The 72,089-nt window shown below is 41.4% G+C and overlaps 2 protein-coding genes across 5 annotated transcripts; both read left to right on the forward strand.

Annotated features, from left to right (window-relative positions):
• Nucleotides 1-12,135: 12,135 nt before the first annotated feature.
• Nucleotides 12,136-16,963, forward strand: LOC147635204 (protein WHAT'S THIS FACTOR 1, chloroplastic-like). 4 transcript variants are annotated; one of them, XR_015266617.1, is made up of 3 exons: nucleotides 12,136-13,834; nucleotides 16,029-16,112; nucleotides 16,219-16,963. XR_015266617.1 is itself a non-coding variant. In XM_086802415.1 (2 exons), the coding sequence occupies exon 1, from the start codon at nucleotides 12,209-12,211 to the stop codon at nucleotides 13,823-13,825; it is 1,617 nt and encodes a 538-aa protein (XP_086658541.1). In that variant the 5' UTR covers nucleotides 12,136-12,208; the 3' UTR covers nucleotides 13,826-13,834; nucleotides 16,219-16,963. The 4 variants fall into 4 exon arrangements, 1 of the variants encoding a protein (XP_086658541.1); XR_015266615.1 differs by lacking the exon at nucleotides 16,029-16,112 and having other exon boundaries at nucleotides 12,137-13,834; nucleotides 16,145-16,353; nucleotides 16,474-16,963; XR_015266616.1 differs by lacking the exon at nucleotides 16,029-16,112 and having other exon boundaries at nucleotides 12,137-13,834; nucleotides 16,231-16,353; nucleotides 16,474-16,963.
• Nucleotides 16,964-39,805: 22,842 nt separating this feature from the next.
• Nucleotides 39,806-40,492, forward strand: LOC147635205 (F-box/kelch-repeat protein At1g67480-like). Its single transcript, XM_086803255.1, has one exon. The coding sequence runs from the start codon at nucleotides 39,806-39,808 to the stop codon at nucleotides 40,490-40,492; it is 687 nt and encodes a 228-aa protein (XP_086659381.1).
• The last annotated feature ends 31,597 nt before the right edge of the window (nucleotides 40,493-72,089 follow it).

Below are 72,089 nucleotides of genomic sequence, written 5' to 3' on the forward strand. Positions count from 1 at the left end.
TGTTTTCCACATTATCATTCATGGAGAAATCGATGTTAGCCATGGCAAAGAATTGTTAGTACTCTAAAAAAAACAACCTTCTCTAGGTCACCAAACAGCTTTTGGTTTAACTTTCGCAATTAGTGAATTGATTCAATAATCAAAATAACTGCACTTAAAGAAAAAAATGCTATATCAACATTTATTGGTGGCCAACTAAATTTAAAAAATCATGAATGAATTGTTTAGAGGCAAAACTAGATTTTCTAAACAATTCATCCCAATTAGAGTTGTCCTCCAATTGGCCTGTTGTTGTTGCGAAAACAATGCAAACGTCAAGTGAAAAAGTGCATTAAACACACCATAAGTGCACGCTTAAGATGGGTACCAAGGCCTAAATTTGACGCCTGTTTTTCCTGTTAAGGGCTATTTTGCCTGTCAAAAAAGGTAGTTGAAAAAAATTCCTGTCAAACGACAAGCCCGAGAAAAAAATTTGGCTGTCATAAAAAATTTGGGATAAAGTAAAAAAGAGGAGAGCTATGCCATTAGAGTGATTTTTGGATTGCACAACTTTGATGATTGTTCACATTTTCTGTCTTTTGTTTGAGGTTTATTGTGATCTAGTGGTTTTTTATTTGATATCTTTTGATGATTAGGGATTTTGCACTGGCAAGATATGCATGAATGTGATTTTAAAGAGAGCCGGTCCGTAGGTTATTCTCTATTTTATGTGTCTTCTTTTTATGGTATCTGTGTTGATATAAATTTACCTGTCATTTGACGAGAACTTTTTTGTTGAAACCTGTCAAGCGAAAGGGGAAAAAAAATTTTGCCGGTCATAAAAAATTTCATAACCACCCGTCAAATTTAGGCCCTGATGGGTACCATGATTTTTGTTATTTTCATAAATTTTTAGGATCCCAAAAAATAATTTTTCGAAAGCCCCACCAATGAAATTTCCTTATGAATTTCAAAATCTATTTTTTCTAAAATTAGGATCAATTGATCACGCGAAATGCGTCATTGTTGGTATCTTAAAATACCAATTATTAGGACTTTTCCTAATTTCTAATAAAATTTTCCCAATTATAGTGATTTAAAATTACCCCAAGGAATCCATCGGTCACGTATTTTGCAATTTTCCCGATTAAAAAATATTCCAATCAATTTTTCTAGGTTAAAAAATTAGATTTTGACTAAAAATGGCGAAAAATGAACGGTCACGAGTGCCCAAAAGAAAAATGCCGCATGCTTCATGAACACAAAACCCGAATAATTCCCACACGAAAATATCCATCATCTTAATTTTCTAAAATTTTCCCGGATTTTTCAAAGTGTCCTTTCACCTTCTCGCAAAAAAACGTGATTTTCTCAAATTTTAGAAAATTTACGAGACGCGAAAAGTCACGTCCAATCAAATTCCTGGAAAACTATGGGTCAGTCAGTGGGACAGCCAACCGGCACACGGAACATGGATAGCCACGAGAGAAGAATTGAATTTTGACTAAGGCATATGAAACCAGAAACTCAAAAGTGTGAAGTTGTAAAGTCGGAAACCAAAAAGTCACAAAGACCAAAAGTCACAAATTGAATTTTGACTAAGGCATATGAAAAGCCTTTAAGGCTTTTAGGCCTTAATTTAAATTATTTTTTTTCGAATTTACGGGGCCTGGTCCCGGCGGGAGAGGCACCGGGCAGCAACGGCATTGCACACCCCCTGGAAATTCTATTTTTTTAACAGAATTCTAGCAAAGCATGCTGCAAAAATACAAAAAAAAACTCATTTTTAATTCTAAAAATAAAAATTTACCATTTTCAATGCCTGAAAAATTTCGTAAAAATTGTTATAATGCATTTTTGGTCTTGGGACTGATTTCCCGAGAGTTAATCCGCAATTCTACATGTGGCGGGTATCCCGTAAATGCCCATTTTCACATAAAAATGCAAAAAAAGGTAGTTTTGGCACTCATGATTTGTCCCACGCATCGATGATGACCAAATGTGAGCAACACCACGATTTCCACAATGCCACGTTCACCAAAATTCCAAAAAATAACAAATTTTGGTTAAAAATTTTCACATAATGCTAAAAATTTGGCATTATGACTACTTAAAAGAGAGAATTTAGAGAGAAAGAACTAAAAACTAGTTAGAAATTTTCTCTCATAAAATCCAAGAATCTCTCTAACTAGAAAACAAAGCTTGAACAATGCATCAACCATTAATGCTAAATAGGCATATGCTCAATCCACCCGATCACCCTCGAGCCCAAGGGATGCACATAGCACTAGAGAAGCAATGCCTTAACCTTGGTGTCCTATACCACCAAGAGGTATCTCTCTACCAGCACTCCAGCAATAGAATAGAGATGAGGCTAGAGTGTAGACCAAGGTTCATCCAAGAATGGATACCTAGAGTGTGTGCCACATCCTACTTATATAGGATTTGGCAAGAGGGGTGCCTACCCACTCTCACACTCTATGGGATTGCCATCCCAAATCCTTGCTTCCTAGTGCATGTGACCTTTGGTATGCCATGACCTAAACCCTAGGTGGGTTTAGCCTAACCCTAGACTGGGTTGGCCTCCTGGTATATCACAAATGGCTGGTTATTTCAATGGTATAGCAAACTAAAGCGCTACTATGGCCCTCTCATCGAGGCGGCCCACCCCCTTATTTCCTCACTTTCAGCTCTCCTTGTAGCCAAACTCTTACAAAATTTCTCTTGAGCTTTCACATCCTCTCACCCTTTTTGCACCATGATTGACACCACAGACTCCTCCAAGGAGGTCCTCCACCATACCTCTATCAGGAGAAAGCGCCCAGCAGGGGGAAAATTTGACGAGTATGCCTGCCACCCCACACAGTTGTCCCATCTGGGGGAGGCCCTGATTAAGCATGTGAATGGCCACACCGTGCACTCCTTAATGAAGAATAACCTCAAGGTGGAGCACAAGCTCCTCTGTTTCACTGGACCATGCTACAGGGCAACAACCAACCCCGCGGTTGTACTGAAGCTGGAGTAGCTGGGCCTAAGAAGATTACCCACTGTGGAGCCATGGGGATCCGATCTCTATAACAATTTGTACTTCCTAGAAACCTATGATGCTAACCTGCACACACGGGAGGTTTTGGACCATGAAGGCTAGAGACACAGGGTACAGCTCACTCAGCATTAGAGCTCATCAGAGATGCCTTGCTGCTCCCTAACCTAGACCAACCCTATGTTAGGTTCACCAATGCCCCCAAGCTGACCACCGGCGGGGGCATATACAAAGGCAACCTGAGTAAAGATGGGGTGGAGTGGGCACGTGCCCTACAGTTTTTACTCACCACATGCTTGATGGATAGGTTTAGCAGGTGTAGCATGACCACATTGGCCCATGTGCACCAAGGCTAGATGGTGAATTGGGCTATCTTTTCAAAGAGCTTCATGCAGTTTGTTTGAACCCGCATGGGGGAAGCTGGCAATGGCTACTTTACTTACCAAAGTCATTTATCATGCGGTCGGGTGGGAGGAGTTACCCCGTGCCATTTAGCTAAGTGGCCCAGATGCAGTCATCACATCTCTGCCCTCGCCACACAGACCTCTCCCCACTCCCCATCTTTGCGAAGAGGCACCACCAGGAACCTACCGAGTACAATAGCCCCACCACCCAGTCCATACCCTACACAGGAGAAGTTGGCAATTGCAAAAGCAAGCAGAAAGGCTACAGAGGAAGAGGAGAAGTAGAAGCAAGATTTCTTCCAGCAAAACCTCTATGAGACACCACCCTCGGACCACTTTATAGAGTTTCCATCTTATACAGAGGATGGACCATCCTCCCCCAATGCTTCCCAGTAGAATACGCTACACACTCTCCGCATTGGGCACAATCAGGCAGCTTCTGATCCAACCAGCCTACGCCAAGAGCGTCCATGCAGCCCATGGTGACATGCCAAATTTTGCCTTAGGATTTTCACACATGGCCAAGGAGTTGATCCCGCAAATGACGGAGTGTATCTACCGTCAACAAGAAGTGGTTGCCATTTCACAGAGGGAGATGCTGCTGGCCAAGGCACATGAGAGACAGGTGTCTAAAGATCTCTACCAAGTCAACCTGCATTACATGCAGCTCGAGGGCAAGTTTGATGCATATACACAGCAGCGCTCGAGCATGCCCTCACCAGAATCACTAACCTTCAACAGCAACTCCAACAGGCCCATGAAGTTGCTCGGGGAGCACACCATGAACTTACAATCATGGAGAACCTTGCCCATAAAGCCCAAGATCGAGCAAAAGCTGTGGAGGAGGCCCTTGAGCAGACCAGGTTGGATTTTCAAAGATATCGAGAGGTTTCACAAGACACCATCCAGATGGAGGAGAAACTAGGCAACACGGAAACCCGAGCATCACAGCCACCTTCCACACCCTTTGCTCCCTCCTCTAGTGCCATGGATTGGAAGGTGGATGCATTAATGGATACAGCCACGGAGCTCCCTGTCCTTGCCCTCCCCCTGCAAAGCCCATTTCAGCACCTTGACCTCCATTACAGGAGCATCCGACTGAACCTCCTCCAACACAACGTATATTTAGATGAGCCCCTCTCCTGCCATATTTACTCATACCTCTTCACCAAGCTCCCCATCGCCAACATCACCCTTATCCTCCACTTCTATTTTCAGGGCCTCATCTCCTTCACCCACACACACGACGACTTATACGAACTCCCTCAACACACGACGGCTTATACGAACTCCCTCAACACCCTCTCCAAGCCATTTTGATCAGTTGGAGTCACCTTCTCCATTTGGGCTTCCCTTTCGACCCAAAAGAGGTTATAGACCTAGCCGTTCCGGATGGTCTATGCCCATACCCCCACCCCTCCCAAAGGATGCCAGAGGCTTTGCTTTATCTACAAGATATGGGATGGCACGTGGTAAACAGTGCTTACCTCTCATGCTGCGCTGATGCTCTTCCACCTTATTCCGCCGAAGGCCTCCTCATCTTATACCACAGGTGCTATGAGCAAACGACAAAGGTGATGGCCGCCACTGGCGTCTGCCAGTTCTCGATGATTCACATGTCACTTTTCCCGTGGAATTCACCTCCGAGGAAGCTGAAGCTGCCGAAGCTTTTTTCATATCCCATGGTCCAGTGGACACAACAGAAGGAGCTGCTGCCCCCGAACGATGACCAAGACGGAGGTGACGAGGCCACAGAAGCCTCCCACCACCACCCCCACGATCCTCATCTCCCCCACCACCCGGTTCCTCTCCCCCAAATAGCAGGAACCAACCCCCGCCATCCCCACCCCCTCTTGGCATATCCACCCTTCCACTCTTCAATCCCCCAAACTTCTTCTCTCCCCATTCATTTTCCCATGCCACCTCCCTCACCAACCCCACCCTCACCACCTTTTTATCATTACAGTTAGGCATGCACACTGTCTTCCACGACATCACATCCACCTTAACAAAACCCCCACCCCTCTTCGACGCACACCTCACCATGGGAGCCTCCACCTCGACCACCCCTCCACCCCCGTCTCGCTAACACCACAACCCTCCCAACCACAACTCGAAGAGGGCAAGATTCTGTTGCCGCCACCACTGGAGCATGAGAATGTTGACCCTCTTAAATAATTGGCGGGACTCCCTCAACCACACAGAGTTTGAGCAGGCAATCGCCATCTTGCTCACGCAACAACTCCAGGCAGCACCCATCACTTGCCTAACGGACCTCATGGACACCCATGTCCTGCATCGTTACCTTGAAGCTAAGCATCGCCAGTGGTTGTGGGAACACCCACCAAGGGAGCGCCGGCCGCCGCCGCTGCTCACCCCATCATGTTCGAACTCATGGGCGAGCAGCCAGCCTGGAGGCGCCCATTCCTCCTCAAACCATTCATCTGGGACACCTATTACAACGCACCCCATGCACTCTGCATCAGCCTAGATTAGCCACTTATTAGCTTGGTTGAGGTACATTGTGAAGAGCAGGTGCTATCAGCGCGCCAGTGGGGTTGCCTTCGGTTTTTAGGCAAGGCTAGAGCGTGGGCTTGAGCAGCCCTTTGCTGATAGTAGTTTGTGACTTCATGATTGCCCCACCTTTGGCAATATGTGCAATAGAGGGTGGAACTAGGTTGCAAATGTGGACACTCCGTGCTGGTATGGCTAGCTCGACAGATTGGGCACCATACTAGCTTCCTCTTTGGATAGTGATGGGGTTGGCCAACCCGATCCCGGCCTTGGCTAGTTCTCCAATGTTGGGTCATTTGCTGCATTAATGCAGTGGCCAATTGCTTGACTTGTTGTCTAGAAGTGGAATCCTTGCTCATGGAGATTTCTGATGTACCCTCATGGAGTTCTTGGGAATGTGTTCCCTTGAAATTTTCCTCTAAGTCCATTGCACTTCTACAACATTTCTCAAAGGAGGTATGTGCCAAGGCAAACAATGAATTGTGTAGGGGTACGTCATCCAGACCTTCCAAAAATCTCCCTATTAACCTTTCATCAAAGAAATTATCTCTAGCACTATGGGTTCGGAGATATCCGACTCTGTTGATGTAGTCTCAGATGGTTTCACCATCCTTTTGTCTAACGTTGTGGCTACTCTCAATAGGACTCCATCTGGTCCCTTGACAAGAATACCCAACCTTGAAGGCCTCTTTCAAGGCTTTGAAGGTGGCTTTGTCCTCAGCTTTCAAGGGCCTAAACCATTGGCCAGCTTCACCATCTAGGGTCCAAAGGCACTCACCTTAACTTGATCTTTCACGTGGCCAAAGGCTTCATAGATTTGGTTGAACATCTCCAAGTGTGGGATGGGGTCTCTAGTCCCATCGAATTTAGTGATTAGCTTTGAGATGTTTGTGGGATTTGTTTACTCTATCTTGGGTCCTAGTGCTGGTTGAGCTATGGATGGGGGCGTGATGCCCGCAGCCACCCCCTCCCTATTTACATGGCTAATCTTAACATTTCTAGTGTTGGAGCGGTGGGTGCTGGTTGGGGAACGATGGGTGGAGGAGCGGGCCCAGGCGAAAAATAAATCATTGGAGGCCCTTGTCTTATGGGTGGGTTAGACTGTGCCTCATGTGGCCCCACCTTCCTATATGAAGACAGTGGCTGTGGAATGTTTTCCACGAGGAGTAGAAGAAGAACCCAAAGCTATAGTTCAACTTTCCTTGGTTCACTCCTCCGACAATGTAGTAGCCATGTACCAAAGATACAATGATCCGGCACTTCAACGAATTCACCCGCTGCCGCCTATGATCAAGTCCCAGACCCAGCCGTGATCGCAACAATCAGATTTTTCCACTTGATGAAGTCATTTCCAGCTTGGGACCACTACCATGAAGGCGCATAGGGTTTGGCCTTCGACATCAACAAAATTTGCGAAGGCTCAATTATTTGCCTTGGCCATATATGAGAATGCCAAGCTTCAATTTTTAGTGGCAAGAGTTTGGATTTCCTAAAATTTACTGTTAGGCCTGCCGCACATGCGAACAGGTCAAGTGCTTCCATTACAGACTTGAGATCATCCGGATGATTTCTAGGCAGATAGAAGGAATTATTTGCATATGCATATCCCACAAGTTAATCACCTGATGGCAAAAACCAGCCCATGCAAAGTATGCATGGCGAGAAGATGATCCATATGTAAAAGCAGTGGATGCATGGCAATGGCATATAGTAATGCACTTAAGGGACAGGCTTGGCATACCGATTTGCTTAAGTTCCATGCGTCTATGAGTTCTCCATCCACAATGACAGCAAGTAAATAATATTTCTCATTTTGCGATTGAAGCCCATACGACGCATGGTTTTTGCCACAAAGTCCCATTGGATTGTGTTAAAAGCCTTTTCAATATCTATTTGCATCAGAAGTACATCTTGTTCTATGTATTTAGCATACTCAATGCCAATATACGCATTCGCAATGTTGTCTGTAATGTGTTTGTGAGGCACAAACCCATATTCGGCTGGATGCAAACTGGTATACAAAGAGTCCTTGAGGTGATTAACCAGCATTTTTGTAACCAATTTGTATACCACTGGCATGAGTGTGATGGGTCTCCAATCTGCAAAAGACTCACACAAGCTCTTTTTAGGAAAGAGTTTTAACATTTCGTCTTTCCAAGAAGAAGGCAATTACCAATTTTCCCATGCACGATTAATCATGTATAGCAACAACACTTTCAATTGGTCCCAAAATTGCACAAAGATTTCCACAGTAAAGTCCATTCCAACCGGGCTTTCCATATCCCTATGTCATGCAAAAGTTGTTGTAATTCTGCTTCAGTAAAGGGCATTTCCTTGAGGTGATTAACCAGCATTTTTGTAACCAATTTGTATACCACTGGCATGAGTGTGATGGGTCTCCAATCTGCAAAAGACTCACACAAGCTCTTTTTAGGAAAGAGTTTTAACATTCCGTCTTTCCAGGAAGAAGGCAATTACCAATTTTCCCATGCACGATTTATCATGTATATCAACAACACTTTCAATTGGTCCCAAAATTGCACAAGGATTTCCACCGTTAGTCCATTTCCATCTCCCTATGTCATGCAAAGGTGGTTGTAATTCTGCTTCAGTAAAGGGCATTTCCATATTACTCGCATCATCCAGGGATAGTATTAGATGTACATGAACCAATAAGGCTTCCCTAGTAGTATGCATTTGCAGAAGGGGGCTGCGGGGCAGCAAAGAATGCTACAAAGTGAGCTGCATATGCATCTGCAAGTTCTTGGTTTGTGGATGTCCATTTTAACCCTCTTAATGTCCATCTTCCCATCTTCCTGTGTCCATTTAACCCTCTTAATATTATCTTTTTATCGGGCATGATGAAGTTGTCGGAAGAATTATTTATTTCTCTTGTCATTTGTAGCCAATTGTTCTTTAGCAATACAAAGAGCTTCTTCCTCCAGTAGGTTGTAAGGGACGTGCATCAGCCAATTCTAGCAAGACATGACATTTGACTTTGGCTTATGTTACCATTTGCCTTTGTTCATACAAAAAGCTTTTGTCATAATCTTGAATAATAGCTTGCATACAGATCACAAATCTATACCATCCAACATCTGGATTTTGAAACATTTGAGTGGCTAACGGAGGTATAATATCCTTCACCATTTGTTTGGAAGCAATCATGTAAGAGATAGCTATTGTTTATTTGCAATAGGCGTTTGTTATACAAGGGCATATCATCTATTGGTAGTCTAAAATAGAGACCCATCCATAGCGGAGCATGATCTAATAGTTGCAATGCATGGTCAATCCACATTTTGCAAACAAAATCATCATACTAATTTGCATTTAACAAGTACCATTTGTCCAACCTAGCACGGTAAGAAAATATGTCCAAATGCAAGAAAGTGTAACCAGGCATCCTCATGTGGCCATAAATCTAGCGCATGTATTTCACCAACCATGTTTGCCCAAGCAACCTTTTCCAAAACCAGCATATGTGAAAGCACCGAGGAATTATCTCCCAACAAGGGTGCATTATTGAAATTACCACAAATAAAGGCATTGTGCAACCATGGATAAGCTCTAATTTCAACCCATAAGGCAACTCGCTTGGCTGACGCTGTGTGTGCATAAACCCTAGCAAACTCAAAAATTTCCCCGTGTAACAAACATTATACAACCAACTAGCGTTCAGCTGGATCATTGAATGCAAGAGTTGGGTGTAATTCATTTTGGACCATGATAAGCACACCGGAGTATCCCCTGTGCTTGCATAAAATATACTATATCCGGCAAAGTAACCCAACTGACCAATAAATTCATGTTGATTGTGCTCTTGCAAAGATATCACATTTGGCTTCATGCTAGCAATATAAGACCATAAAAGTCACCATTTTTTAGGCTTGCACAACTCACGGATATTATATGTCATGCATTTAATTGGTGTAGTCATGTATATACAATGCAGTGTATGTACAAGGCCATGAAACTGTAATTATCGAACATCAGGCGGTGTTCATGGGAACATCACCCGGATCCAAAACATCATTACCAAGATCATCTTGAAAGTAAGCATCAGAATGCTCCCCAAGCTAGGACATTGTTGTCCTAAAACTGTGAGGACATCCTTATCTGTGCCTTTTACAAATTTTGCCCAAGCATCAGCAATGGTTATACCATCATCTCACTTATTCACATAGACATTTGGCTGTTTGCCACCATAAGACATAGGAACCATATAGTTTCTTTCAAATATCGGTCGCTTTGCTTTAAGAGGCTTTTTTGGTAAGGTCCAACCCTCTGAAGCCTTTGAGACCTGCATTTTGCCCTTTTGTTTCGAGCTAGACGCCAGAGTTACTAGGTAAGAAACTGAGACTTGCTTTCCTTTGCCTTTTTCATTTACATTGTCATGAGTTTGTGTAACATATGGCGATTTAGCCTTCTGTTGGATATTGTGCCTTGCTGCAACAAGATTTGGCTCTTTAGGGATAGCCGAGGGAGGCAGCTATAACTCCGGTTCGGGACATTCTGACTGCATATGTCCAAATTTCCCACATTGGAAACATGCACCTGCAAATTTTTCCCATTTTAATTTGAAATGCCTTTCTCCTATCACAAGGTCCCCTGAGTCAATGACAATCCTACAAGATGCAAATTCGATTCATGTTTCCATTCATTAGGGGGGTGGGGGGGTTAACTACTTTCCCCAATCTTGCTGTAATTCCAGGAAGCAAGTGTCTCCATGTGCGAGGACAGTCGACAACCTTGACCCACACCAGGCATTTATGTCTTATCAAAATTTGAAATCCCTCGTGAGCGACCAATGCAGCACATCCACCATCTGTGTGTTGAACATAAGAGGAGACATTTCCAATAGCTGATTTTTTGCATCATTGTCCGAAAGCAAGACCTCATAAAATCCGCGAGCACCAAAGAAAACTATCCACTGAGCCACATCTTGGGCTGAAGGCATCTTGCTAGGGAAAGAAAAAATGAATGCATTTTGCACCTGCTTCATTGGGTCCATGAGATCTTGTGTTGGAATCTAAAATTTCAAGTTTGGCAAGGGACTTCCCATGTCTTCCTTGCTTGAGCAAATTCTTTTGATAAACTCTCATGCAAACATCGATGATCTTCATCTACCCGATTCCCCATGTCTTTCCTCCGTTTGTAGGAGAAAATCCGCTCTGAAGAAGAAGTATACATAAAAGGGAAACTTGTGATTGCTGCCCGCGAAGGTCTAGTTGGGTTGCTAATGATATTGGGACGAGAACACAAGATGGCTGATCGAAGACGAAACACACACACACACACACACACACGCACGCGCACACACACACAAGCATACGCAAAATAGATAGGAGGAAGATGTAAATGAAGGAAGAGGCGCTAACGAAAAGAGGAATTAGTGGGCAAAAACGTCAACGTGCGAGTGATTACAGGCAACACACATATAGTCAAAGCTGAACAGAAGCGTTAGACAGGACACTTGGACAGGGCCGCTGCACGCGCGCGCACACACACACACTTGATGTGTGGTGACATTTCAATGTAGGGAACGATAGGCCATTCCTTAGTCCATGAGATCTTTGATTGATTAGAGCATCCATCTCTACTAGATAATGTGGTGTTCCTTGAAGCTTGTGAGGCATTACCCATGGAAGGACACTCACTTAGGAGTAAAAAATATTACTACATGAAGAAAAGATAATTGATATAGAACTATGCACAATAATATTAATTATCTTCAACTTGATGATCTAAAATTCTGTAATTTGTTACACTTAAAATTACTTTACATTAACAAATGGCTTAGGTCAATCACTTACAACAAGGCTTCTCGACAGCCCAAGCACGTTAGCTGACATGATCAAAATCCTCCAGTGTGGATTGTCAAAATCCGTTTCAAGGCTCTCCTTGGTACTTACAAGAGTGTCCTCTAAAGTCCCTAGGCATTACCCATACTATGGAAGGACACCCGATTAGGAGTAAAAAATACTACTACATGAAGAAAAGACAATTGATATAGAACTACAGAGACAACAATATTAATTAGCTTCAACTTGATGATCTAAAATGTACTCAGCCCAACACACTAGCCGACCCTCTAGTGTTCATGGTCAAAATCCTTTTAAAGGTTCTCCTTGGTACTTACAAGAGTGTCCTCTAAAGCCCCTAGGTGAACTCTTCTAAACCCCTCAGCCTGTAGCAACATGCTACGGCACCCAACATTTTCAACCAGACTTCAAAGAATGAATGAATGGGCTCCATGTGAGAAACAATGACGGGTCTTGTTGCAATGGCAATGCAGACGAAGACGCTCTTGAAGAGAAGTGAGACCCACGTACGCGCAGCAGCAGTCTCACACCTTGTGCAGCAGCAGCAGCAGCGCTTCTTCTGTTCCAACATACCCGGAATGACCAGAAAGACGAGAGAGAAGGAGTATGAGCGCCTTGTAGACCTTGAGAAACCCTACAAGAAGGTCATGGCCTTGAAGGACATCCTTCTCAAAGAGCCAGAGAATGTCTTCTCTTTTTCAGAGCTCGGAAAGCTCAGAACCCATGTTGGCCTCACAGGTAAGGCTCGCTTCATAACCCTAATCTCCAAATACCCTGCCATCTTTGAGCTTTACAAAGATGAAACGAATCACCTCTGGTGTGGGTTTTCGCCACAAGCTCAGCTGCTTGCTGACCAGGAGATAGCATTGAGAAAAAGCTATGAAGCCATAGCTGTGCAGAAGCTAAGAAAGATCCTCATGATGTCGGTGGATCGGCGCATCCGTGTGCCAAAAATAGCTCATTTGCGGCGAGATCTAGGATTTCCTGCAGATTTCCATAGCAGGATGGTGTATGCGTACCCTCAGTATTTTAGGGTTGTGGAGGAGAAGTTCAGGAATGAAGATGGGCCTGTTCTTGAGCTCACTAGCTGGGACCCTTCCCTGGCAGTCACTAGCTTGGAGACCCGAGCAAAAGCCACTGGTGAATTCAACTCAGCTGGGGAACCCTTGTTCAAGATGTGTGTGTCGAGGGCCCTCAGATTGTCGAAAAAGCAGCAGGAGGGCATTAATATGTTCCAGGAGCGGCCCTTCATTTCACCGTATGCAGATTCTAAAGACTTTGACAAGAACACACTGGAATTTGAGAAGCGGCAGGTCACTCTTCTACATGAGATCCTCAGCATGACTGTGGAGAAGAAGACTGTGTTTGACTACCTCACACACTTTCGCAAGGAGTACAGGTTTCCTCATAGTATTCTGGCCATGGCCCTCCGGCATCACTCTATATTCTATGTATCTCGGAAAGGCGGTCGCTTCGTCATCTTTCTGAAAGAGGCTTATGAAGGGGCCAATTTGGTTGAAAAGAATGAATGGAATCTGCTCAAGGATCACTACATTGCTCTGATGGATGATAGGAAACTCAAAAAGGTGGAAGATGCTGATTCTACTGTGGAAATGACTGATGCAAATATGATCATTGATAACGTTGTAAGTACAGAAGACTCGTCTTCAGCCCAGGAAGATGCTCATTTTGATGCCCTGATGGCTCTTTGTAAAAAAATTAAGGTGGAAGATGCTGATTCAGCTACAGAAGCTGCAACTGTGACTGATGGCAGCAGCAGTGTGAGTGCCGAAACATCAGAAGGAAGAAAAACTGTAGGAACACATGTTATGTCTTCCGATGAGGAGGGCAATGATTCAGCCATGGAAACCACCGGTGCAGATTCGCCCAATGACACCTACTCTAGCCTGGAAGATTTGTCTTCGGACATTGGAGAAGCTGAGGATGAGCTTTGTAGAGACGCCACGGATGAAGATGAAGAGTTAGAGAGTGAAGATGAAGAGCCTGCATTAGAATGCAGATTTGATTACAAAGAAAAGAATGCCATAGATCACAACTAGAGGACTTAGGTACGAATTTCTTTCCTTTCTTCATGTGGCCGAATTGTGTGTCCTGGAGTGTAATGCTTATGTTTAGATTCATAAAACTGCAGATTGGCTCCTTTTTTTATTATTACCAAGCTGTTTTATTGTGGGAAGTGAGATCAGTTATATATATATATATATATATATATATATATATATATAATATTATATTATATTATATTATTACCAAGCTGTTTTATTGTGAGAAGTGAGATCAGTTACATATATATATACACACGAGTATCATCAAAGGCAGATGTGGAGATCAAACATGCCTCTCTCTCTCTCTCTATCTCTCTCTCTCTCTCTCTGTTTAGACTTTTGCATGCTTACACGGGGGGGTGTGTGTGTGTGTGTGTGTGTGAGAGATATATATAGAGAGAGAGAGAGAGAGGTTATATTAACATGTATAAAAGACCCAAAAGGTCTATGAGACCAAAAAATGTTACATATGATCCATGAGTCCATGAGTAAACTGCATGCCAACAACGTGAGAACAGAGACCAATTGCCAAAAGAAAAACAAGGCCAGCGTACTACACTGACCATGCAGGGACAATGGAGTCTGCATAAAAGCTCATGTATCACCAAACATCATGTGTCATCCTCCTCGATGATATCATACTGGGAGGTAATGTTCACTGCCTAGACGTGTTGCTCTGTGGCGCTGAAGTATCTTCTCAATGTGGAGCTTGTGAGAGGATCGACTCGATCTCAAGGGGCTGTGGTGCGTGGACCTTTGAAGGCATTGCGTGCGATCCTTGGGACTCCATGTGCATGAGGAGCCAGTGGGTTTTTTCTTGGCAGGCTCGGGTGTCTTGTCTGGGGTCTCTCGGCCTATTCTGATGTCGAGTGGGTTGGTGAGTATCTGTCAAGAGTCACCAAACATCATGTGTCGTCCTCCTCGATGATATCATACAGGGGGGTAATGTTCACTGCTTACGGAGGTGTTGCTCTGTGGGGCTGAAGTATCTCCTCAATTTGGAGCTTGTGAGAGCTCAATTTGGAGCTTGTGAGAGGATGGACTTGAGCTTGAGGGGCTGTGGCATGTGGATCTTTGAAGGGATTGTGCGATCCCATCTTGCACCTATGCAAGATGTGGAGACGGAGATGGAGTTACACTGTCAGATGTCTTGTCTACACATTGCTTATTCTGGGGAGTTTGGGCTTCATTCGGTACCCTAAGTAGAGGTGCTTGGGCCTCTTCCTCCTTGAGGTAAAGGAGCTCATAAAAAAAATATTGATAACTCCTAAAGGAACCACACAGCAGCCACAAACACTCGTTTGAAATCAGAATATGAGGATAACAGGAAGCAGGATAGAGCCATTGGGCTAGTTGAGAGTATCTTCACGTTGTTGGATTGAGACGGGGAGAGCAGAGGGCATCCCACGGGACAGGCAGATATGCAAAATATGAGCACTGGGGAGATGGAATCAAGGAGCTTTACATGTTTCAGTGCCTGGTCTACTATGAGATACAAGGACGTTTCCACTGGTCTTTTCAAAGAGGGGTTTGGACCTTTGTCATGGGTGATACACTATAGAGATCAGAGATGTCTCGGCTTATACTTACTAGAGCTTAGTCATCATAGGGACAGACTACTGAGACAACAGGCCAAGAGGCCGGATACCACACAAGCATCCATCGGAGATTTCTTTAGGACCCCTAGGTACTGTGAACTTTGACAGATACGCACCAGCCCGCTTGACATCAGAGTAGGCAGAGAGACCCCGGACGAGACACCCGAGCCTGCCACGAAAAAACCCACTGGCTCCTTGTGCATGCAGAGTCACCAATAAAACCATCATTGTAAGCTGTAAGAAGTGGTCCTTGTGTCACCAGCTTGCTTCTAGATTTGTTGTGGTACAAGTTTGGAAGATGGGATGTCGTAGTATCTAGTCCATACTATGCATAATGGAGTTGATAGTTATATAGTCTTGTGGGTTGACTACCATGAGTATATAACCTGCACGTTCCTAAAAGGTGAATTTGGGCATGTTCCTGGATTCATCTAGGTATATATATATATGCTAATTCCAATACAATGATGCATTATGAATTAAGCATGTTTGTTTGACACATCACATGCACATGTGAACCTGTTTTCCGGTGTAAATATTGCTTGGAGTTCATGCTTGTGATGTTGATGGCGCCGAGGGGACGCTTGGGAACTCTGTAGGTGCACGAGTATGACCCTGTTTGAGGCCTGACAGGTGTCTTCTTATGGGTTTTGTATATACCCCTGGGATCAATTTCATAACATGTAAGGTTATATTTTCTAATGTGTGCTTGTAGGTACACACCTCATAATAAATTGAGGGGACCATTTATAAGCTAGGCACCTCGAATTCTAATTGGAATGTGGACAGCCCTTGAAACAGGTGTCCTTCACTAAATGGAATGTGAACTTAGGAGGGTGGCGCCCCACCTAGTGGGTAGGCAGCTTCCCAAGTGTCAGGTTGGCACAAGGATATGGCAAAGGTTGGTGGGCTGCATGGAAGAAGGTGACCAAACTTCTATGCTCCTCTCTCTTCATTGTTTTTGCAAAATGACCATAAGTTTTCCATCACTTTGGAAAGTCGACTAAGCACTCTTCATTGCTTTTGCTTGGGATTTCTCACAAGGGCTCTGCGGATTAGAACCGGGCTGCTACTTTGCTGTACGGCGGCTGGCGAATTTCATACCCTTCTATTGCGGCCTGGGGACTGTTCGACCATTATACAACCCGTGTCTGGAACCTCTCCATGCTTCCCGACCTGCTGAATCTTCTATACGACCACATGCAGGCTTCCCTGGGAGCTGTTTGATGCTGGCTGACTTTCTCTCTTACTGCTCAGAGATCTTCTACTGCAATCAGATGCTATTTCCAACCTGTAAGCTGTTGTGGCCAGATTTGGGGGCTGCATGGATCCTTGTCTGAGCACAAGAAGAGATGACAAAGCTTCGCATAATCTATACCAAGAGGGTCTTTTGGTTACCTTCGAAGTTACTTGTGGAAGGATTTGAGAAGTCTTGGATGTCTGGACAGTGGATCATCCTCATTGACAACCATCATTGGGTTGAATTCTGTTTTCAAATGTTTTCATTTTCTTCTTATATTTGGTAATCGTGGATCACCCACAAGCTTGTACTACAAATTCTCCTTGGTAAGATAATTTATTTTTAAAGGGGGAGGGGGTGGTTCGTGTTTGAATAAGGGTTTTGAGAGATTAGGGTGGAAAGAAGTGATGGTTAAACATGGTGATTAACTTAATGATGAAGATTAACACGAGTATGAGCACAAGTGATTAGCATTATGCAAGAGCATAGTTCTTCATTAGTTGTCACATTTGGAAGCTCTTGGTAGTCTTCTTTCAGCCCTACGCTGTGACATAGCGGAAGCCTTCATGCCTTTACTCGCAGCCCTTAAGCACTCTGTAGTAGGAACCTTAGTGCAAAACGCAAGAGAGGAGAGAGAGAGATAGACTGGCTTTCAATATATGTATTATGTACATGAAAAAGGTTACATGCCTTCCAAAAGAGGACTAATGACTGCTTATGACGAATCTCCAAAAAGGAGAGATGAATTTGCTGAATTATTGGCCTAGCTATTTACAGGTCCCTTTTATGCAAATCAGTTTGTAGACAGAAGTCGGCCTGTTCCTACATGTCCACCCACGACTGAGGAGAATACCCAAAAATGCCAAGACTGCTGGTTGGCCAGCCTTGTGAGGTGCCCACATTAACTGTAATGCTGTCGGCCTGCTGAGAAGGGTGCCCACCACCTTGCTACTGCTGTTGGCCAAGCCTGGGACTGTATATCCAGCCCTTGAATGGCCCTATACCATGTGTGGGTATCTAGGCTGAACCATGCTGAAAACTTGGGTCTGCATGTGTGAACCTTGCTAGTGCCCTATTGACTACCCTAAACTGCTACCTAATGAGGGATTAGAGATGGGGATTAGACATGGCCATGTGTGCACGTGAGTGACATAAGCACTGCATAAGAACTCTTGATGCAAGAACAATCAGCATAGAGAGAGAGAGAGAGAGAGAGAGAGAGAGAGAGAGAGATGACTGTGTATTCAGTATATACATATAGTACAAAAAGGTACAGCTTTTTGTTGCCTTTGGCCTTCCCAAAAACGGAAACGTAATACCTAATCTATGGCCTAACTCCTTGAGGAGTGAGATGCGTAACAATAAGCAACAAGGTGCCTTTTCTAGGCCTTTGTAAGAATAATCAACTGCCCGACCTGCTGTTGGCCAGTTCCATGGACACTAATAAATCTTCATGCTGTCGACTGCAAGTACAAGCCCTCCTAAGACTGTCCGACAGGGTTCTAGTCCACCTTTAGCCCTCTTCAAGCCTGCGATAGAATATACTGCTTAAATCTTGATGTTTATCTGTTGTTGCAGATCAGGGATTAGCTTGGGATTAAGCATGTCCATGTGCATAGTTTTTTCATACGGCAACCAGACGGCAAACGCATACGGGTATGTCCATAAAAGCTTACGGGGCAGTCCCAACTAGCTACCAACTCTCATGAAACCCTCCCCTTGGGTAGTCTTCTTTCAGCCTTAAGCACTGCATAGGAACTCTTGATGTGGAAGCTGTGGGTAGTCTTCTTTCAGCCGTAAGCACTGCATAGGAACTCTTGATGTCACATGCGGAAACTTTGGGTAGTCTTCTTTCAGTCTTAAGCACTGCATAGGAACTCTTGATGCAAGAACAATTAGCATATATATATATATATATATAGAGAGAGAGAGAGAGAGAGAGAGAGAGAGAGAGATTATGTATTCAATATATTCATATAGTACAAAAAGGTACTGCATTGTAAGGCCTTTGGCCTTTCCAAAAAAGGAACATAATACCTAATCTATGACTAATGAGCGACAAGGTGCCTTTTATAGGCCTTTGGACGAATAATCAACTGGCCGACGTGTCGGCGGCCAATTCCATAGACACTAATAAATCTTCATGTTGCCGATTAGAAGTATTAGCCCTTCTAAGATTGGCCAACAAGGTTCCGGTCCACCTTTTGCCCTCAAGTTTGGACATAATATATGTTGCTCGAATCTTGATGTTTATTTTTTGCAAATTAGGGATTAGCTTGGGATTAAGCATGTCCATGTGCATGCACATGACATTAGTCGATGAGCCTTATATAGGCACCAAAGCTACATAAAAGTGAGCACCAAGGCCATTGAGGTGATAGCTCAAGTGGTGGCTTAGGACCAAGAGGTCTTGGGTTCAAAACCCCCTTGGTGCTTCTTAGGCGGCATCACCTACGGGTGGATAATTAAGCACCTACGGGCGGTGAAAAATCGATAACTACAGGAGGATCTTGGGCCAAAGGCCACTCAGAAAAAAAAGAGCACCAAGATGGTAACTCTGACTTTTTCTTAGGATAAATGTAACTCGTGATTTAACCTTTGAATCTTTGCACACTCTAATGTTGATGGATGATTATTTGTTATTTCTAACACTCCCCCTCAAATGATTATCCATCACTTAAGACGGTTGGATTTAGTATTTACTAAGCTCTATCAGGCTTTAGTTTCACCTATGTAGTCTAGACATGTTTGGATTTACTAAGCTCTTTTTTGGCTTTGGTTTCACCAAGTCTAGACATGTTTGGGTTTACTAAGCTCTTTTTTGGCTTTGGTTTCACCAACTTAGTCTAGTGAAGTTTGGATATTCTGTGAGTGATTTTGGTTCAAGGAAGCCTTGGCCCATTCATAATCTTGGGCAAGGTTTGCCTCTTCTTTGAAGGCAGGTTCTTCACTGTTTGCAAGGTTTGCTGATGATAGAATCTGGCGCCGAGTTGGCATATCCCACACCGTTAGCGATGCTCCGCTTGTTCCCACTTACCAGTAGGTGGTACTATTGGACTGATTTCCTGGTCGGAAATCTGACTTCCTTTCATGATTGAAATGGAAGCTCCTTCCTTCGTCTTTCGGTCTCCGACCTTTCGACGGTGCCTTTTCTCGTCATCTCTTCCATGATTTCAACTACATCTGCTTTATCTTTGATTGAATTTATATATTGATGGAGGTATGAGGCGTTGTGAACATCATATAAAAGCATATTGCATCTCATAAGCTAAATTGAGATATGTTAGACCTCTTCAAAAGAAAATACTAATACGAAAAGAAAAGAAAAGAAAAATAAGTACGTAATATCATTGACAAAAAAAACCTATCTTGCTTATGGAAAATGGCTTTTAAGTAGGCACAACAGTTGGTTTAAACCCACAAGACCATGAATATCTTTGTTTAGGTACTTGTAGTTTTAGAAATTTTAGTGAATCACATGTGGCTTAACTCTCTTATATTTACAAGAGCTTAATAACTTTGGGATACACCGAGTGGCCTAGGTTAAAAAAAGAAACAAAGTTCACATTGTAAAATTCTAGTAAACTAAAAGAAGCATGAAGTAAACCTTGCTTTTTTTAAATATTTTAGATTTATCACATTCAATTTATTATGAGTATTGTCCTTGTCTTTTTGTCGGTAATCTTTAATAGCCACAAAAGGAAAATATAGAAAGCAAAAACTAATTCAAACCATTATAACCTTGTAAAAACCATAAACTTAGTGATGCATATAAAAAATCTTACCTTGCAATATGGGAAAGAATAACATATGCTAGCTTATCATAGTCAAGATCTCTTTCACACACGCATCAATTTACAAGTTCTCTACAAGTCTCATTACATTGTTGAGATACAGTAGGATCCATGCTAAAGTATAATAACCTAGGCAAAACCATCATAAACTTAGTGATGCATATAAAAAGTCTTACCTTGCAATATAAGAAAGAATTCACATATATTAGCTTATCATAGTCAAGGTCTCTTTCACACACATATCAATTAGAAATTATCTACGAGTCTCATTAAGATAATGAGATGTAGTAGGAGCCATGATAAAGTATTCCTTTGTTCAAGGAGTGCTAGTGTATTAAGAACAAGCCTTTAATAAGAAAATAAGATAATACATTAGTAGGTACATTATTCGGATCATTATAATCAAGTAATAGTGTCTAAAACTACAACTTGGACGGGCGCTCGTAATGGTGTGACGGAGTATTTATGGCGATTTCTGCTTCAAGAGTGTGTGGTAGCAAGATAGGATGAAGTCCTAAGTGATGTACTTCATGGATATATTATGAGAGTAGTCATTGTAATAGCATTAGACCTCTTATGAGCCTAAAGTGCCTGGCCGGTCACACAGTTTAAGTGAGTGTGAACACTTAAGGCCATGTATATAAGTGAATTTCTCTCATAATACAACATACTCTCCCATTGTGCAATTGAGTCTTGCTCTTGCTAATCTCTCTCCCTAATGCATGCTAGTGAGTGTGTGTGAGTGAAGTGAGGTGAGAGGAGGGATGAGGACCCATAGTGCAACGTGGCAGTGTGATAACGCTCGCGGGCGGGAGACGTGGTGGAATTGCTTCTCAAGGAGTTGTAGAGCTTGGAGACCTCAAGGGTTACGAGCTCGGCCATTGGAAAGATCCACACACGACAGTTATGGTTCACTAGGAAATCTCTTTTTGGATGTGTTTCAAGGAGGGTTAGGGTGAGCCATAACATTTTTGGCGCCACTATCAGGGAGCCATCTCTTGGCTTTTTCCATCCTACGCATAACCCATTGCCCATAATCTTGATTAATGGTTTCCCATAAAAAAGATGTGGATTTGATGGTGATTTGTGTGAGATTTGCTGTAGAATAGCTCTCTTTTTGGTTTTTGAAAAGAATGCTTTTTGCTTAATTTTGGGGGTCATTTATGAGGGGTGTCATTAAAAGGTTGACTTTTTTGATTCCCACTTACCTTTTTGGGAAAATGCCCATACCCTTTTCATTTTAAATTCAAAAAATATTCCTCCCCTAAAGAGAGAAATTCATATTTCCCACTGGACTCCAAAAAAAAAAATCCGATGAAAGTTCAAGCCGAGTCATCAGACGTGAAAAATAAAGTTCTAGAAAACACCCCCCTTTTTGGAGGTCTGTATCTGCTAAATCGTATATCCGATGAAGGCTCTCTAGGACTCATCGGAGAGCTGACATCGAGCTCTTCGACTTTGGATGCCGTCCGAAGTCAAAATTGACTGTTTTGGCCTCCGATCGACAACCTCAAAATTTGACCCGAAAATTGAGACAAAAAACAACCCAAAAACCTTGAAAAATCGTAAAAATTAGCATAAAAACGACGGACGAGCCATATTTGGGTTACTTTTTGAGAGACTAAACGACAAAATCACGGATGACTTAGGAAAACGAAGTTGTAGTACTCCAAAAATACTACAACTCTCTCATACAGAGTTTTTTAAAATTCCTTTTGAAACACCAAAAAACGTGCTACGAAATAGGGAAAAAATTCTCAAATTTTTTTTCATCTTGAGACAGTGATGGAAATAGATTTTAGGACCTCCTCTTCCTCTGGGAAGTTCCTAGCATATGCTTTTTTTGAAAAAATATCTCTAAGAGGTCATTCACGTGCGTATAGCGCCTAAGCTAATTAGGACAAACGGACACCCGTTTGATCCAATGAAGAGTACGCCAAGCGTCTTGAGGCTATAACGGGTTGTGGGAAAGTATAAAAAGTAAAAAAAAAATGTGATTGCTCATTAAGGAGCATTTAGGCATTCTGACATGGCCACGATAGAGGGATTGCCAGGGATCACACCCAATGGCTGACATCTTTGAGCCATTGAGATCTATGCCACAAATTCACCTCCCAATGCTATTGGCCATGCCTATAACCAGCGTGTCATCAGGTTTTACACCCCCTATCACTTCCATCTCGCCGGGCTTTGGCCCCTTCCCTAACATTCCGGCAAATCCTATAAGTACCAACCCTTTCTCCTAGATGCCCACACCTTGGACATATTGACTAGTCTAGGAAGGGGGGTGGCCCAAGGACTCACTGAGTCTCTTCCAACAAGAGCACTCACATACGGCCTTAGAGACACATACAGAAATACGACCGTACATTCCAAAATTATGGGCAAATATGACGGAACAACAGACCCTATTCGATTCATTCAAATGTTTGAATAGAGATGTGAAGCCTTTGGAAATCCCAACTACCCCACTAAGGTACATGCGTTGAACTTATGCATAGAGGGAAAAGCTAGTCGATGGTTCATCACAATGATTTCAAAACCTTGAAATCAGCCTTTATACATGGCTTTTCCAGACAAGGTGATCGGTGGAGTGTAGTGACACAACTCTATTCAATTGAGCGTCAACCAAATGAATCCATTAGAGATTTTATCCTTAGGATAAAACTCTTGGACTCAGGTTGTGAGTCATGGAAAAAATTAAACGATGTTCAATTGAAGAGTTAATTCATGATGGGCTTAAAGAATAACAGCTTACACAACTTGATCATCGTAACCAATCCGGAAACATTTGATCAATATTGTAAAGAAGCAACACATTTAGATGATAACATGCTAGAAGATGATCATGCTACAAGGTGTTCCTCATCTAAACCAAGTGAAGCAATGGCAAAAGAAAGATCGATTTAAACCAAGTGAAGCAATTGGCAAAAGAAAGATCGATCTAAACCAAGTGAAGCAATGGCAAAAGAAAGATCGATCTAAACCAAGTGAAGCAATTGGCAAAAGAAAGATCGATCTTGGAATTGACATTCTCATAATTTTATGCAACCTTGCTTAAAACCTTACAGCCAACATCTCTAAGAGAGGATGAAAACCTTCAAAACCAGACATCCTTAATGCCTCTAAAAGTGAGGAATGAAATGCCTTGTGTTGAGTGTAATCACTACGATCATCCTAATCCTCATTGTGCATACAAGGCACCTGTTCTTCTATACTGCATATATTGTAAAACCTTTGACCATGCCTTGTGTTGAGTGTAATCACTACGATCATCCTAATCCTCATTGTGCATATAAGGCACCTGTTCTTCTATACTGCATATATTGTAAAACCTTTGACCATGATACTAAAAAGTGTCCCGCTTCATCCACCAATGGACTCAAAACCTCCATCTCTCGTGCACCAAACAGAAACAGTCCAAAGGGTAGAAACTGATATATTGTAAAACCTTTGACCATGATACTAAAAAGTATCCCGCTTCATCCACCAATGGACTCAAAACCTCCATCTCCTGTGCACCAAATAGAAACAGTCCAAAGGGTAGAAACTGCTCAGGAAGCAGTTAATCTGACACTTCAGTGTTTTTATTGTCGTGGACCTCACAAGGTGGCAGACTGCATAATTTGGAATACTTCTATGCCCATAGTCATTGACACCTTGCGGACCAATGTATGAACAATGTGGCATTGATCACATGTTCCAAGATTTCCTAAGATGAGTTGCTTCAATGCAACTTGTCTTACAAAATACAACTCTTAACATCTTAAGTGTACAAAATGGGCAATTGGCCACGGTGCCCTTGAATGTGTACACACTTACAAGCCAATGCACGAGAAACAGTAAAAAGGAACGCAAAAGACAATACCTCAACATGGGTAGAAGAACATGCTTCAAAATAGAATCCAAAAGGAGTAGCAGAACCTTCTAAAACCAAGAAAAACAAAGGACAACAAACTGTCGAAACCAAGGTCGAATTAAAAGACAAGGAAAAGGAGCCTATAGAGGACATAAACCCAAAAGGGGACATAAACACAAAAGAGCCAAAAGCTATACATGATGTAGAAGCATCCACCTCAAAAACCACCACACACAAACCTCAACACCCATATGTGTGACACCATGATACAAAAACCCACAAGAAAATTCGATCTTGTCGCATGGGTAAACATAATGAAAAACTGACAAACCAAAGAAAGAGAATGAAACAAGTTTTGGTACATCACTAAGTGAGGATGAAACATCACTAAGTTCTGGTACATCACTAAGTGAGGATGAAACAAGTTCTTACTCTTCGCTCAAGGCACCACATAGACCAATCAAGAAACTAGAACCCACCCAACCACCCTAAATGGATATTTATAATCACATGACATATGCGGAACATAAAAAGTAAGCTCAGGAGAGCATGCTTAGCTTGGTTGAATGTCTTACAGGGTTGTCGATTGTGATTGAGCCTCATAATGCCAATCTTAAAACAGCAACCAAATACAAAGCCCAAAGGAGTATTGCTTCCCCTTTCAAGAGGAAGACACTCTCTCTACAGAAGAGTCATTTGAGACAGATTGTACGAACTATATGCTTGAGAAGGCACGTGAAGAATTTGATAATTCCCTTACAAGATTAAAACAATCTCTCAAAACCTCATTCGGAGGAATGCTCTTCTCTCATAATAAAGCCAGCATTACATCAGCACTTGCACCTTTAAGGGCTCAACTTGAGTTATACAAGGACATAACGAACTCCATAAAACAGGACTGTAAGGATTCTCAAGTTTCCAAACAGACCTCATTAAGAATTGTCAGAGGGCCAAGTGTGCTAGTGTACACATTGGGTACTCTTAAAAAAGCTGAGACCCAAACAGAGGATGAAAGTGAATGGGAGTATGAAACGAAAACGGAATCTGAAGCCGAAACAATAACCGAAATACCCATGGTTCCTTTGGAAGATTCTATCATGGTATAGCTGGATTTCCTTAGAGGCAATGATGTTAAGCGCAAACAATAGACACTTGGGTCTCATGAGCTAGTCATAACATCGTGAACAATAGACACTTGGGTGTCATTGGGACAACCTAAACTCATCCCTACAAGCAATGACCTCACCATCGACTTCAATCCCAACAACTTTACCTAAAGTTCAACAAGAATGGAGGCCCAAGCAACAGCAAAACAGCAAGCAAATCACTCAACCACTCTCGTGCATTCAGCACCAACACAAGAGCTTGTCTGTTCAAGCAACCAATCAGCAGTCTTTCCTACTGCCTCAACAACATTTGAGAAATAAATTCAAGAACCAATACACACATCGGCAATGGAGACTTTTGAGCACATCAAGGACAAAATAACAATGCTCTTATCACCCCTCTAGAAGTGACAACGGTAGCAAATTAAAACACTACTATGGCCCATTAACCAAAACCACCCTACGAGCCATTCATGAGACAAAAAACAAAGAAAAAATGACCGAAGAAATGAAACAAGCAACCCAACAAGAGGCTAAAGCGCGGTAAGCCAAACTTGTAGAAAAATATAGTGGTCAACATGGCCCAATTTGTAGACATTTCAATGGACTCCTGCCATAGTCACAATAGTGGCATCTTAAGAAGTTCACTATTTAGGCACATTCACACTTTTGTTCCACATTGGAAATAATCCCTTGGAAGGGAAGTTTTATGTGATGCTTGTAAGAACCATGTGTGAAGTGATACTTCTCGAAAGAGGTTGGATGGGACACAATCGGTGTGCAACATAGATTGGGACGCAAGGACGGCTACCCTATAGCTGGCCTCCAACCAAGTTATAGTCCCCATGACGGATGAAGAACTCGTACCTACTAGTTCCTCATGCCAAGAAGTCACTCCTCCACTCACCACCATCATTCCACCCTCCACTCACCACCATCATTCCACCCTCATGCCAAGAAGTCACTCCTCCACTCACCATCATCATTCCACCCTCCACTCACCACCACCAAGAACTCGTACCTGCTGCTCCCTCATGCCAAGAAGTCACTCCTCCACTCACCACCATCATTCCACCCTCCAATCCCCAAAAATCCATACTGCTCAAAAAGAGGCTGCTCATCACTCCAAACACACCACTGCCTCTCACATCCTCCCCACTTGGCAATAGCCCAATTCCAACTCTCAAAAACCAGCCAAGCTATTAACTCCCCACAGAAAACTAACTAGACTAACCCTTCTAATAATACTAAACAAACACACACACATGGCAAACCTTCTCAACAGTGGGTACCTAAAAAGCTTCTAACAGTGCAAGGGTATTATGATGGTACTTCCACGCTGTGGATCCCCCGACGATCCACCTGCCATCTTCATATATGGGCACCCCAAGCTCCTTGTCCCTCCTCTTGCAAGAGAGCGTAGGCAACCAATTTGACAAACCCAAGCCCATAGGGTATAGGAAAACAAAGGCCAAAATGCGTAGCCTTTCCCAACAAATGGATCCCAAAAACTCTACTTCAAGCTCAACATTACTATGAGGGAAATTGCCACATTTGGGTCCCCAAATCACAAAGGCACCAACTCCCTAGTCTTGTCACTCCACAGTTTTTACCAACCCTTCAATGGAAACCCAAAGTGGCCTCACCACCCACAAATACTTGTTTCTCACTGATGGAATGGCAAGACAACAGTCTGAAGTAGCAAACCAGTCAAGCAATGCCGTGGGAGGCAAGTATCCACCCACCAAAGCTTCTGGATTCGAACACCATCTCTAGAGTGGTCATGGGGACACTCAAAACACTGCTCCGCTTTAGAACTCCACACACTCTCACTCTACTCTCACTCTGCTACATAACTCTCTCACTCTCTCTCTAGTGCACAACATGTTTATTAAAACAAAGACAACACATTAGAGAGATTAACACATAGACATAATGAATGGCAACATGTTTATTAAAACAAAGACACAACACTCTTATTCAACACATTAGAGAGATTAACACATAGACATAATGAATGGCAACATTGCTCTTTACTTACTGGATTACTTCTAGAATCATTGAGGATCATTACAAAGCAACTACTCAACATAGAGACTACTACTTCCTAAGGACTATGACCATGTTTGACTTCTCACTACTGGCTGTCAACTATTAGCTCTGTGAGCTATTAGCAGCATGCAACTTCCTTGCAGTAGTGATCAACCACCCGTTTAAGCTTTGTCTTCTTGATCTTGGCAATGACTATTCTGGTGGTTACAACCTGCCACCTTCACACGTGTAGTACCGAGGTGGTGCTCATGACATGGGAAGTGGTCTGACTATGCACTTTGTCACCATTGAGCCATTGGGCACAACACCTGGAACGTTTGGTGCTCATGACATGAGAAGTGGTCCAATTGTGCACTCTATCACTGAGCCGTAGGGCGCAACACCTAGCACACCCGGTGTTGGAGCATTTGCTCTGGAACCTGTTCCCTTGAAAAATTTATCTTTAAACCTTATGGAAATTTTTGGAGGACTACAGTCCGAAATGTATACATTATCTAAGTAAGTAGCATGCTTATGCATCCTCTTTAGCCTTATTTCTTGGCTCTTCTGTGTTGAAATATACAAGTGAATGGGTGTGCACGAGAACAAGTCTTTAGCAAGAGGCTGTAATAAAAGAGAGACTGTAAATGAGTGAGTAGCAATGAAAAGGTGAGAGGTATCTACTAGGAGAGAATAAAGGGTAGCATGAGAAGATTTAGGATGTGTGGAGATATTCTGGGAAAAGTGAAGAGGTGGAGAGAATTAAGCAAAAGAGGTGGAGTGAATCAAGGAGAGATCAGTGGGATTAAATGCTTGGCATCTTGTGGATGTAAACTCTATAAATTGAGGCATTGGCCAAATGAGAATTTATTGGTTTTTGAGTATCCATGCCTACATTAAGCTATCAATTAATTGCTCACTAATCTCATCTTAATTGCTCACTAATCTCATCTTAATCATTATCTAATCACTTTATTAATGATGTTGATTCTTGCATTTGATCCACCATAGCTCATCACTTTGCTTGCATTTTAACATGGTATCAGAGCCTTGTTAGGATCCATCCAATTTATGAGCTTATTATCTTGCTAATCACTCTATTAATCACTCTATTAATTAGGATTAGGAGATAATAAAAAATTTAGTCAATTTTCAACCATTCTCTGCACCCCCAGCTGGTGGAGGAGCTCCCTCTCCCTCTAGCCTTAACAATAGGCTTCAAGCTTCTAGCCCCACCTAGCCAAGCTACCCATGCACCGGCCCATCAAGTCAAATCGCTAAAGCCGGCTGCTCCAGATTTTTGTGAATTTGCAGGCGTCTCCTTTTTGAAGAAAATCTCAGATATACACTTACAGAGAAGTAATTGGTCTAATTCCTCTTAGCCCCAAGGGTTTTCAAGGGTGCTCTACATGCAGGTGATGTCAGATTTGTGAAATTCTTTAAGAAAAAGTGGAATCAAGCTCTGCATGAAATCTGCAACAAGTGACTTTGGTAAAACAGAGATTAAGCATTCAATGTTTGGTCAAATCTTTTGTTTCTTGGCTTGATCCTCTACTAGACTAATTGCTATTGATGGATTTGAAAGGAGTTGAGCCATTTGAACTCTAAGGCCCCAGATCTGGTCTCCCCGCACACTCTATTTTTTGCACACAAAACAAGGGATTATTTTACTAATTAGTGATTAATCAACACTAATCACTGTATTTTGGTACAATTGAGGGTTCAAATTTACCATTAGGTATCTGATACAGATCCCTATCACTTTAGATTATATTTTGAAGATGGTTTGATACTCCAACCATTCAGTATAGATTTCTTAGCCTTGGCTTTATGTAATTTTTGGTGAATTTATGCTGATAAATCTGTTGTAATCATCACCTAAACACTAGATTGAGTTGTAAAAGGGTAGACACTGCCCTTGAATCTTGAATTGGATCAAGAGGTAAGAACCCCTTCACATCATCATCATGAGTAGGGCACAAGAGATGGCTAAATTTAATGGGGAGCAGTTTTATACATGGCGGCAAACAAAAACCATGTATTTGCTCATGAGGAAAAATCTGTGGGGGGCTAGTTGAGGGAAGAGATGAATGCCCAGAGGTGATTAGGGAAAATGAGCGAAAAATCAGGAATGAGAAAGCATTAGGACTCATCGCACTTAGTTTAAATGATGAAATCATTCACCACATCACAGGGATACAATGGGCAAAAGATGCATAGGATGAACTCAATAAATTATTTGGCACTCAAGAAAAAAATTCAAAGATAAATTTGTTAATGCAATTCTACAAACTTGACATGAAGGAAAACAAACCTTTAATCACACACTTGAACAAATACAAAAGCATTAAGCAACAACTGGCAGCCATTGGTAAGAAGATGATGAGGCACTAGAAGTGCTTTTGAAGAGTGTGGACAAAGGTGAATATGAAAAGATTGTGGCAACCTTAAAGAATGTACCTGAATATGAGCCATTGGTAAGAAGGCAGAAGATGATGAGGCACTAGAAGTGCTTTTGAAGAGTGTGGACAAAGGTGAATATGAAAAGATTGTGGCAACCTTAAAGAATGTACCTGAATTGAAGCTGCATGAGATAGAAGGAGCCTTCTAGAGCAAGAGACCAAGGTCAAAGAGAAGAAATGGGTGGACTCAACAGCGGGAGAGGAAAAAGCATTTTTCACCCTAGGAGGATTCTCACGAGAGGATGAGGACGAGGAAGAGGTAGAGGAGGAGGAAGAAGGACCTTCACTTGCCACAACCATGGGAAGCCAGGACACATGGCAAGAGACTGCTACAGCAAACCGAGTGGAGAAGGAACGATATCAACAAACTTTATGATGGAGACTCCTAAGGAAGTGGAGTCAGATCATCAGAGAGAGAGAGAGAGAGAGAGAGAGAGAGAAACCCCACAACCCAATGTAACCTGCCCCAACATAGTAAAACCACCTCCGAGCCATCGATGATGTAGGCCATGTGGTAGATGTATGTGTGAGCACTTTAGTCAAGGTCATGAGCACTTGTAGTAGCCTTGGAGAGAGAGAGAGAGAGAGAGAGAGAGAGAGAGAGAGAGAGAGAGAGTGTCAAGGACTATGAGTTTAGGGACTTGAGGCAGTGGTCGTGGGCTACCAAGTAAGAGGGAAACTTGGTATAGGGTCCAGGTGTGCTAGGATTATTCACTTGAGGTGAGGTGTTGAAATATACAAGTGAATGGGTGTGTGCGGGAAAAAGCCCTTAGCAAGAGGCTGTAAAAGAGAGACTGTAAATGAGTGAGTAGCAATGAAAAGGTGAGAGGTATCTACTAGGAGAGAATAAAGGGTACCATGAGAAGATTTAGGATGTGTGGAGATATTGTGGGAAAAGTGAAGAGGTGGAGAGAATCAAGCAAAAGAGGTGGAGTGAATCAAGGAGAGATCAGTGGGATTAGATGCTTGGCATCTTGTGGATGTAAACTCTATAAATTGAGGCATTGGCCTAATGAGAATTTGTTGGTTTTTGAGTATCCATACCTAACTTAAGCTATGAGTTAATTGTGCACTAATCTCATCTTAATCATCATCTAATCACTTTGTTAATGATGTTGATTCTTGCATTTGATCCACCATAGCTCATCGCTTCGCTTGTATTTTGAGCACCCAAGACCTCTGTTGTCGGTCTACAGAGTTTGCAGGTCAAAAACTCTCACCATCGATCAAAGTGGGGTCTGCCTTAGAATTTCCTTTTCTGTAATGGGATAGGCATCCACTCAAATGGTGTGGCTTCTTCGTATTCTGCTAGATGTTTTGGAAGGGGGCTTTGTGTCTTTTCCACATCTGGATCTTCGGTGCCCCACTTCCAGACATTGGCGCTGGTTGGTGGTTGCATCCTTGGTGGCATCATCTTCCTTCCCTCCGGAGTCTGAGAGAACGGAGAGCATGGATGGTTTGGAGGAAGGGTATTCCTAGTCAGTATACAACTTATTGTGTCTCCATTCTGAAAGCATGTTGGCAATTCTTTGTTAGCCTTCAATAGTTATGAGAACATGATATGGGAGGCCTCAAAGAAGGGGTTATTTGTGCTAGCCCATGGGGCTGCTGACCTTTTTGCTAGCTTGTCTTTTAGGCACACATTTTCTTTTTTTAGAGGTTGGTTGGCATCCTATAGCTTTCGAACCTCAACCAGCAGCTCTTTGCGCTCTTTCCTTGGCACACCGATCGGTAACATCTTTGGGTTGTCCGTTAATTCCGCATCAGCCTTCACCGAGTTCTGCTTGTATATTGGCAGCCTCTTCTTTTGCTTCACACAGCTCCAGCACCCACTACAGCCTGGTCTTCTGGGTTTTCCGTACCCTTTTTGCCACTGGACGTGACTCCTCTATTTGCTTCTGCAGTGCCATATTGTACTCTGCCTAATCTCTGGGCCTTTCTCTTTCTGAGTTGAGCCTCATTCTCTAGACAACCAAGTACACATAAGGATTTGGATGGATCCCATGGTTAGGAAACGAAGCCACCAACCAAACCATGTACTTTAACAAAGAGGGTAACACTTATCACCCAAAAATTAATGCAAGGAGGCAAGGGATAGTGAAAGGTCTAAGCACGGGGGAGTCTTCTCGCCCACCAAACTGACCAAGGACAAGAAGGCCTCAAGAGATAAAGAAGGAAGGATCTCCCAAGTAGAGATAACTTCAAAACTTAGTAGTCGAGTGACTAGATGTGACTTCTCATTCTAACCCAATGAAGAACCAAATTGTAGATCCGATTGAGAGGAGCATCAAGTTCCATTAGAGGCCAGATCCATGCAAAGGGAATCAATGCCTCTTGAGAGAACCAAAAGTGCTACCCTTGTAGAGCCCATTATATATATTCACCCATAACAAGGATCAAATAAACTAAGAAGCTAGGAACATAATGTTGCAAGCATACCTATAATGACTAGTGGGATACCAGTTGTTGTCGATGGATACCCTGTGACACATACAATAGTTGTACCTCCAAAACCTCAAGGAGAAACATCATTAGGGGTACAAGACTATGGGGATGAAAAATTATCATGTGCGCCCTTACCATCTAGATTTGAACCAAGAGTCAAACCAAGACATGTAACTGCCCACCACCATGACTCCTAAACCTATCATCTTGTTGACCATTACCACCTAGACTCGAGCCAAGGCATGTAACTACCATGAATCCTCAACCTATCATTGGACTAGCAAAATATAGTGCTCATGCTCATACTCTTGAGGAAGGGAGAAGAGTTATAAACACCATTCCATTGGTAGTTATACTGCCAAGAGGAATGAGATCAAAACATGAACATGACCATCCAAGGTTAAGAGACTCACAGAAAAACATCAAAGGGGATTTAAAGATGGCATCTAGCACGAGAACTAAGCTTCATGAAGAGAATGGAAACTATATGAAGTTAATCAAAGCTATGATAATCGAGCCACGAGAACTAAGCTTCATGAAGAGGATGAAAACTAAATAAAGCTAATTAGAGGCATAATATGAGAGATCTCAAAATAGACCTTATCCCATGAGGGAAAGGGGAGCAAAAAATGGAGACCAAGCCTCAAAATGAAGCCACAACACTACCAATCCAAGGCTTCAGTGCAGGCCATGAGCTTAGTAGCACCTTTAAAAGTGAGGATAATGAGGAGGAAGAGGTGAAGCTCACAAGGATTTTCTTAGACTTCCTTGTTAACAAGGAGACAATAGCTAGACTTGCCTATTGGATATAGTATAGGAACAGGAAGAAACTTAATGTCATATGAGACACATTAGGAAAACTTGCCCTTGATCCAACAAAAGCTATGGTACAAACTGTCTCAGGCCTTTATTGATGAATGTAAAGGGATGCTAAAGCTTAAGTTCCACATCAATTCTTACCCTATGGAAAATATATTTTTAATGATATTATTGTTTGATGCTCCCTGACCTCCTATGTGGCAGAAAGTGTGCACACAATCACATGAAGCTAATTAGATACAGCTTGGGGTGCCTCACATTTATTTACCAAGGGATGTTGCTCCAACAAGCTCCTCTCTTGATTGTAATTTATGCCATGCCATGTAGGCAGGTACCCTAGGCACTAGAAGACCATGTCACCATGATGTTCTTTCAAGGTACCTTGGCCTTGCAAAACTTTGTAGATTTATAACCCATGATAGCAAATTTCATTGCATGGGTATTCTTATTTGAAAAGGCACCTCTGGATTTAGACGAAGATTGCATCAAGCTTACAATTGATAAATACATAGCTAGAGTGCCAATGGATATGGCCGTATGATGCCAAGTGGATCTAAAATGGCTTAAGGGCATAAGGAAGAGGTTGATCACCAAGGCTTATCGTCTCGCAAGTGAACAAAAATGGCATACCCGACCTATGAACTCGCAAATTTTTTGTTGCTCTACATCCAAGTCCACAAATGATTGAAATTGGAAATAGAAGAAAATGCTTATTTCTTCGAGATGGAGCACATTGCAAATCCCAAAACCATCCCATATAAAGAACTTAGATAGCTAAAAGAACAGCTAGAGCATTTAGAGAAGCACAAAGACAACTAGGAAAGATTCAGATGGATCCAAGGAAGGGAAAGAAGAAGAGGATAAAGACAAAAGGGGGGGAAATGAAGAGAAGAGGGAGAAGAAATATGGCAAAGATACCAAACATAACAAAGATGAGGATAGCAAAGGGTCACGAGATCAAAAGCCAGATCCAGAGATAGAGAAAGACTCCTAGGGCTAGCAAGACGACAAGGAGAAACTAGAAATTAGCCAAGGACATAGAAACTGAAGGAAGTGGAACAGGCTGGACATACCGTAAAACAATTTGATTTTTCTCGGATCTACCATCTCCCACAAGCCCACAAAGTAAGCATTATAACTACCCAAACCAAAGAACATTTAAGATACCCAAAGCATTTCTGATGGTTGTTCTCGAGAAAGATCCATGGTCAGAGCTCGCAATCACATGGCACACTCTATTACTGGAACATGAGGAAAGCATTATAACTACCCAAACCAAAGAACATTTAAGATACCCAAAGCATTTATGATGGTTGTTCTCAAGAAAGATCCATGGCCAGAGCTCGTAATCACATGGCACACTCTATTACTAGAACTTGAGGAAAGCATAAGAGAAGAAAGTTCAGATGAGGAGGGGAAACAACTTGAAAAACCTATAATTTAACCTTCTTTAGAGATCCTAAGACACAACAATTTCATTTACACCATTGCTTACCAACAGAGTGCAGACTCTTATGACTCCCAACATCTACAAAATGTAGTTGCCTCTACTGAAAGAATACTTGGAGTCAAGATAGTAGCAATGTAACATGGATCACTTAGAACATGAGAGGGTTGGCTATCACAAACCAATCAAAGAAAACTTTTTCACCAAAAGCACAATGGAGAACTAGCCGGCTTGGAGGCTCGTTTGGTTTTCCAAAGGCCCCCAATACATGAATACTTACTACCGCAAGGCACCAACCCAACAAAGAATAGATCCATAATACATGCCAATTCAAGAGAATATATTCATTACTTTGAGAGGCAGGCTACAAAATCATTTTTGATCAACTTTTCAAATCTTCCCTACTTGAGGTGATGAGCATGTTCATAGGCAAGCACAACATTTCTAAGGACCTACATGTCCAAGCCATGTGTAAGATCTTCCACACATTGGCTACCTACCTCAAAGGATCTACAAGGTGAAAAGCTCTTAGGGGTGGCACATTAATCATGGAAGTGAAGTGTAGAAATTAGCCTTCGATTTTGCCATCAGCCCATCTTTGAGGTAGATATACAGCTACTATGAGCACATCATGTACTACCTATCCTATCATCAAAGGATGTTTGAGGAATGTTTTATGACATAATTTTTCTAGTGCAGCATGTCAAATATTTTTTAACCCTTTTCTATAAATCCTCTACTTTGACATGATGCCATCAGGAACTTTTCACTCACCCCACTCATCGTCCCACCAGTAATGCTTCCGAGGATGGAATCTAGACTAGGTAGGGTGTTATTACACCTTTTTCATACAGTTTTTGTAATCCCCACCCTAGCTTAGGTGATTCAAATTATATATGGCCAAGGGCCCACCTCTATAATGGAAGTTGGGCATATAAGGCTTGTACATATAAAGAGAACATGTATTGGGCACCCCATAAGTGTGGGTGTCCGAGAAGAAAAGTCCACATGTATATAAGTAACTTATGAGAGTGTGGAAGGTCACTTTTGATAATAAAATCTAATATTGAGCTCAAGCTTGGAAGCTCTTCAATTCTTGCTTGTCTTGTTCTCTTCTTAATTTTTGCTTGCCTCCATGTCTATCCATGTTTTTGGCTATGGAATCTTATGGAGTTTGCTTGCTTGCATGTGTGAGTACTTGAGTGTGTGTGTGAAAGAGAGAGAGAGAGAGAGAGAGAGAGAGAGAGAGAGAGAGAGGAAATTTGCTAGCTTCTTCCTCTTGTGTGATTGGATTATGGAGGTCCAAGCATTGGATCAGTAGGCTTGAGGGCTTGACCACCCTTAAGGTCTCTGTTTTCCCACGAGCAATGTGCCGTCTCATGACTCTATATGGGTTTGGGTTTGTTCTTCTTGGTGTTGACATGCTTGTTGTGAGACTAAAACTTCTCTACACAAGAGGTGTCGCTACTAGAAGCTAGATTAGGTAAGGGGTTATTAATCCTTTTTTGTACACTTTTTATAATCCCCACCCTAGCTTAGGTGATGCACATTATTGTATATGGCCAAGGGCCTACCTTTGTAATGGAAGTCAGCCATATAAGGCTTATAATTCTAAAGAGAACATATTTTGGGATGCATAAGTGTGGGAGTTTGGGCAAAGCCCACATGTATATAAGTTACTTATGAGGGTGTGGAAGAAGGTCACTTTTGATAATATAATCTACTATTTTGGGAGCTCCTCAATTCTTTCTTGTCTTGTTGTATTCTTAATTCTTGCTTGTTTCCATGTCTATGCATGCTTTTGGCTCTATGGAGTCCTGTAGAGTTTGCTTACTTGAATGTGTGAGTGCTTTAGTGTGTGTGTGTGTGAGGTGAGCATGCCTACTTATTTCTTGCTTGAGAATAGCTAAGTGTAGAGTGTTTGAAATAGATTGAGAGAGAGAGAGAGAGAGAGAGAGAGAGAGAGAGAGAGAGAGAGTAGAGAGTAATCTTGCCAGCTTCTCCCTCTTATGTGATTGGATTACAGAGGTCCAAGCATTGGATTGGTAGAGCTTGAGAGCTTGACCACCCTTGAGGTCTTCGTTCCCGCGAGAAATGCATGGTCTCACAACTCTAGACGGGTTTGTACTCCTTAGTGTTGACATGCTTATTGTGAGGCTACAACTTCTCTACACAAAAATATTTACTTTGTGACCTTCATTGGATGATTACAACAAGTTTGGCTAGTCTTATCCCATGAAAGTAAAATCATAGGTATTCTCTCCTTTTCAACACTTTCTTGCTTTGGGGTTGAGAATGAAACTAGTTTAAAAGTCCAAACTCTTCGTACAGATAGAGGGATAGACTATCTATCTAATGCTTTTAGGCACAAAAAGGCATTAAGCATCAATGCACAACTCCTTATTCATCACCACAGCAAAATGGCATTGCTAAGAGAAGAAATACGACTCTCATGGAGATGGTTAGATGCATGGTTAAAGGTCAGCAACTTCCACACAAGTTTTGGATGGAAGCAGTTCTTTATGCTACATATGTGTTGACACTAAAGCTTTGAAGACCATCACTTCTTATGAAGCTTGGTTCAATAGAAAACCTAAGGTTGAATACATGCATGTTTTTGGTTGTTTGGCATATGCACATTTGCCATCTCATATCCTAACTAAGCTTGATGTGATAAGGTAATGAAATGCATTTTTATTAGCTATATTGCAGACTTGAGGGGTGCACTACTAAGAAACCTTATGTGTCACGTGCATTCAAGGGGTATTAAAAAACCCCTTACTAGTAAATTTTTCATGAATAAAATGACCCCTTTTTCTTTATAGACTTACGAATTTTTTTTCAAAATTGATTAAAAAAACCCCTTCTGTAAATGTATTTATGTAAATTTACCGTAAATTTTTAAATTAAAAAACCCCTTCATTTGAACTCATGTGGTATACTTACATATTTCTAGGTGAACTCCCCTGAAAGTGCAGAAAGCAAAGGTTAGCATCTCTACAATTCTCTCAACAAGAAGATTATTGTCAGTAGAGATATCCTTTTTATAGAGGATCATGTCTATCCTATGATAAATTTCAATAAACATACATATGTCAATTCCCCAAACGTGTGTAATGGTTTGTTGCTAGTGCTTTGCGAAACTCACGGCTAGACATTCAATTTGGTATGTCAAAGCTTTCAAAGTTTATACATTGCCCAAGAACTAAGCATTGGAAAGCAGTTAAACATATCTTCAAAGACTTGCAAGGCACTCAAGACCTTGGATTGTTCTATGCCAAGAGAGGTGATTTAGAACTGCGTACCTTCTTTGATTCTGACTAGGTAGGTGATTATGATACACAATGGTCCAACTTCTTTCTTGGCAATCCACGCATCTCTTGGCTAAGTAAGAAGCAACCAACTATGACAACCTCATCCTATGAAGCTAAATACAGAACAACATTCACTCTGATAATTGAATGTGTATGGTTGAGAAGATTAATGGAGGATCTTTGTATCTCTTCATAGAAACCCCTACTCCAATTCTCACTGATAGTTAAAGTGTAATGGTAGTAGCCAGGAATCCATTCTTTCATGCCTAGAATAAGCACATTGAAGTGCACTATCACTATATCAAAGAGAGACTACATGCAGGTGAGCTTAATTTAATCTATTCTAGTATATATGATAATGTGGCATATCTTTTCACTAAAGCCTTATCACATGAAAAGTTTGAGGCCTTCTGCAAAGCTTTGGGACTCATCCCTTCTTTCAGAGACTAATCTGCAATCTCTATAAACCCCACATTGGTATTGGGAGGGTTTGTTAGATATTATGGTAGTATTACAATGAGGCCATGTACTAATGCCATGGGCACTTTTGTCACACTGGGTTTTTTCCCATGGCCATCTAGGTGTGAATGGACACCTTATTAAGGTTAACTGGGATATAAGCAACCTCATCCATTATTTGGTGTTGCTATTGTTTGTACTTTCTCCTTTGTACTTGAAGAGAGTCTTATCTCTCTCTCTCTCCTTTGAGCTAGCCATTCTCTCTCACACGTTACACCCTTGGTTCTTCTCATTAAGCATTATGTGTGTGTGAGTTTAGCTCCATTGTGAGCTAACATGTTCTTCATTTGCAAAGTGTAACTTTTTGAATAACAGAGAATTCTTTCATCAGCTGCTACAAAAGGTATAAAGAGAACTAGCAATTTGATTAGGTGGGACACTCACATACTAGGGAGCTAATCTATGGCTGTATATTTCCAAATTCTAAGGTTCCCCTCTAAAGGGACAAAGGAAAGTTATCAACTTTAGAGATATAAACTCTTTGTCCATGTTTGGTCTCAAGCAGCCAATCTACATTTTCTTTTCTCTCATGGAGTACCCTGTTGGCAACAGGCCCAATGTCAAAGTTTGGGTCAGGAAGGGTGTGCTCGAGGAATACACACCTAAGGGCACTACCATAGAGTCTATGTTATTGGCTAGCATACAACTTGGATATCACATTAGCTAGGATCACTCGTCATTTGTCTGGGAGGATGATATGTGGAACTTCATATGTTAGCCTCTTAACAATTCTATGTAGTGTTTGTATTTATCTTGGAAACTCTGGCATTGAAGTGTTTTGTTGGTATTACTGATATATGGGTTGATGACGGGGTAACTTGAGAGGTTACACCTGATGTAAACTTTGACGTAATATACTTATATGTACATTTATTCCCCCCCCCAAGAAAAACGAATAAAGGGCAAGTGGGAAAAAATAAAAATGGAATTGAAATCAATGCTAGGTATCTTTCAACGTGAAGCTTTCCAATGTCTTTTAAAAGTTTCATCGTTTAAGTATTTATGTTGGAAAATACTGGTTTTTCTTAGTCCTCTGGAGATCTACGTTCAAGTACTTTATGTTTTTAAAAATACTAGTTGGGAACTTGTGCTTAGCACTTCTTTTGAGACTTCCAGAATCAAACGCTACCCAAACCTCCCCAAACCTCTTCAAACCTCCTCCTCCCCTTCCCCAAACCTCTTCAAACCTCCTCCTCCCCTTCCCCAACTTCCAAATTATAGGTTTGTGAACTTAAGATAATATAGAGAAGAGAAGATATGAGACAAAAATGAAAATTTCCCATTCGATTCCCCACTCTAGCCTTCTAGACTAGGGCGTTGAGCCTGTGATCGAGTCTTTGATGGAGTTCATAATTCCCTGCCTCCCGAACAGTATAGCCCTGCTTTGCTTGCTCAAGGTGCCGCGCATCTACCACCCGAGCTTACCTGCAGTATGCCGAGCATGGCGTCGGGCGGTGCGTTGCCCGGGCTTCTACCAGGACAGAAGAAGGCTGGGCATTTCCGACGCTTGGCTGGTCGTTCTGTCCGCCGAAACTCTGGCCCCCAGCGCGGCTTTGCTCTACTCCGCCTACGACCTCGCCACCAAGCAGCTCCTCTTCAAGGTCAAGTTCCCCCCTAACGCTACAAACAATAATGGGCCTCCTGTCGGCCCTCCTGAGCACTACCGCATCGTGGCCATCAACGAGTGTTTCGCATTGCTGGGTTGCACAAGAGCCCATGGTCGCCGCCCAGAGGACACCACCAGCCAGTTCATCATCTACAACACCATTACTGATGAGTGGAAAAGCGGCGCCCCTATCGGCGTTCCCCGCCATATGTTCGCCTGCGGCGTTATCAACGGAATTTTCTACGTCGCCGGAGGTTTCAACGCCCACGGCAAGGTGGAGCGCTCCACGGAAGTCTACGACTTCCAAATGGACACGCAAATATGCCGGAAGCGGCTGGGCGGATTGATGCAGACGTCGTGTTTCAAGGAATGCTATATCTGCCTTGCCTGCCGACGTTCGCCGCCGGTAGCCGCAGTTTGAATGACGGCAACGAGCAGCGGCAAAGCGCCTGTTTGTTCTGGGTGTACGATCCGGGACATGATGTATGGATGCAAGAGACCACATTGAGCTCGGGTACTTGCTGCGGCCGGGCGGCGGGGTCGGCCGGGCAGCTAGTGGCAACGGAAGAGTTCATGTATGAGGTGGACACCGACGAAAATTTCTGCCGCTTCGAGAGGAGCTCCGGCAGGTGGAGAGCACTGGTGGCTCGCAGCTGCTGCTCCTGGTCGTCCAATAGGTCGGGCGCTGGAACGTCCACGTGCGCCGTCATCCACTGTCAGCACAGTGTGCAGCGGCAGAGTTCTCAGCGGGCCTTTGGCCATGGCAAGGATATTTTCCTTCTGGAAGAGGCCAACCAGCCCATGTGCCGCCGGCGGGTCGATGACGCCGGAGCGGGCTTCACCCAGTGCCATCGCCTCCCGTTGGGAAAGTGCAGCTGGTACCAATCGGGCGCCATCGTGCACGCATGAATAGCAGAACCTCGTGTATATTAATAATAAATGTACTTTTTTAAAATGCGAGATAATTAATATATATTAGTAGAAAAAACGCTTCCCAAGGGGAAAATGCGTTACTTTGCATTTCTTTTATTTTTGGAAAAAGTAGCTTCATCTGTCAATTGCAAAATCTTGAAATTATTTTTCAAGAAATCTTGATCTTTTAGATTTGTAGCTGAAGGTTTTCAATGCTTTCTGCCAGCTACATGGTTAAGGATCCAATGCTACAATTCTTGGGCTTTATTTGTAACCTATTTGGTTGTTTTGTGAAGTTTTATGTTTCCTTTTGTGTGTAAGAGGTGTGTTTTGTGTGTACTATTATTATGTGTAAGACACACACAAGATGAAATGAAGTGACCATAAGCTGAGATTTCGGACAAATCATGATGTTGATTATCATGCAATTAGCAAGAAATCATACATAATGCCTAAGTGATTTAGCCTTTTACCACTAAAGAATGGAAATAACCTTCCACAAGCAAAGGTTTAAAAGCCATGAAGCTCCAAGAGTCAAGTTGACCAATACCAAAAGATGTCAAAAGATACAATAGTGGTCCATGAGTCCCCTTTTATACTTGAGCCTATGACTATGGTTCTAGACCTAATCTAAAGTTATTGCTTCATTACAAACCATTCCCTTGTATAATGATTTCCTCTTCGAAATCAAAGGGTGGTCATACAAAAAAATCAAGCATTTACAAAAGGCTATGTATGGAAACCAAAAATCATAACATAAGCCATTGTCATGGAAGACCCATTTACCATAACATGAATGGTATGACCCCCAAGGTCAAATGGAAAGGATGAGGGCCTCCGTCTCGATGATGAAGCTAAACAATCTCCTACCTAGATCAAACAGCCAATGTCGAAAATCATCATTGGAGATGAGGTTAAGTATGTATCCTCCCAGATCAAATAGAAAATCTAAAGGACCATCATCTATAATGAAAATAGTCATGTGCTCTCCATCAAAATTACATTCCAAATGGCACAAAAAGCATATCCAAAAGTGAATGCCCTAATTGCATAAACCATTACCTCGTGTTGGCATCCACAAAGTCCAAAGATACACACCTCATAGCTAATATCCATATGAGCATAGGTGTGATTATGATCATCCTATAGACTCTCCATAGGTGTCACTCCCTTGGTATTGTCCTCTATGCAATGAGCATAGAACTTGCCAATATTTCGTACATCATCATCACCGTAGGTGTAATCCTCTCTAGTGTCCCAAGTGTGATTCTCAAATTGAACATAAGCACGATTCCCATGAATACTAGACTCTGATAAGGCATCCACACATGAAGTGGTCTCATAAAGCTCACAATCATAAACCTTTCAATCTAAACTCGGAAAAGCATCATAAGTTGGATTCACAAATGTAGTCCATGGCCCACCTATCAATGCATGACCAATACGATACATGATAGGTGAATCCAAGGCATCGCTATCCATACTAAACAATGCATGAATAACACTAATCGATGCATGAGCATCACATATGTCCACACCATGAGCATCACACAAAGTAGATGCACAATTGTCCAATCTCTCGTGAATCAAAAGATGTCAAAAGATACAATAGTGGTCCATGAGTGCCCTTTTATACTTGAGTCCATGACCATGGTCCTAGACCTAATCTAAAGTTATTGCTTCATTATAGAAGACTAAACTCTATGAACCAACTACCACATGTCCAAATTACCATACAAAGCAGATTCCTATCGATTGCTTGCTAAAAAAGCATTCATGTAGATGTAATAAAGTATTTTTGGATGCACATGCACATGGGATGGGCCTAGGCATATGGACTTAGGGTCATTTACATGTGGGATTAGGGCACATGGACTTTGGGACTATAAAAGGTATGTGCTCTAGGACTATTGTAGCTTTTAAACCTTTTAATGTCTTTGGACTATCATTACACTTTACTATTTCATTATCCTTAGTATTAATCTCTCAAGTTTTTCTTAATCTAAACTAATTAAGCTAATCCAAGGCTAAGCTAGATGTTGCTTTCTTTCATTGGTATTAGAACTCTAAGTTTAGATCTTATTAGAAGATAAATTATTTTCGGATTACTATTAACTCAATTTTTAGAAATACAGTTTCTTGATCATGATTAGTGTTAATCATTTTTTAGAATTGATTTTTACATAGTTTTCAAATTTACTAATTTTTTGATTTGAGAAGATTAGCAATGAAATTTATGTTAATTATTTTTAATTTATATTAATCACTATTTTTAGAACCCTAATCCACTTTATTGCTTGATTTCTTGAAGTTCTTGATCTTGATTTTTTGAAATTTTTAAAATTAGGGATTACAAAAATTTCAGCAAACCACAGTATTTTGTGATTTCTTGCTTAGGGATAATATTTTTTTAGAGATTAATCCTTAGAGCCCTTATTTCTTCAAGATTGAAACCTTAGATTGCCAAATCTTTAAGTTCTTGAAAGAATATTGCAAGGAGAAGGTTGTTGTGTAAAATCTTGGTGCAATTTCAAGAAGTATGTAGAATAGAGTTATTGTGCAGATTCAAATATAGAGTTAAATATTCAAGTGTAGAGTTGAAGAACAATGAAGATCTATTTCAAAATCAGTGCAACATTGAATATTATAGTGCACATTATTGTCCTATTGCAAATCTATAGTACATAATAGAGCAGTTTATAAATTATGCAAAGTTTATTGTGCAGAAATCAAATCTTAATATAAAAAAATAACAGTAAGTGATTCTTGATCAAAATCCTTTAAATTTTGTCACTTTCTTGCAAATAAGTTGAAAAAGGTTACAATTCTACACAGATTAGTAAAAATATTGATGTATTGCAAGTAAAGACAATAAGAAAAGTGTTGAAATTAAAACATTGTTTGCAAGCACACATTCTGGATTAAAACATTTTAGTACATTTTTATCAAGAAATGTATAGCATGTTGCCCTATTATAGACATAGACATCAATGTTATGCAGAGAGCATGTTGTTGAATAATTGATGCAAAAGTGTGCAAGCTTAACAATTTCAAGTGCAGAATTTCAGAGAGTTAGTTTGCTAATACTATGTTTGCAAGTATGGCCTTGCTAGGAATTAAACCCATTCCACTGGAGTGAGCCAGTGTACACTATACACCACAAGGTTCAGTAACTTGCAAACACATGATGAAAGTAGTTCAGATGATACAATTGATGTGATTTACCCAATGCAAGACTTCTGCAAGTCATTTCGAAGTGATTGATTGAGATCCTAGTGCTACATCACTGTGAAAATCACTTGCCAAGGTGAAACTCCAAGGCAAGATACAACAAGTTTGGATGTGTTACAAGGTTGACCTTTCAAGCTAGAACAAAATTTGAGAAACCTCGCTTGGCATCTTGTGCATGGTGATGCATATGCTAGGGCTCAAAGGGAGAACATTTTATAAGCCTTGCAAAGCTGCTTTACTAGCTTAACAATTGGCCTAGTGGGTGGTCATTAAAAAACGCAGTGGCAAGAGCGTTTCATGAGCAACACTAGCAGTTCACTGTGCAACAAGCTAGAACTAGCGTTTCATGAGCAGCACAAGCAGTTCACTGTGCAACAAGCTAGAACTACGGCCGGAGATTTCATACGCACAGGCTCAGCAAACGTCTCATACACAAAACAGTAGCAAAACTCGACACACAGGGGGAGAAATGCAGTAGCATTCGTTTACACACATTCGCTCTAAACACCTATCAGTTGTTTGAATCGGCCCAGCAGCACAACAAGAGCTTCAACAAAGCTGGAGATTGGAGCTAGAAAGGCAAGCTGGGAAAGATTTCAGTAGGACAGCCACTCTGGAGTTTTTTTTTGCTGAGTTGAGCTTCATCGCCTTTGGTTCAGCGAGGTTCAACCAGCTTGCGCAAATCATGTTGTTCTCTCTTTCTACTGATTTAGCTAGGCGTTCATCATATCCCACCTCAACGAGGTTGCCGTCGTCCAACACTGCTAGTAGCAGGCAGTCGAATGGTTTGGGTGCCTGAGCATACACACTTCAACGCGGACTGCAGTAACTCGACGCTTATAAACCTAGAGAAAGGCTACCATGAAGACTACAGTTTCTGTGCAGCTAGCGTAGCTGTCCAAGGGTCACAGACAGCAGTGCACAGCAGCTAGCGTAGTCCAAACGTCACAGACAGCAGCAGTGCATAGCTAGCGTAGGTGCTTCCAAACGTCCTTCTCAGGTTCCGATAAGAAGGGCTACAGGATCTTGAGGAAGGAGCACGGCTTCACGATCTTGAGAAAGGAGCACTGCTTACAGTTTATCTTTGACGGCACCACAACTCCGATAAGACGCATGCTGCGCTTGATTTAATATTTTCGGCAAATTGATCTTTAAAAAATGGCCAGGTCGTCCAAGAAGATATTACAGTCATCGCATGCATATTGTTCCCATGAAGAGGATCCGAGATCTAGCGTAGGCTCAGAACCAGACCAAAAAAAAAAAGAAAAAGAAAAGAAAAAGAGAGCAACATTTCAGACTGCATGCAGGGCCGGTCGTTTTTTTTTCTCACAGCATCCTTGAGCTCAACGCTTTTGAGCTCCCCGCATTTGTTTTTTTTTCTCACAGACGAGTAAGCTCAGCGCTTTTGAGCTCTCAGATTGTTTTTGTGTGGAAGGGAGGAAGAGACTCTAAAAAGGGGGAGAGGCAAAATGTTTATTTTCTTTACCCCAAGGGTTTGTGTGTACACACTAAGTTTCTTTTGGCCACTCCACATTCCCATTATTTGGTAGGCATTTACACTTGGTCCATTCACACTCTCTCACACCTACATGGTCCATTCATACTTTCTCACCCCTACACATTTTTTAAACTCATTTACCTTGTTTTTAGACGGCAAGGGGCAATTTCACATGCAGAGTGGTCCACATGGATTTGGGCTGTTCACATACGGTGATTGAGTTCGTTTACATGCCTTGAGTCTCGAGGAGGTCGTTCATGCACAACGTGTTAGTTTTACGGCTTGTCATGTGTGGTAAGCCTCGAGGAGTTTATTTGCACTCATTGAGCCGATTTGGTGTTGTTAATCCCAGTTAGGATTAACAATTATGTTCCTCCATTTGAGGACATTAATAAGTGTCATGCAAAAGCACTATAAAAGTTGTAACATTGTGAGATATTGGCCACCCAAGGCCTTAGTTAGTAAGTTTTAGGAGACCAAGTGTGAATAAGGGCCAATTGTATATAAGGTATTTTCTCATAATGAATGGACACAATCCCCTCTTTGTGCTATGAGAGCTCTTGCCTTGTCTTGAGAGAGAGTGTGAGAGTTTACTCTAGAACATGTGCCTTCTCTATGCTTGTATGCTTGTGTAGAGGAGTGAGAGAGAGAGATTGCCTTGTTGTGGTGGTGTGAGTGACTCTACAGGGACAGCGTGGAGGTGAAGCTTGGAGGATTGGAGCTTCTTGAAGTGAGCTTGGAGACCTCAAGGAACACAAGCTCAAAGCATTGGTAAGTTCTCTACTACGCCGGTTGTGATCTATTGCTTCTTCCAAAGGTAAATGCTTAGAGTTCCTTCTTTGGGAGGTGTGGTAGCACATAACATTTTTGGCGTCGCTGTCCGCGAAACACCGTTGTTTCTTCCGTCTTCCTTGAGTTTTAGCTCCCACTATACAAGTTTCATCATTGCCTTTTGCATTTTGGTAGCGCATTGTGTAAGGAATGAATGGCTAAGGTTTGAGTGGAAGTGACGGTTTGTGAGAAATTGGTTGTTTTTGTTATGTGAATGAATACCGGGGTGACCCTAGAGGAAAGCTACACCATTTTTTCCTTTCAATTTTGATGTTTGTATCATCGAATTCGTGAACGTGAACGAGCAGGGTGATATTCTATTTTTAGTTTTTCAAAAAAATCCACAAAAATCATAAAAATAAGGAGCCATTGGGTGTATTTATGAACTTCCATTACACTCCTTAGGACTAGCACAACCGGTTTGGAGCATTTGGACAGGTAATTTGCACCCAAACTCCTCTTTATCGATGCGGGAACTTAACACGTGAAAGTGCAGGTAAACGGTTCACGACGTGAACTATTTCCTGCTATCTCATGGCGTGAACTGCTTCCGCAATCAGCACCGAAGATCATGGGATTATCTTGCTAAAAATAGATTGCCTTATCCTAACATCTCTGACACAATGGGTCCTACAGAATTTTATTAGCTGAACTAGCAGAGAATACTTCACGAGGTGAAACACCATATGTTTCACGATGACGTGAACCAATTAGATCTCATGGTGTGGCCCACATGCCTTTTCACGACGTGAACTGTTTTCTACATTTTCAGAGCGTAAACGGATCTAGTTCATGAAACTAGTATTGTCAGATTAAGGTTAGGAAAGTGTCTTAATTGAGCAATTTGAGACCAATCAACTTCGATCAAGGCAACACAGACCTAAAAATCCATAGTAACCCTCGAGCATGTGAGAGTGCATAAACTAGTTCACAACGTGAACCATTTAGGGTTTCATGACGTGAACAATTTCCTAACATCTCACGGCATGAACTGCTATTTGCAGTCTCACGGCCAAAAAATTTAGATCGACGGAACCCTACCAAAATTCTTTTAGGGTGCCTATCAAATCATATTCACATGCACTTAAGGTTTGGCAAACTCCGAAGGCGACCTCCCGATGATAGTGCATTGAACCATCCAGGATCTTCCTATCTAAAGAGTGTTGGTTCAGGCCACTCAGCAAGCACTCAATTGAGTGTTTTGAGGAATCTGACCACCATTGATACAAGTAGTGAAGAATCCATGGAAGAAGGGCTACGATTCTCTAGGTTTGGAGAGGAGGAAAAACCACCTTCCCCTACACGATCCAGTGGTATCATTGATATAGCCCGGGGGTTTTTTAGTCTCCAAACGAGCAATGATGAGGAAGCGCAATCTGCGGGTACAGGCCTATCAACCAGCATTGGACTAGGTCCAAGGTAAGAATTACCAGCCCATTCTCAAGTTCTAGGCTGTCTAACACTGGAACTCCCAAGTTGAGGAGAGACATGGAAAGCGTGGCCAGGATAGGTCAAGTCTTCTTCCCAACCTCAGAGGAAGTTGAATTAGACTTAAAAAGGGCTGAAGTAGAATGACAACTGTGAGGATTAAGCTTAAGGAAACAAGAGTTTGATACTCGAAGAGCGAGGGCTGAACAAAAAGAAATGGAAAATGTGAATCCATTTCAATCACGTGGCAAGGAACAAGAAATGGTCATGGGCAGGACTGAAGGAGACATCCCAAATTTAGAGCCCATTAATGAAGAGCCAAGAGCAGAGGAAGGATTTGATACCCAGAACAAAGGGGATAACCTACCTAGGGAGACTGTGGAAGTAGAGGACCGTCTATACACAAAGAAAGACATAGAGCAAATGATCAATCATCCACATTCTTGCAGGACATGGATCTCTTAATTCAACAAAGATGGGAGGAAGCTTCTAATAATGAGCCAGGCCATAATGAGGTGGCCGGACCTACCCATAGACCCGAAATGCCTAGAAGAGCCAATGCAAGAAGAGGACAAGGTCTAGGTAGGGGGGGAGTAGCTCCTCAAAGACCAATGGTGGATCCAAATGTAGATATTAATGCGGCCACAAGGATAAATTTGCTGAATATGGCTACGAAAATGGGCTGATGCATGGTTAGGAAACTAGGCACTGCTTTAGAATCCAGACCATCCCAAATGAAGCCACACATCATTTCAAAGCTCATACAAAAATTCTCAGGGGATGGGGACCTGATCTAACATGTTGAGATCTTTGAGTCCACATGCGAAACCTGCGGGCCAGTAAGCAATGTAACCATGATTCATACCTTCCACTTACCCTAGAAGGAAAGGCTCATCAATGGTTTTGAACCATCAAGCCAAAAGATAAGATCAATTTCACTCGGCTCAAAAATGTGTTCGTGCCAATCTTTGCCCAAAGTGGTGACAGATGGAGCCATGTGTGGCACAGATGCATAATATCAAATAGAAAGAAAATGAGTTTATGTGAGACTATGTATCCTAGCTAAAGCACTTGAATTCAAGATGTAAACTATGGGAGAGGCTAATTGATGCCTTGCTTCTGGAGAGGAGTCCGAGATTGCAAAATGCATGATTATCTATTAGCCTGACTGGCTGCTCTGGATGCATGTTGTACGTTGGCAATCGAATATGAGGACAATATGCTTGAATTGCCATAACCAGTGAAGCTATCAAGGGGGCTTTAGATAGCAACAACAACTTCACGAGTTTTGAGTCACCAAGACACAGGAACTCAGAGTAAGCAAGTTGGGAACATGACTGTGGATGCCATACTGGACAAATTGAAGGTTAAGGATGGAAGAGAAGCATCAGGGAATGGGCATGCTCATCTCTACCCTCATAGAGATCTGGTATGGTGTTCTATGTGTAGGATGAATCACACTACCACTAAATGCCCTCAATTAAGAGTAAGGCCATTACTCTATTATGCTCATTGTGTAAAATTAGGGAACCGTGACACTTCCATGTGCAAGTATCCGAGATTCCAAATCATAGCTCAATTGCTGGCACCCAGTGCACCAGTGGCCTTAACAGCACCACCAGTGTAAATCATTGCAGTTGCAAGACACCCAACCCCATCCTATTTACCTAGACCGATGTTCTGGATATAGAACGCGTCGCCTCTACCGCCACATGTTCACCACCACATGCTAAAATCAACCAAGTTTTGATAGAGGAGCCATTAGATGAGGGTGAAATGGTGCGTGAGGTAGAAGTCAATAGTGATAAGTACTACGAGGAAGCTGCAAAGATTGCATCAGAATTTTATGTCTTACAAAATAACATGCCAGTACTAGTGTTCCAAACCAAGATACAGTGGAAAGGTAAGGACATAAAATCAAATATAAGGAGAGGGCCACTACAATGTTTTGGTTATGGTGGACCTCATCGAATAGCAGAATGTCCTAACAAGAATGTGGTTCATGTGCATCAAACTCAGCTAATGGCTACACCGCCTATGACATGCTAGTGCTTACTTGTACTAAATGTGGGATTGATCATTTGATCAAAGATTGCCCATATCACGCAAGTGGTTTTGCTTCCACTTCTAACAATGCCACTATCAGGACCATAAGTGTGTAGCCTGGAAACATCATGCTATTGAATGTCCTGACATGAGTCCTAGGGGACAAAGGAAAGAACCCAGCAGATGCCACCACTTCTAAAACTGACAGGAGAAGGAGAGTGAAAAAAGTGGGTAAAGGTGACACCAGGGTCACAATTCAGGATGGATCTGAAGAAGATACTATCGGTACCGGATCCACCCAATCAAGGGAAGAAAGTGATCAAGTGCTTAAATTTGATGAGCTTGCCTAAGAGGCGCAAAGAGAAAAAACAGCACCTAAGGGGATTGGGGAATATCCAAATGATGAAGAAGAGAAAAGAAAGATTGAAGAAGCTAGGGCCCTAGTAGAAGAGTGCCAACGACTTCATGAAGCCAAATTAAAGGCTAACCGGGCCAGGGATACAATGTATCCAAGAAACGAGCTGATAAGGGAAAGAGAATTGGAAGTGCCTACTCCAATTCTAGAACACTCCGAGAGAGGGACCCAAAGTGACCTTATGGCAAGAATGTTTGAGGAGGTTGAGCAAGATGTGTCTATTCATTCATTCCCTAGAGGTGGATATGAGACACACACGTGGAAGGAACCCTCACTTACCAGAGAGCCCAGAGACATGGACAGTCTTGCAGCTATACTGTCCACTCCCGTACAAATTCCATTGGGACAACTACTATACGCAGTTCACCAACATTATGGGTAGACATAAAAGAATGGGTAGAGGGAGGAATAAAGCCAACGACCACTGCAGAGGAGATCCAACCACATCTAGTAGAAAGAAACTTAAAACACGCAGGGGAAAGAATGCCTAGATTTGTCAAGATATTGGTCAATCAATTGGGGCGGTATTATGAAAGTGACGACACTAATGCTACAATCCCAATTCATCATAACAGATACTAAGCAATTGCCATCCTAGATGGTGGAGCGAAAGTCAGCATCATCACAAAATGATGATGGGAGAATTGGGGAAAACCCGATCTGGAAAGAGCAGATCTCATCGTTAAAATGGCAGACAAAACTTCTTCAAGACCCATGGGGCTTTTGAAGAATGTACGACTTAAACTCTTTACGTTCCGCTACCGTCATACATTTGTTGTAATGGACTTTCTGTGCCAACCAAACTCATACGACATAATCTTGGGGATACCCTTAATGAGGGAATCCAAATTGGTGCACGATTGGAAATTAGACCATGTGTATGTTCGAAGGGACTCACAAATCCTAAAGATAGATATGCGAACGTGGAAAGCACACCCCATGGAAGGGCAACTGTTTGGTAATGATTCTCGGTCACAACCGAGCGAACCATGCCCGTGCAAGTATGCTAGCCCATTGTGGAATTTTCAAAGGATAAAGAAGAAGCTGAAATGTAGGCATCGCTACCCCCTCTAGATTTCAGTGAAAATTGGATGCATGTGCTGGCCACCATAGATGTTATGTAGCCCCGAGGAACCCAACACGTTGAATCTAGGAATGTTCCCACTACCTCTGTCTGTATGGTCAATGTGCAACCAATTGAAGAGGAATCAGAGGAGGAAGCCTCCAGCATAGAAGGGACTAGATCACAAGGCCACACCAGTGCCCAACGCCTTAGAAGATGGTGAAAGCAGAAACGGTATATTGCTCGACGAAATGCCCTACTATACGAAGAAAACCCATGGATGCCCAGTGGTAGTTGAGATACCTTGAAGCTACTAAGGTGCACGATGAGTTTTTTTAAGAATTGGGGTGAGGAGTGAGAAAGATATCCCTTAAAGGAAAACACAAGTAGGAGGTCACCCTTGAAGAACCAGAAGCGCCTAAACTTACAAGAGCAGGGCACCAAAAACAAAACAAGGCTTTGGCGGAAGCCGAGCGCGAGGCTAAGAAAGTGATGGGTCAAACAAAAAAAGAGGATGAGATAAACTAGACCTACTCTCAGTGCCATACCATTTCAATACATACACAATTGATGAACAAAAAGTGGTCCAATTGACAGCCAAAAGAGTTAAAGAAGATGGTTTATCCACATCATATACGATGGCCCAGTTGAGGTCAAGGAAATTGTTATTTGCAGAGCTAGGGGAGGAAACCAAACCTGTCTATATCGCTAATAAGAACTTGACTCCAGCTAAAGAAAAGAACTTGTTACTCTCCTCAAGGAGTTTAAGGATTGTTTTGCCTGGAACTCCAAAGAGATGAAGGAATACCATATTAGTGAATTTGGGAATTTCCCAATTCCCATTTTTGAATACTTAAAAAAGGGGACATGGATAACATGTTTAAAAGTTTCTCAAAACCCTATCATATGACCTATCGTTGGAAAGCGCTTGAAAAATGGAATCTAAAGAGCTATAAAGCGCTCATTTTGGATTAGTGGTGTTCAAGTTATGGTTAATCCAAACTTTTGACCACGTGTCCCAAACTTGTGGGAAATTCCCATATTCCCCAATATGGTGTTAAGGGTGTACCGCCTGAAGTGGTACAACACACAATCCCAATCATGGAAGTATGAAGACCAACTAGGGAAAAACATACCAGATGAATCCAAAATATGCAACAACCGTAAAGGAGAAAATTGATAAACTCATTGCTACTACAGATTTCATCTACGAAATTGAGCACACTGAATGGCTATCACCAATCGTGATAGTGCCGAAGAAGAATGGGAAACTTAGGGTCTAGTCGATCTCAAAAAGATCAATGCAGCTACTAGGAAGAACCATTACCCACTGCCTTATACTGAACACGTTTTGGAAAGGGTAGCTGGTGAAGAAGCTTACAGCTTCTTAGATGGATTTTCAGGTTACAATCAGGTGTCTATAAAAATAACACCCGAAGACCAACATAAAACGGCCTGTGGGGGACATTTGCTTACAAAGTTATGCCTTTTGGTCTCACTAATGCCCCAGTAATGTTCTAACAATTGATGTGTAGAGCCTTCAAAGACTACTTACAAAAGTGGTTGGAGCTATTCATTGATGATCTGTGTGCACACTCATGATGGTAAAACCATTTGGCTTGCTTGAGAAAGGTGTTTGAGCGATGTCGATCGTATCGTATATCCTTAAACCTTTGAAATGCCAATTTTGGGTCAAATACGGTGTGATCTTGGGACATATTGTCTCTAAGAATGGTATCTCCACAGACGAAAAGCAAAGTCAAACTGATCTTGGAATTCTCCCGTCCACTAATTACAAAGGTGTACATAGGTTTATGGGCCATGTTGGGTATTATCATTGCTTCATACTATTTTATGCTAAAATTGCTAGGCCATTATATAGGCTACTCCTTGTCTTTGAATGGACTGAAGAATGCCAAGAAGCATATGATAAATTGAAGCATATGATAAATTGAAGCAAGCATTAGCCAGTGCACCAATTCTGAGACCACCCAACTGGGATCTTATATTCCATGTGCACATTGATGGGTCAAACTTTGCAATAGGATGTGTGTTGGCACAGCCTGGTGAGTTTAAATTGGACTACCTAGTTTGCTTTGCTAATCGAATTGAATGATGTAGAGGTAAATTACACCACCATAGAACGAGAGGGGTTGGCCATTGTAAGATTCCTCCCCAGCCTCTCAAGATGTCCACCATCTTCCCCTATAATCAAATCCCTCTTCAGAAATATAAAAGATCTTGTTTCTACCAGTTTTGGCCTAGAGAGAGAAAATCTTCTAGAGAGTGGTAATTCAATTTTTAAATATTTTTGGATAGAAAAATACCTCATCTTATTAAAATAAGTTTCCCTGAAACAGAAGTTTAAAAAGATTTTCAGAAGGTGCATTAGAAATTAAGTATAATCTGTTTAAGAGGCATTATCCTGGGAGTCAAGATTTTTTCAAAATTTTAAATTAAGGTTCCTATGGACCAATAAGATTCAACCAAATATAGGGAGGAGATAAATAGAAGAATAAAAGGAAAACCCCCCAAAAATGATTAAATACTCACATAAGATGAAGAGTTGACTAAGGACAAAGTTAATAGTTAAAAAAGAGAGATATTTAGGTGAAATGATGCATTTTTGACACCTCAGTATGGGGGAATTTTCCTCATGAAGGAGGCACCTATTTCACATGTGTGGGAGAGTTTTAAACTCCAAATAATGAGATATTTTTATCTCTCCTCTCTCCTGTTTCAACTAAATCCAAAAAGTGGACTAAACTGATCCAAAAATGGTCAAAAATTGACCAAACTGATCTGGAAATTTCTAGAATCAGTTGGCTTGGTTAGAAGCTCACTTTTTTCCTATAAATAGAAGCCTTCCCCTTTGTTGAAACTCAATAGTGTTTTGCACTGTAACCTGCCTCTCCCAAGTGCCAAAAACTGTGAATTTTACTCATAATTCATTAGTTTTTGACCTTCCCTCTTCTAAAAGATTGGTGGCCACTCTTGTTTCAAACAAGAGTAGAACCCTCAAACCATCAAGCCAAAGGAAAGCTCTCAAATTCCTTCGTAAGTTGGAGATTCTTCTCTTTTCTATTTCTTTTATGGTTTTTTTATGATTTTTGTCTTCTCTAAATTGAATGGATGTTATGCCTCATTGAAAAAAAGGCATTCCCCTCTCTTCTTTAGTAAATCCAACCATTCTTTATCCTAGATGATTGATTATTGGATAAAATCAAGTTTTTCATAACGTTCTCTTAAATAAGTAGAAAATATTTACACTAGAATGATTTAAATACTCTTGGTGAACTTTGAGTTAAAAATTGAAAAATGGTCAGCCATACAAAGGAGGTTATGGCAAAATTTTTTAAAAATTTGTGAAATAAATTTCATCTTTTATTAATCAAAAAGGGTAATCTCCATCATTAGAGTATTCTAAAAGTGTCATTTTCATTCATGCATAGAAAGATGCATATTGATTAATTTTTATAAAAGAATGATTTTCAATAGAATTAAATTCTATGAAAGATACTTATTGATATTTTTTTTATTATGAAAGTGTTACTTTCTTCATTTGGATTTTTATGCATAAAAGTATATTTTTTATTACAAAAGAGTTACTTTCATCATATTGATTTCTATGCATAAAAGAATATTTTTATTATTATAAAAGTGTTACTTTTATCATTATTGATTTCTATGCATAAAGTATGTATAAAAGAATATTTTTTTATTATAAAAGTGTTACTTTTATCATTATTGATTTCTATGCATAAAAGTATATTTTTTTATTACAAAAGAGTTACTTTCATCATATTGATTTTTATGCATAAAAGTATGCATAAAAGAATAAATTTTTTATTATAAAAGTGTTACTTTTATCATTATTGATTTCTATGCATAAAAGTATATTTTTTTATTACAAAAGAGTTACTTTCATCATATTGATTTTTATGCATAAAAGAATAATTTTTTTAATTATAAAAGTATTACTTTTATCATTATTGATTTTTATGCATAAAAGTATGCATAAAAGTATATTTTTTTATTACAAAAGAGTCACTTTCATCATATTGATTTTTATCCATAAAAGTATGCATAAAAGAATATTTTTTTATTATAAAAGTGTTACTTTTATCATTATTGATTTCTATGCATAAAAGTATGCATAAAAGAATATTATTTTTATTATAAAAGTGTTACTTTTATCATTATTGGTTTCTATGCATAAAAGAATATTTTTATTATAAAAGTGTTACTTTTATCATAAACGATTTTTATGCATAAACATATGCATAAAAGATATATATTTTTTATATTAAAAGTGTGATTTTCATCATAAATGATTTTTATGCATAAATAGATGCATAAAAGAGATTCTCTTATATTAAAAGAGTGATTTTCATCATAAATGATTTGTATTCATAAACATATGCATAAAAGATATTTTTTATATTAAAAGTGTGATTTTCATCATAAATAATTTTTATGCATAAATGGATGCATAAAAGAAATTCTTTCATATTAAAAGAGTGATTTTCATCATAAATGATTTTTATGATGATAAAGTGTGACTTCCATCAGAATTAGATTTTATGCATAAAAAGATGCATATAGAATGATTATATTTAAATAAGGGTTCTCTTAATCCTCTATTTAATTTTTACAAAAATTGGAAAAATGAATAAGTAGATAATCTGTGAGAAGAAATGCTACCGTTTCATATTCACTAAGATGGTAATAAGAAAATTCAATTAAACTATCAAAGTCGGAGATCGAGATAAATGATTATTTTATTCCTCATACAAAATTCATGTTTTAGAAATCTGTAAGCAAATATTCGTCGAATGAAATTTAGAAAAAGAGAAATTGAAATAGTACCTTTCGAGAAAGATAGTTTAGGAAGAACCTTTCCAGACCCAAACTCTGGTTCAGACTATTGACCAAGACCTAATTCCTTCGTCAATGAAGATGTGCTCAGTTTAGGAAAAATGCACTCAAAACACCCATACGTATGTTGAAGAAGATATATATATGTATGTTGACGAAATGATTATTGTAATCTGTTACTGGATCTCGTTGCTGACCAGCTGGTTCCAACGGAGAGTCAAGATTGGTACTGTTTTTGTGAAACAAGGGATTGAATGGAAATTTTGAATTATGAAATCTGTGATCATATCTGTTTTGTCAATAGATTATTTTATATTAAAGTTTTAAAGAGGAGTGTGTGCGTATCTGTTTTCTAAAGCTAAAGTTAAGAAAGGCATTTCAATTATGGGTGGGTGAGTACTTGTTTGGATCTACCGATTCCAGTGTGGCAGGGTGGTGGCTAACCCATGGGCCGGATGGGGTTAGGCTGGAATCAGTGGAGTTTTAATAATCAAACTGAAAAATCTTAGGATTAGCTAGGATTCGAGTAGCTAGTTAATTCCCTGATAAATTTCTCAATTTAGTGGATCAACGGCTGTGCCTGATCTTGATTAGGAAAAAAGTGTTGAAATCACTCAGATGATCAAATTATATCAGTGATAGTTTCCTTCTATCTGGTTTATTCAAGTGAAGGATAGTTTAGATTTGATCTTGTTAGAAAAATTCGTTAAGAAAAATCAAAAAGATGGAATCGTCCCCGCTTTCCGGGCATGGGAAATTTTCTCGATTTTGGTTTTTGAAGTGACCACCAGCCTAGTCTCGTGCCCGGACATTCGTGGGCGAGGCCCCGAGTGAGAAACCCTGCCCCGCGCATGAGGAGGCTGCTTCCGCTGTCAGCTACCGGGAGTCCGGTACGCGGAGGGGGCCGAGGGATCTCACAGCCATGGTTTATGTTGTCAAGAAGTATCGACATTACCTATTGGCCAACAAATTTGTATTCTTTGTGGACCATCATGCTTTATTATACTTGGTTAATAAGCCCTGCACCACCGGAAGAATCACACGCTGATTGTTATTACTATTGGAGTTCGACTTCACGGTCACGGTGAGAAAGGGAACAAAGAATGTGTTGGTGGCCGATCATATGTCAAGAATTTCAAATGGGAAATCGACAAACAGGTGTTGATGATGATCTCCAAGATGCTTGTTTATTCAAATTAGACATGGTGCCTGAATAGAGTGAAGAAATATCAGACTATCTAGCTTATGGTTTTTTGCAAGAACGACCTTTGAACAAAGATAAAATGCGTCGATTTATTAAGTTGGCTGCACCTTATCAATTAATTGTTGGAGAACTATACAAGCTAGGTAAGGACAATGTCTTAAGGAGATCTGTGCGGGAAGACGAATTTGTCACAATATTAGATGAAGCACACTCAGGGATAGCTGGAGGTCACTTTGCTGGGGAAATTATAGCTCGCAAGGTGCTTCAAGCAGGACTATGGTGCCCTACGTTATTCGGGGATGCCATGGAGTTTGTAAAAAGATGCAAGGAGTGTCAAAGATTTGTTGTTCCACAACAAAGAGACAGGATGCCGCTTATGCCTATGATTGTAAGATAGCCTTTTGAGAAATCGGGAATTGATTTTGTTGGATCTAGTAGTCCAACGGCACACCCATCACAAGCCTGATATGTGATCGTGGCCACATACTATTTCACGAAATGGGTAGAGACGAGGGCCTCTAAGCGAGCTGAAACAACGGCAAAGTTTTTATATGAACAAATCATTTCAAGATTTGACTGCCCATTAGAATTAGTCAATGATCATGGTTCACATTTCATTATCCACAGGAAAATGGTCAAGCGGAGAGTACAAATAATATTTTGTGTACTATCTTGACAAAAACATTAGAAGCTAGTTGCACGGATTGGAAACATAAGCTGATTGCAGTTTTATGACATATCGAACATCATATAAGGTAGCGACGGGGTATACTTCCTTCCGTCTAGCTTATGGCGTTGAGGCAGTAATGCCTATGGAGTACTTAGTCCCAAACCTACGAATTGCAGTGCAAGAGAGATTAACTAAAAATTCATTATAGCCAAAAGGTTGGTTAACTTAGAGAAACTTGATGTGAAACCCAGTTAATTGCATCACATGGGCTTATGGTCGAGAAATTGCGAAGGAAGCATTGGTTTGACCATAACCTAAAACAAAAAGAACTGAAAACGGGGGGCCTCATCCTCATGTATGGTGTCAGAAGAACCAGAAAAAAGAAAGTCAAGTACAGAGGATTTGGACCTTTTCGAGTGTCCAAAATCACACCTCAAGGGTCAATCAAAATTGAAATATTGAGAGTGTGCAAATGGAGGGTTACGTCACGGAAGCAAGCTTAAAAAGTATTACGGACCACTAACCCAAAAGATGCTCATGCAAGAGCATCTACTAAAACAACAAAAAGAGAGGAAAAAATCAAGCAAGCTCAGGAAAGAAGCTAAGGCAAGAGAGGCGAAGGCCAAACAAAGAATTCAAGAGAGAGTATTGCATGTGAACATGGCTTCACTAACCTTCCTTGTTGATGAAGATGACTTGGACATTAAGCTAGCATGGCTCAATGTGAAAGTCTCTACGATCAAAAGTCATGCAACGAGCATTGCATTAATCGATATGGGATCAAGTCATAATATCTCTTATGAAACATGGGAAGCTTTAGACAAACCTCACCTTGAGGCCATCAATGGACAAGTACGAAGTGTGCACTTGTTAACTACCAAAGCTATGGGATTTCTAAGTGTTAATATTTCCATCAAAAATAATCCTTGGTTGGAAAGGTGTTTGTTATGCCTATAGGATCTATGGAGGTGGACGATCCTAGATTTGTTCCAGTAATTGTAATATCCATTGGGAAAATTGGCTACACAACTTGATGAGGGAAAGGATACCATTACCGTGCCATTATGGAGCCTAATAAACAAGGGAGGGCATGCTATGATTGATGGTATGGAAACACCAATGCCAAAGAAAGAAATTAACGTACCAGAGAAAGCATCAACATCACAGCCCCTACGCAAAAAAGAACCAAAGTCACTAGTAATTCAGCAGTGGGTGCCTAAGAACCACCAACTCCAAGCCCAGAAATACTATGATGCAAAAGGAGTAATTGGGGAATCAGGGAAAAAGTTTTGAGCTATAGACAAGGGATAGAGATGGCCCTCCAATGGTAGTCAACAGTATTCCAAACAAAGCCACCATCCACAAGGCACTCAAAAGCAGGAGGTTCGAAGGGATTTGCTAGCTGCACAAGGCTATTACTAGGGCAATATGACAATATGGGTGCCAAATTCCTACCCAAAGTTCAGTACTGCAAATACTTTCAGAAACACAAGATGGAACAATAAGAGTAACCAATACCAATTCCTAGCTAAATCAAATGCTAGGAAAGTACAAAAATTGGTTTGGAGGAAGAAGCCGATTCAACACAATGAACTAAAGGTAAGCACTACCACCAACTGCACCCACCAAAATAAACATTAGGGGAAGGTTGAGGTCTATGGGGGCCCTTTAAGCTGCCATGAGATTAAGGAGATGATTAGTGTGAAGGCCAATAGGAAAAATACATGTGTACAAAAACGTTGGGTTGATTAAGACCCTAAATCTTGTGGTCAAAGGTGGAATCTTGCCTTTTTCAGATCTGCCAGCAAAGAAAATCTTCAATATCTTTTTTTTAAATATTTTTTTAAAGGAAAAGTTTCAAAAAGTTACCCCCCCCTCACTTCCCTCTTCCCTCCAAAAGTAGGGGCGTGTTTCTCTCTCCTCCCTTTTAGACTAACCCACTTTCCCCATCTACCACTCACTACACCCTCACTTGCAGCCCTATCTTCATCCCCAACTTGAGGAAAGCTCTTTGCTACCACCTACTCAGAGAAAGCTCTGTTATCAGCCTCTTTCTCTCTCTAGAGGAAGCTCTGTTATCAGACTCTATCTCTAGGTCTCTCTCTCTCTGTGTGCAAGCAGGCACCTAATGCAATCTCTCATTAGCTTTCTTTTGAGGAAAGCTCTTTGCTACCAGCTACTCAGAGGAAGCTCTGTTATCAGCCCTTCTCTCTCTCTCTAGAGGAAGCTCTGTTATCAGACTCTCTCTCTCTCTCTCTCTCTCTCTCTCTCTCTCTCTCTCTCTCTGCATGCAGGTACCTAATGCAATCTCTCATTTGCTTTCTTTTGAAGGTTTAGCTTTCTGTGTGTGTGTGCATGTGTGTGTGTGTGTGTGTGTGTATTGTGTGTGTGTGTGTATGGATTTGCAGCAAACTTCTTTGAAGCTTTAGCTAGCTCTCTCTCTCTCTCTCTCTCTCTCTGAGCAGGTATTTGCTTTTTTGCCATATTCTTAACATTCACTTTCTTTTCATTTGGGCCATCTATGGCTCTTCAGTGTGTACGCAGGCCATCATCCACTATCGAGTCCATGGCTATTTCCACAGTACAGGATGATGAAGGTTATTGGATTCCTACCGTTTTTAAGCGGTTCATGTGGATAACAATGTAGCCCAGTTTGAGGGGTGCACACAAGGTTCCTCGAAGGCACATGGCTTCCACAAGCCATCACTGGAAAGGAAGGATCTTAGAATTCAAAGTTTGCAACAAGGATGGAAAGCGGCTTGCAAAGGTGCAACATGTTTACACCTCAAGCCAAATACATCTTGAAGATGAGAACTCACCACGGTTCCCAACTAACTGTAAGTTTCAGTCCTTGTTTAATGTTTCTTTGCTTTGGAGAAATGCTTGCATGAAGACTATGTGAATATCAAGAACTCCAATGTATTCTATTGTATGCAGATGTTTTCCCTTCAACATGTGTGGAATGGCAGCCTCTAGAATGTTTTACAGGGACCTTCGAAGCATGTCATGTTGATCTAGGTAGGCTTATGTATGCTGGGGAAACAAGTTCCGAACTTGCAAATAGAGGAGTATTTTTCATTGCTGCAACATATGTTGTGCCACAGAGGGGAAGGTTTGGAGCACTTGAGCCAATTTCTCCTCCTACACTAAATAGCCCAGAATGGCCCATTCCAGACCCCACTACAATGGAGAGCTTTCAGCGCAGGATTTTCCATGACATTCAGTCAAGCCTAAAGGCTGCATATGGATCCCACAGGATAAGTGTATCTCTTTTCATGCCTTTACATGTGTTTATTGCTATTTTCAAAGCAGGCAAGTTCCATCGCACCCCAACAATGTGGATAAGCAAAGATGGGGCCTTTGAAGCTCTAGATACATTTCTAAAAGGCGATTGGACCACCAAGGTGGCAGAACATAAGGGCGATGTAATAAAGTGCTCAGCGGTAATGTCAATGGTAAGATGCAGGTATCAGATAGGCAAGCAAAATCTAACTATGGTGTACCCTATTAGAAGGTGGAAATGCTCGCATAGTGAATGGGAGGCTTTGGACTCTGATCTCTATGCTAGGGAGGAGGTAGAACTTCATATTGAAGTTCACCCAGGAGAGGAGCATACAGTGGTAGTTAATGATGATTGGAATTTTGCTCAGTTGAGAGATCGTATTGTCATGTCCTTTAATGTAAGGAACCAATTCAAGTTTGTTGTTTCTAATCGACCCATGCGTCAAAGGTCAGAGAAACATACACTCTGTGTGTCATTGGAGCCCCCTAGGGTCCTTAGCTTGAGAGACTGTTAAGTTGCAGACTTAGGTAACATTTTGAGTGATTTTGGGCGATAATTTGTAGCGGTGTACTTTTGAATACAAAATTATTGATTGCACCATAGTCCCAATGTCCTCTGTATTTCACTGCAAATTGGATTTTAATTTTGTTAATTTTAAAATTTTTAAGTATGTTCTATAAATTTATTAAACTTTATAGTGGAATGCTTTATAAGAATAGGTTTTGCTCTATAAAGCTCATTTCATTCTTAAGATCTTGCAGTTTCTATTTCCCTTCAATATCCCGCCATGGCTTCAAGCTCTAACTCGCTACGCGCAAAACTTGAGAAAATTGGGCTCTCAGCAGGTGCAGGTGAGAACATCGCCATTTTTGAGGGGGTGATCGATATGCAAAAAACTATAGACCTTCATGCAGAGGCTTTTCAAGAGCAGGTACAGTACATGAATGATGTAGTGGCACAATATGTCGTGCAATTGCTTGTATCCACCACTAAATGGGTTCCAGTGGACTTAATCAGGCATCTGTACCATGGTGACAAGTCGTTCCGATTCAGGCTCAACCGATTTTTGAAAGGGCTTACATCTAGCAATTATAGGGTCGAAGATGATGACACCGTTTATGAATTGCAGGTTGGTAATGTGGGCACCACCTTCCTTTCATGGGATATGACGTTAGCACTGTTTCTGCAAGAAGCCAGGGATACAGAAAAAAAGAAGGGAAAGGCAGTGAAAAAGGAAGTAGCTCTTGTGAAGGAATCCAAAGGCGAGGTGGAAGAGGTTTTCTCAGAAGAAGCTGAAGCGTCCATGGCCTTGGTGCTTCTCCAACAAGGGTCAACTGAGGATGAAGAGCCTCATCGTGACCTCGAAGGGGATGAAATTGTGGAAGAGATCCCTGAGTTGGATGTAACCACTTTGAATCCCATCATCATGGATGACAAGGAATTTCTTTTCCTTGATGACATTTGTAAATCCTTGGGGTTAAGGGAGGATGAGGCCTTAAGCATATTAGCAATTGGGTCTGGTTTCTGCAAAGAAGACACACTTGAGCAACAGACTGCAGGTGTACAGATTGATTTTGATGACCATGATCTTACCAAAGCGCTAGCATTCCAAGGTTATGATACAGAACGTACAATTGAGGAAACTATTTCCAATGCTCTTGTTGCTATAGAAAATGTAGCAGCAGAGTATGAAAGTGTCCCTCAAGAAGCATTTCAACCACATAAGCGCTTACATGTAGATACATCAGTTGAGCAGCGTGGAAGCAGTATAGACATATGCAACCCACGCATTAGCCAATGTGATGATGACATTGAGGTGGGGTTAAATCAAAGTTGTGCCTTCATATTTATAAGTGAGTTATTACTAACACCTGATTTTTTTCTCTTGTAGAAAGCTTATATTTTTGACAAGTTTGCTGCACGTGGAGGTGGAGTTCGTGTGCAATCCGATGGACGAGACACCTCCCTGATTCATTACCTTCCTAGCCTCTCTCCATCATTTATTCGAGTAATCCATTTAGAGTACTCTGAGGAGGCACAAGCAGAGCTCATCAAGTGTAAAGCTCTAAGTGGGGTTCTCACCGAAGATGGGCTAGCAAATAATGCAAACAAATGTATACTTATTAGCAGGGAGGCACCCATGTACACATTTGCAGGCAACTACACCGGCCACGTGCTAAGCCACTGTGCCACTTCAATCTCCAAAGGTGTAACCAATCCTATTATTATAGCTAATAGCCTAGGTGAGAAAACCACACAGAGTGACGAAGCTAAAGAAGCTCTCAGAAATCTTCTCAGGAACTTGTAATTTTCTTTCTACGAAATCAATACAAAATGTATACTTTTTTAATTGTAATGTTTCTAAGAAGTCTGAACCATTTCTCTTGTTTATTTGTTGTGTCAGCACTGTGCCCTCTAAACTTTTGGCAGGCATGTGAATGTGTAGGAAATTTCATTGATAATGATCAAATATTTGTTCTTTGAATGTCACTTAACATCCAGTTGAAATCTGGCAGTACAAAATCTGAATAATTTTTAAAAAATCAGAATTTTTTATGTTTTTTGATATTTGTAAGCATATTTTTCATCAAAGAAGTGCACATGATGTTGGATGTTGTCAAAAATTTAAAAAAAAGGGCTGTGCGCTACGCGCGAATTTCAGCCTTTCAAATTGCAGGCCAGGCTTAAATTCGCGCCGTAGCGCACAGCCCTTTTTTTGATCATTTTTTCACACAAAAATGCATGGTGTGCACTTTATTTTGATGATTACTCTGCCTAGAAACATAAAAAAAAGAAAACTGTGACCTTTTTAAAAAAATGTTCTATCTAATGCCAGACTTCACCAGGTGATTTTGAGCCCCAAATAACTTTTTTTTTGTCCCTCAGCTTTTCTAAGGCCTTATTGAGCTTTAAGCCTTTTTTTCGGACCGAAAACAAATTCAATATAATTTTGTTTCTGCACTATGTAAGGATCCTCTGTTCAATGCCAACAACAATGCCACGTATAACAAGATAATGTTTCACAATCACCTTATCAGTAATATAAATTTTGTTCCTATTTAACTAAGGCTCTTAATACATGATCATCAGTTTCTCTCATTCAAACAACAGTACAAGAAATGAAATGTCTGCTTTTATAACAATTGAAACAAATGAATACGTTGGTTAACGAGTCATTGACAATATCTTATAGATTCAAAAAAATGTATTACAATGTCGAGATTACAAAAGGCACAAAGGCCGCCGCCTGAAAGCTTAATCCTATCCTATAAAGCCTTCCTTATGGAGCGCTTTATCCTGACGTAAACGTAGTGCAAGTGCCATGTCAACAGGCTTTAGGGTCACCCTTTTGGCGTGAGCATGGCACAGCACCGAATCTTGAAACAGAGAGACCAAAATTGTTTCTGACGCCTCTTGGAGGGCCTCCAGTGCCGTACTCTGTACCCGAGTGACCCTGTCACTGTACTTGTCGATGACTTCTTTTACAACTCTTGCAAAGGGGGCCTTCGCCATGATGGGGTCTGTGCTCTTTTGGTACTTTCTGATTTCTCGCAGAGCCACGGTCCCTGGTTTCCATCTTCTCTTCTTGTTGGCTACAGGGGGTGGTGGTGGATGCGACCTCTCTTCCCATGGTTGTCTATCATTTCTAAATTTTTTTCGCCTTTCTTGCTCGGCTGGATCTAGATTTAGTCTTCTCTTACTTGCTTCTGCCTTCTTCTTTTCTTGTTCTTGTTTTAATCTGCGTGCTTCTTGAATTCTTTGTTCCCGTCTTTCCCGCTCCCTTTGCACCTCCTGCTCCAGTCTTTCCCTCTGCCTTTGCTCCTCCTGCTCCAGTCTTTCCCTCTCCCTTTGCTCCTGTACTTGTCGTCGATCCTCCTCTTCCATCTCCACCTCTTGCTGCCTGTTTGCAGTTCCTTCTTTCTCTTGACACGAATCTTGTCCGGTCCTGAGAACACATCCGGCTGTACATCTTCCTGTCGGGTCTCTACCTCTCTGTCCATGCTTGTATGCTTCTTTTTGATACGTTTTTGCACTTGTTGAAATGCCTGTGCCGCGGCTACTGCGTGTATTAAGTTGTGTGCACCAGACGGTACGTTTGGGCTCTCAGTTTTGCGTGCAGTGTGCTTAGTTCTAGCCATCCATTGACTTACACGAGTGAATGAACGTGAAAATGTAATTTTAAAACTCACTTTCACAGGTTTATATAGTTTTTGAAAAAAACTTATTAATAAAAAAAATCTCGACATTAATAAAAAAGCTCTAACTAAAAAAAGGTTACAATTTTCTAATATGGAACCCATTTTCGACCCATACGCCTACGCGCAGCGAACCACTCACGCATCCCATGCACAGCACTTGATGCTCGCCATGCAATTGCTCGTTGCAGATTGACATTTTTTACAACCCTTCGTAGTAATGACACCTGCCCTTTTGGTTTCTGTCGGCGTCGACCTCCCAAACTGCGATAAAACCAATTAAACATCTCATGCAAGGCATTACTTTTTTCCTTACCACCTCCACCATGTTGCGTGTTCTTAAAGTATGCTGCCTTAGCTTGATAATGAGAGCGCTCCATTCCTTGGGTGCTCCAAATTGCCATTGAACCATATTCGTCGAGAAAAAACTGTGCGTGGGCAAATATAATGTGCTGCAACAAAGATCATATCAGAATTTTACTATTTGGCGATTAATATCAGTAAATAGATAGAAAGGTAAATACCATATAGTGGGTGATATGTGTTTCTCCCCATGCATCAACCATTTGCTGAGTAAATGTATGTATTGCAGTCTTCAAGTTTGCAATCTCCTCAGCAACAAGTGGAGCCTTTTCTAGCAATTGAATCATTTTGTCAAGTGACTCCCACAGCCTTGCCCGCTTGAGACCAAGCTCTGCATTATTCCCACGATAAGTGGTGCATTCACAAATGGCCTTCCATAATTCATATTTTGTGTGACTATTGTACCCCTCGTAATTTGAGAGAAGGTGTCTTGCTTTGGACCCACCCATGCATATTTTGTTTGGATTATCCTGACCCGGCCCTGACTTTTTAGTATCCTTAGTCAACTTTACTGCACCACCATGAAGCCCCACACTTGAAAGGACATCTTCCAGCGTACTGATGCATTCATTGCGAAGATGTTCAGGCTCCATATTCCATGCATAATTGATATGTAACTTCAGTAATTTGTCCATTATGCGTAACCTAGCATGAAGCGTGCAAATATGAACACGGGAAAGTGGAATCTCTAATATAGGGCTCCATGAGATATCTTCTTGATCACGATTAGGCGGACAATTGGTATTACAATTCATGATGCCATTAACCCACTGCATAGGTTTCTTTGGATCTTTGTTTTGCGTTGCACTCATTGAAGTTGGTTGTACATTTTTCTTGCCCTTTGCATGAGATTTGGTCGTCTTGGTGGCTGCAACCTTGCCTGAAGCTTTGCCGCGATCAATATACTCTGATTTTGAATGGCAGCAATAAATACATGGAAAAAAAGTATTTGCTCCTAGCTTGCATCCCAGCATACACTTCAATGTCTTTAAATCACCTGCCATGTGCCACTCAACTGTAAATGTTCCTACATCTTCCACATGCAAAGTTTCTCCTTTTGATTGCAATGATATGACATTTGGGATGCCTGTCCGGGTAAGGTACCATCGCAATGTATCATTCGTCTCCTGTGGAAGCTCAAATGCTGCCAACCACCATATATTCTTTTCTGATTGCACTCCATAGTAATCTTTTCCCTGAGATTGACTTCCCTTGTTGGAATTTGAGGCTTGTGCACTATAGTCAAGAAGATTATCATCCTGTTCCAGATTTCCTTTGATAGCCCTGTTCATAAGTGTTAGGCTGACTCTTTCTAATTTTCGTCCTTTTACAATTTGACACTCATCAAGCTTTAACACAAACACAGCCTGACCTTGGCACTCCTCAATGCTTAGACCATAATAAGAAATCATAGCTCTTTGAAGGATCCTTAAATCAATAAAGACATTGTTGTACTTGTTGTATTCAAATACCTTTGTAGTATATACAGGCAGAGCATCCTCCACATGACGGTAGCCACCTAACATGGTCGCAATTTCTGAGTTTGCACTTTTTCTTGCCATGGTTACACTGTATGGAGTTGTAGCATGGGTCGAAGAAAACCTTTAGCACGATGACCTAGTGTAAACACCCTGTAGATGGCTTCATATCCCTTCCTACTGACACCAGCACTATCACATGCATCCATAATCTGTATGGGGCTTACCATATTTTGCAGCTCTCCAGAAATTCTATTTCGGATTTGCTTAGATATTTTGCATGTGGGATCTTCTAGCAGCTTATATATGTCTGATAACTTAACAACATGTTTCAATATGCCTGCTCTACATTCCTCAGCACCACCTTCATATCCCATCATATCCCCAGCAGTATCTCTACATGGAACATAAATACAAAATAACATCAATATGTTTCACAAAACAGAAAGGCCTGCAAAACAATGGCAAGAATAGAAGTTACCTTGTTGCTCGTACACGTCGTTTTCTTGCTCCACTTAGGATTGCCAAGGTTTCTAGGGACTGACGCTTTCTTTTCCATTGTCGAAAGCCTACTGGAAGCTTCTTCAGGCTTGCAAGGTGTCGTTGCTTGTTTCGTGCATCCTGTTTGGCTGCATTCACCTTGTCCCGTTCAATATCAAAGGCCTGCTTAAGCAAAAAGTTATTCTTCTGGAGCTCCTGATTCTGAGTTTTCAAGTTGTTCACCACTTCTTCAAGCCTATCAATGTCCTTCTTGTGTTGCTTCTGCAACTCAAGCCATAAGCCTCGGAAATGCAGTCTTGAATGCGATTCCTGAGCTGCAACAAAAGAAAGCCTCCTACAGTAGCCAAATAGACCATTAGCTCCATCACCTACATAACTAAGAAATGTAGTGATGTTAACAAAATGAGGTGGAGCATTGGTGAGCGGGTCAATAGGGTATATGAATCCATTCGTCCAAAGGTCAATACATTTTCGCCCTTGTGATCGAAGAGTACCCAATGGCACATCGGTCACACCACTTGATTTTGTGCTGCGGATTGTAGCATACTCAGCAGCCAAATCTACATGTAACCTGAACTTTGGTGCTCTGTTAGATATATCTTCAAGTGGCATTTTCTTTAGGGTTAGGCAATGCTGAAAAGAGCTTCTTGTATAACACAATGCAAGAGTGAGGATAGGGTATTCTGAGGAGAGTGCAATGAAGTTTTGCTGTAAAAAATATTAGAAGGTCATAGATCTTCTGATTAGGTAATAGGAGAAAGGACAAGGAAGATGGCAAGAGACATAGAAAATGGTAGATTGAGGTTTTGCAGCATAATGCAGTAGAGAGAGAGAGAGAGATGTAGATTGCAGACAGAAGTAGGGGATATGTATGGTAAACAATGTAAGAATGGAAAATGGTAAGCTTTGAAGCTATGGAGGTTGACAGAGGGATTTTCTGCACTTCAATGGGGGAAAGACATGAGAGAGAGAGAGAGAGAGAGAGAGAGAGAGAGAGCAGAAAATGATAAAAAGATGAGGCATGGAGGATGAGAGAGTGTGAGATATCTGCATTTGGAAGTGCACAGGTTATGGAAGCTTACTAATCAGAGATGCAGAGCCATGGCACACCCAAATGTGAGAAAGGGGAAGAGAAAGAGAGTGGTAGAGAAACGAGGGCATCTTAGAGAGAGAATGTAGAGAGAGAAAGTGGGGGGGACCTAAACGTGGAGGGAAGAGAGGAGGGAAGGCTTTCCAGCCATTTTGAATTTGGGGAAACCAAAAAGTTACCCCCATTTTAGCTCAAGCAAATATATATTTGAAAAAATAGAAATTCAAATAATGATTGCATAAAGATCCCCTTGTCAGGCCTAGTCAAAGTATGCTTAGAGTCCTTAAGCAAAAGTACTTAAAAACATAATATGGCAGCTTAAAGGGCCCCCATAGACCTCAACCTTCCCCTAATGAGAGCTGGACAAAGTTAAGGAGAAAAGAAGAGAAAAAGTGCCACCAAATGTGAAGGAGATAGAACCCAATCACAATTGGATGAAGGGAAAGATCAAGCACTCTCACATGGAGCTAAAACGATTGCAACAACAAATACCCACAAGTGCCAAAGTACCACCTTGGTTTCCATGGCAATAAACAAAAAAGAAGTCCATATTAGATAAAATGGAAAAAATCTTGCATTTTGGGAATGAAAGATCCCTGCCCCCTCCGCGAAACAAATTCGGGGGTGCTAGCAGCGGAAGTAGCACTTCTTGCGCGGGGCTGAGCCTCTCACTCGGGGCCTTGCCCATGGATATTCGGACAAGAGACTAATCCCTCGATTCTTCCAAAACCGAACCCGAAAAAACTTCCCTCGCCCAGAAAGCACGGGCGATTCCTCTAGGATATTTTTATTCTAACGTAGTCAAGGTCATCACTAACCAAACTGATCCGACCGAACCTGTAAGTCACATGGTCAGATCAAGGAAAAGACTTGCACTTGGATCATAGAGACCAACGCTTTTTTCCTCATCGAGAGGCACAGCCGTTAATTCTTTCCCATAGAACAAGGACTGTTTGGGATTTACTTCATCTATCGTACTATAACAGAATTGAGTCTCATTTTAGGGATCCATCAGTCCAGCCTAACCCCATCCAATCCCATGGGTTAGCCAACTGCCAACCACTGTAGTGATGGGATCCATTTAGGAATTTGGTTAGGTTTTGTCCCGGGTACCAGGAAAAAGAGTTCCCAGGCCCCCTAGCCGGATCTTCATGCAAACTTCAAGCTAGTCACACCACTTACACACCCAATATAAAATTGCCTTTTCCACCGATTCAGCTGTCTTTAAAACAATCTTTTAATGAAATCATAGTATCATTGATCATAACCCTCCAAAATATCCGGTTGATTTCTAGTTTCCAATCATTCCTTCATCGGTGTACCTATGGCATCATTGGCAACCAGAACGCTCACCACCTGTCCACTCAGGGGCCTTTTCAATAGTTCCTAGTTCATAGTACCCGAAAATATATTCACTTATAAAAATCCAGATGGACTCCCTGTTGAAGATCAGCAAGATCAACCAACCGTTCCATATAAATGAGCCATGGACTCATCCGTTGAGGACCAGCAAGGTCAATCAACCAGATCCATGCCCCAATTTACGAAACAACTCTTACTCCTTGTTCCAATATCTTCCTCAACGCACGCGTGGGTATCTTCGGCGACCTAGAGCCTGAGCACCGTATGGTTAGCACCCTCTAGGATCTTTCGTAAGGTCACCTAGCGCTTCACTCATAGGCCGCTTCCTTGGTCCCTCATCCACCGTACCGGAAGCTCACCATTTAAATCGTCAAGACCTCGGCCGACCTTGCTACGCGAGATGTCCTCCATTGACTCTCCGCCGTCAGCTGTTGCAACTTTATCACTTAGGTCTCCACGACCTCATTCACAAGACGGTTAAAATGCTTCCCCAGCATTCTTGACATAGAACAGTCATTTAAAAACAGGTCATAAATACAGTTTCTATAACGAACTTTCGTCTTTCCACATTGTTCCACATCAATCCACATTACTTAATCCAAGTCCAATCATTTGTATTCCCATCGTCATTCATCCATTTTCTCATCCAATCACACCATTTTCCATCTCATCATATCTTTCCACATTTATGCTCATCACATCTCATCCACTCGCATCTACCCATATCCACATCTCATCACATCACATTCATTCACATCTCGTCCATTCATATCTACCCCAATCCACATCACATCCATTTCACCTCACATCCCATTCATTCACATCTATCCCGATTCACATCCCATCACATCTCATCCATTCACATCACATCTCATTCATTCACATATATCACGATTCACATCACATCACATCACATCCATTCACATCACACGTGCATAACCCCAAGGCCTCAAGGTCATTTTTGGGATGGCCATGGGGCATCCAAGAATGGCTGTAGGGCCATTCTTTTCATGCACAACAAGTGTAAGGACAATTCTTACATGACCCCAAGGCCTAAAATATCCACCGTTTTACTTTAAAATGTATCACAGTGCATGAAATAGTGGCCATGGGAGCATCCGAGAATGGCCCCAAGGGCCATTCTTGCATGACTCCAAGGGGCCATGGGTGTATCCAAGAATGGTCCTAGGGCCATTCTTTTTCATGCACAACATGAGGAAGAATGTTGCATGACCCCAAGGCCTCAAGGTCATTTTTGGGGTGGCCATGGGGCATCCAAGAATGGCCTTGGGGCCATTATTTTCATGCACAACATGTGGAAGAATGACCCCAAAGGCCATTCTTGCATGACCCCAAGGCCTCAAGGGCATTTTAGAATGGCCATGGGGCATCCAAGAATGGCCTCTTTTCATACACAACAGGTGGAAGAATGGCCTTAGGGTCATTCTTGCATGACCCCAACGCCTCAAGGTCATTTTGGGATAGATATAGGGCATCTAAGGATAGCATAGAGCCATTCTTTTCATGCACAACATGTGGAAGAATGGCCCTAGGGCCATTCTTGCATGA

This window comes from Cibotium barometz, chromosome 9 (assembly GCF_041138505.1).
Source record: "Cibotium barometz isolate CiBa-2024 chromosome 9, ASM4113850v1, whole genome shotgun sequence".
Taxonomy (NCBI): domain Eukaryota; kingdom Viridiplantae; phylum Streptophyta; class Polypodiopsida; order Cyatheales; family Cibotiaceae; genus Cibotium; species Cibotium barometz.

What these genes read in the sequence shown, in the direction of transcription:
- LOC147635204 (XM_086802415.1), top strand. Translation starts at nt 12,209, where the DNA reads ATGACGGGTCTTGTTGCAATGGCAATGCAGACGAAGACGCTCTTGAAG.
- LOC147635205 (XM_086803255.1), top strand. Translation starts at nt 39,806, where the DNA reads ATGGAGTTCATAATTCCCTGCCTCCCGAACAGTATAGCCCTGCTTTGC.